Raw genomic sequence first — 71,703 nt, 5'->3', positions numbered from 1 at the left:
CGCCTCTATCACCTGGTCCCACCTGTGATCGCTGCGATTGCACTGATACCGCCACAGCTCGCCACGCGGCTGCGGTCGTTGCATTGCACTGCGAGCGGCCGGCTATCGAAATCAATCAATAATTACCCAGTTCTCGGCTACAAGCGACCGGACGTCCAGCAGCGAGGAGTCTATGTAGCTGTCCCGTTCGGCCCACGGCCACCGCCTCGGTGCGACAACCGTGCCGCCGGCCAGGTACGTCCCCCAGAACCGCGATGGCACCGTGACTATAGAGTGGTTGCAGGCGGCCAACATCGCCATCTGGAGACCGGGGTCTGCTGCCGCACGCCCGCTCACGAGCTCAATGTCGCCCATGTGCCACTGGCCCTCCAGCTTCCGCCTGGCGTACACCTCGTCGTCCGCGCAGAGGATGAAGACCGCGTCGGGGAAGCGCTGCCGGTAGTGTCCGAGGCTTTTGGCGTAGAAGTCGCTGGGCGGTGAAGATCGGGGCCCGTCTCCCAGGCCACTGTGGGTACCCTCCGCACCTATGTTGAGCCCGACGAAGGTAGCCGAGGTCCGGCCGTGACTTATTCTTCGAAGAAACTGCTGCGCCTCTTCCCGGAGGGCAGGGCGAAAGTCAAACTCTGCGCTGAGCTTGCTGTAGAACAGATGAAACAGGCTCATAGCGCTTTCGTTCGGTTGATCAGCGATCATGTAGAAGCTCTGCGTCGGATATCGTCGCGCCTCGGGTCGGCACCTTACTAGCTCCAGGGACTGGCGATAGCTGATTTTCTCCCAGCGTGGCACCTGCTGTGTGTTTTCAGTTGTTCGCGCCGGCACTGGTGGCAAGGATATGTTCGTGAAATATACCTTCAGCGTGCTCCACGTTTCGTAGTCTACGTAGGCGGCAGCTCCGTGCAGTCTTGAGTAAGCGAAGAGGACGCCGTAGCGACTCATCATGTCCTCCAGCCGACCTCCGCGATGGTACGTCACCGTTTTGTTGCAGCCGCCCTTGGAGCTGTCCCAGGGCAGCAGGACACCGACACCACCGCACATCCACGCAATAACACGGCGTAGATCGACGTGCAGCTCCGGTTCTCCGCGGAGCTGCATGCGCAGGCAGCTGCGTCGCAGCTCCAGCTCTACGTTGCTGAAGTCGCTGTCCTCTGCCTCCAAGCCGAGCAGCACCGGCCAGTCCTGTTCCCAGGCGATCCTCAGCAGCGCTGCGCCCGCCAGCAGCAGCAGCAGAAAGAGCAGCAGACGACAGCGTTGTGACCGCCTGCGGCGCTGTCGCAGGGCCATGGCCGCGGCCGTCGGTCCACAGTGACTGTCGCATGGCGACACCACGCCGGCGTCGGAGCTATCAGCACAGCTGCCTGATCAGTGTAATGTCCACACCGGCCACCAGGGGCAGCGTGGCGCGACGTTAGTGTGGCGATGGACTTCGCCGACGTATGATAAGTAATCTTGCCGATTAAATGATTCCATTGGCTGGCTTGTGGTGCCCGATGCCAAGGATCTGGGAACTGTAACCCTTGCCATGATGGATAGGGGGGGGGGGGAGGGTCGATGCCCCTCCCCGAGATCTCCTGAGAATGCCTCCTTGGTATGCCGTGCAATCCCGCCAAAGGCGGATCCTGGGGGGGGGGGGGGGGACACGGGGCCATGGCTTCCCCAAAAAAGCTCAGAGAGTATGCTTTGGCCCCCGAAAACACTCCCAGAACTTCATGAAATTTTCGTCCACTTTCTTCGAAAGATGTACCCCAAAACAATAGCTTACATAATAGCAGATACATAATAGCAAAATAATACGTCAAAATGAGGATTACGAGCTTTGTAAACATGCATACTGTATATAGAAGATTCCAAAGGCATTTTGGTGCTTGAATGGTGTCCCTACTAGGTACTCGCGAGAGGTACCATGCGCTGGACCTCGGATCCCACACCAGCCAGGTGGCGACGAACGGTTGCCCCCCCCCCCCAAAAAAAAAATATAGGCTAGATCCGCCCCTGAATCACGTCCAAACTTTCAGCGCATTCTAAGACATCCATAGCACTTGTCTTGAAAAGAAAACATGCCTCTAATATTTCCGGCTTCTGTGTAGCGATGGCTTTTAGGAGCACCGCACGATGATCCACGACCGGCGTCGGCGCGGGCGTCAACCAACGGTTCCGCGGACCGCGCGCGGCGAGCAGACACCGTTGCATGAATGGAGCCCTACCAGGACCCTCTTTAGGAGCAAATCACTGAGGAGGGGGGATTTAGACCAGTCGAGCTCCAGAGAATACGGAAGCAAATCTGCGTAATTCACTGACACTGCTTTCATGCCAACAGCCGTACTAAACTTTCCTCTCCATTTGTTCTTTTTCATTGAAGCTAGATATTTTCGTTAGAATCAAGTCTAGGCCCCAGACTGCAGAATGAGGCTCGGTACAATATAAGGTGTACAGCATGTCTGTATTGGCTACGTGTTCAAACGGAGCTGCCATACAATATAATATCTACAAAAATGTGTACAGCTATTTGTCTTCTAATTATCTGTTGCTTGTTTACCTTGTGCAGGCTAAACAGAGCGCAGCAAAAGCCTGACATTTTCACAACACACATGTACATGCGTGAGAAATGCACACGCATGCTATTGACTCGATATGGGGACTGATAGACGTGTTGCGCTGGCGGGAACATCCGTGTTAAGCCCATAGGCTAATATTACAATATGTCTGGTGAAAAATTCTGCAATAGTCAAGCCCAGGGGGACGCACTCTGGTGTCTAGCATTACGAAAAAAAGTGTCACTGCTTCTGAACACTTGCTGCGAGTTCGAACGCCAATTTTATCCTTGGACTGGTCAGAAGAAGTCGTGTCGTCACAGTCTGAAACCTCGTGAAACCCCGGTTGCCAAAGTGGTGGACCCCCTGCCATGGAGAGGAGAGCTCACACTTAGCTTTTTGCTTCGGTTGATCATGCTCAAAGTGACGGCGTTATGAGAGATATCCGGTTTATTCAAGAACGTAAAATTTCAGATAACCCCAGAGTTGACACTGGCGAATATCAATGGGGCCCAGCTATCGCTCTCAATGCCGTTCAGTTCATATTTGAAGTGCTCATTTTGCTTTGACGGCAAAGCCGGCACAGTGATTTGACATTGTTTCATGATCGTGCAAATGAAAATTACCAAGCTAGGGCTTCTGATGAAACACCAGAGTGGGCGTAGGCTTTGGGATCTGCCAACATCTGCCTATAAGACTTAGATATGGGTTAAACAATAAGATGATGTTGCCTGGATGTTATTTAAGGGAACACTGTAGGAATCACTGCGTCAGTGATCTGTGCTCTGTCTGGTGTAAGCACCAATTTGGTTGGGCGCTAAATGTCAGAGGATGTGGTAGAATATGGAAAACGACTTAAGGCCACTTCAGCAATCTTATAAGTACGAAATCCCTTTTAGGTATATTGAATATCATAAGTCGGCAGAGCTGTGCAATGGACGCGAATAACAGCACATGTGACACAGGGTGGAGTAGTGCTTTCTTCGGATCTACCCGTATTTGTGCTCGCAGATGGGCAGCGTCCCACTCAACAACGATTGCAATCTCGGCTCCACCACGCCTGTTGACGGCTACGGACCGAGCCACGGGTGTCCGTGCGTCACAGAAGGTCGTCCACACGGCTTCACGTTCCTGGCGCTGGTCATAGCGCCGGACGACGTGGCCGTTCGGCTCACCCTACGAGACGAGAACTCCTGGCCCTAGGATGTGGCCCCACTCCTGTCGCTGCCCACCGCCTGCAGGGCTCGCTCTTCGATCCGGCGGTGTTGTCCTCTTGGTATCGGCGCCAGCAAGAGCTACTGCCGACCGAGCTGCCTACCGATCTGACCGCCAACCCCCTGAGGGTGTCGCTGCCTACTCACTGATCACACTGCTGTTAGTGCGATCCAACAGACCTAACAGGAATCCAAGAACGCTTAAAATATGCAGAGGGTCCAGCGAGAACGAAGTGATTGTGCCGCTAGATCAAGCAAAAATAAATGTTTGGCCAATTTTATGAACAGGACCCCACAACAGCCTAGAGCCAGCCTGGAAATATAATGACGACCCAGCAACAACCAGGAGCAGCATAAAATCAGAGGCACCAAGAAGAGCCAGAATGTCACCTGGAAGTGTTGTTAGAAAACCACTACGTGTTAAGCTCATGAGCTTAGTTGTGCACTGTGCACATGCAAATATGAAAGAACGCATGTAAGATGTCTGTGACCCCAGACAGCATTTCAAGTTGACGCGCTTGTTTTGCCGCAGCGGGCTCAGCAGTGACGGCATAGTTTCGGCCTCATAAAAGGCTAAGGCAAGCGTCAGTCCCTGTACATGGATACAGGAGTGTACGCATATAGAGGCCCCGTGGGTACTGCCTCTCTTTACCAAATTTATGGACCGTATTTATATGTGCGTGATTTAAAGCTGCCAGTTGACAATTCCCGGTAGACATATAAAAATAAGGTTGAAAGCATGTCATGCCATTTTGTACGGCTGGACATAAATTTTGCACGCCTGCGTCACATTGAAGTCGGTTTTCTGTGGAGGATTCAAGTTATGCTCCTCCCAGCTGCTTGAGACGCGCAGAATGGAGCCGTACATTTGGAGTCATCGCAAAAATCGGGGAATGCCATGGTTGCGTTGGCTTAGCTTGACTTATGCTTATGCTTACACCAACGACGCATCAGTGTGCAAATCATTGTTTAGGTGCCCGTCCGTGTCCAAAAAGATCCAAACATCAGCAAATGGTCGGAGTTTAATACTGATGACTAAATAAAGACTGGTGGGGGCACTGTTCTGTACAGGCTGTGATACACTGTACTGCAAGAAACGATTGTTCGAAATCGCATCACACGACAGCCATAGGGAGAGTGCACGGACGGTGAAAGCCAAGAAGGGGACGCGTGGAAACCTGACCATCATGTCTTCCCCCGCCCCAGAAAACTGCTTTAAGAAGCGTTTAATGAGTGCCGTAAAAGTGGCCAGCTGCATCCCAGATCCAAAAAATCCAACACAAACATATGACGTTCCATGAAATGAACCAAGGGACAACTTGCGCTTGCCTTCAAACCCCTCAGAGGATTCGTCGTCATAATTTATTTTACCCTAGGCCGACAGATCCCAGGGTAATAGGACTGACCGCACTTGCGATTCGATTGCTACTTGCGTGGCATCACGTTCGTCATGTTCGGAACTATGCAGTTCGTGTTGACACGCCCGTTGGAGTCGTTGCTTTATACGCGGTCTGTCTTAACTTGCGTGGGGTCGCAGCTGTTCACGACATTGGACCAATCAGAATGGAAACCAACAGAACTGTCACAAACAGGAAATCCATTCTTAGCAAAGATATGAACTGCTGGTCACATCGTTGCTCAAATTTCGACACGCATCTACGCCGACTGAAATTCCAGCCGACAAAATTGAGCACGTAAAGATGAAGAAATGAAGAGCATGCAATGCTATTTTACGATACGCAAGAAACTTTGCGCTTCTGTCTGTCCGTCTGATCTGTTTTGTCTTACCAGCATTGTCTGACCAGTCCTGTCTGACTTGTCTTGTCTGACCTGTCTTGTCTGACCTGTCCTGTCTGACCTGTCTGACGATTTAAAGCGACACCTCGCTTATGTTTAGAATTCCCCTCTCATTTGAGAACATCTGCCTCGTCTTAGGATGTTTGGCTGCATTCAAAATGCATCAATCCAACTCGGGTCATATGCCCCTTGCTTGTTATTAGGCCCACTGTCCAACACATACGGCCCCTTTTATTGTGACATGTCCTATCTCCCTTTATTGTCGGAGGCCCCGAACCATGCAGGAGACCCGCTGACGTTCCAGGTCCCGTCACGCCCCTTTCTAGCAAATGGGCCCGTGGCCGACTCGGATCCCCTTGCCGACACAGGACCCCCTGTCAGACACTGCAGACCCATGATAAGACCAGAGTCTCTTCTTCCTCCTTGTTCCGATAACGTCCGTGCCGCCCACTCGCAATTTGTTCGTACCAACAGAGGCGCAGCCAGGATTTTTAAGCGGAGGGGGCAGACCTCGGTGAGAAAATATCACGTCAGTTTTTAATCTTCTGTTCGGAGCCAACTGCGGTAAAACATTAAAATCTGTGGGCCGAATGGGACGCCCTGGGCTGTGCTCCCGGGCACCAACTAAACCGCAGTGACGGGAGAGTTTGAAGACTTTGTGACCTAGCAGGCAGGGATCGGTTTTTCACTTTGTTAAGGCCCTTGTGTGGCACTCCTCCCCATATTTGTTTGCCATTTTCCCCGCCTTATTTTGTACCCGATGCTTCACCAAATTAGGGACAATATCAATACCACAGGGAGCAATTTCAGACATAACTTGCGGCTGACGACAGCAATACTTAGGTACAGGACTATTCCATGACACCAAATGGAGAACAAATACTGCCGTGCATGAAATCAGGTGGCCAAGGAGCCGGTAAGAAAAACTTTTGGGCGAGGTCAGGTTATCGGGTGCTCGCAAGGGTTTAATTTCCCCAAATAAATTGTAGGGGGGGGGGAATTTGGCTCGCCCTACCAAAGAATATGCCTCTCACCGGATTTGACCGACTTCCTTCTCATAGCTGGGACCGTATCTGGAGTCCCCCCTCACCCCAACGCACTCACGCCTCCGAAAGGAAGAGGTGATTGTCACGGCTTTGAAAAAACAACTGCGGAATGCATCCTCGGCGCACACTTTTCGAGACATCTTTAATCACCCAACTGTGTGCCCAACAATATGGCATGCTTATGAGCTACACGACAAAACACCACAAGTCAACTAAAAAGTGCTCAAACCAACTTCTTAAAACCAGTAAGGTCTGGTAATCGTGCGGTGCACGAGACGAAGAAACGCCGCAAAACAGCACAATGATCGTTGTTCTGTACTTTCATGCCTTAGTTTACGACGCCAGCATGAGCTGCTGGCCAGAAGGAGAAAACATCACATGCATGAGATGCATCCGCCTACAGATGTCACAAGGTTCAGATTTTTCGTGGGCTGACTCCCGGATTTAAGCGAGGCTATTTTCCGGTGAGCCACTGCGGGCCGTCGGCGGCTGGCCTCGGCGCTCTGGCCAAGCGCGGTTCGCGGCTGGGCGGACGTGGTCACCGCACACGGGTCTAACCTGGATTGATGACGGCCGTGACAGCGAGCCCCAGAGCCGTTAGCGGCCCGTGGACGGCCGGAGAGACTGCAGATGACAGTCGCGCGGCGCCCACGCCGGCCGGCTGGTATAAAGGCCGCCGGCCTGGCCGTCCGGTCAACAGCACCCAGGGCTGGCTCAGGTGAGACGGCCAGCAACGCAGAGTCGGCCGCGACCAGCGTTCGCAGAGCCCGCCTGCTGACCTGTTTAGCTAGCGTAGCCTTCTGCCAGCGCACGTGTTCAGCCATGTTGCGGTGATAGCTTTTTCGCTAATTCTGGCAATACTACAGTCTGTTTTGGGAACCACTCGGGGTTAGAGTCGCTTCAATGGACTGAGCCCAGCAGAAGCTCTATTTTTCTAGAGCGAGCAGAAAAATGCGATTCCTAATGCAACCTTTTCAACCATAACAAATTAGGAACATCCAAAACCGTACCGCTGTTGCGTTTTCGTCTCCCGCCATGCTGCTTTGGATTAAAGTGCTGTCATGCTAAAAGTACCGCCAAGTTGTACATACTCTTCGCGGGACAGCGTCTAGTTCGGGGGTGTGCAGAGTTAATTGGGGTCGATGTGACTCCCTAAAGTTGTTTTAGGACATTTCTCCGGCATGTGGTTCAACCGCATGGAAACTTTCAGTAATCTATGGGGATCCATTGTGCGTGTTTTGACAACAAAAATGTATTACTAGTCTGCGTGGTGTCGGAGCAGCAACGGTCTTTTTTAGAGCATTGCACGGCGATCTTCTGCCGGGGCAGGCGGCTGGGAGCAGCCGACGATGCTGGGGAACGCGCGCGGCGGGACGACCTGCTTACACTGTTGTAACCATACACCATAAGCATATGCTCAAACCAAATACAAATATACGCCGTTGTACATAGAATAAACAAGGAATACACCTCTTTAGGTTTTGTCACCACGAGACAGTCTCGTATGTGCGATATAAGGCTGAAAGTGTGATTTTTACGAAAAATTTACCTTTGACCTAATATTATAGGGTCAACCATTGAACTTACAACGTAAAAACGGGTCCCAATCGCGAGGTCTTGCTCAGACCAACGCACTGGTGTTTTATGCCGCGCTCTATCTTCATGAGTTAAGAAACGCCACGGAAGTCATATCGACCCCCCCCCTCCCGTCCTATCAGTCCGCGTCATGAAAAGCGGCGAATCAGAAGGCCAACGGAGAAAGCGGAAAGGAATTTCTGTCTTTGAAAATATTACCAAGTGATTCGGGAGAATAGCGTAAAAGTACTGACAGATTGACAACAAAACATGCTTTTGGCAGGTCCGAATTCGTTTCGAATCGCCCAAATGCATTACCCGCTCCGTGACTGCGCAGGAGTGTTAACGGCGCTAAACGTGCCCTAGTCTGAACGGAATCAGTCTGGAGCCATACTCGCGCCTGGCCTCAGACTAATTGCGAACAAACTTCGAAATCTATGATCAGTTTTGTTGCATTAAAGTGGAGTTTATTCCTTCGCTGTTTTGTGAGCCAAACAAGCCATCGACGAGTGGGGTGTAGTGGAGTCAAAAGAAACAGGAGACAATCCTGGCCAGGCAGTTTGGGTATGCGCAGTGTGAAACATCAACACGCGTAACTGTATCCTTGCCAAAACAAATGACTTGTTAGGGCCATGGAACAACCAATGTGCTAAGCTGTCATCACCAGATTCCATCGTACTCGAATCCCGGAGTTGAGCCATATTTACCTGAGCAGAATGGAGGTCGCGCGCAATTGTAATAAGTCGCTCAAAGTTACGGTCGAAATCAGCCAGATGCTTTACAATCGAAGCCGGAATTAAATTTGCTCCAGCAGAGTGAAGCGTAATGGCGGTTCCTATAGAGAAAAAGTTGAAGACACTTCGATGAAGCCACAAATGTGAGCAAGGCGTCAACATTGCCGAGATGTACGATATTCCAGACGTTCACAATCCAACGCCAGAAGTCATGAAGCTGCGGGTAATGGTGGTCTGCGCTCTGGCGGCCGTGCGCTACACCACTGCGGCGGTGTCACCGCAGAAAGGTAGGCGCTGGATCTCAGCAACGTGGTGAGCTGGCGAGGGATGTATGACTGTGTGAAAGGTGGCGAGGCATTACGATCAAAACTCCACAGTGCTCCTGGTGTTTCACCAAATCGTTTGTCAAAATGTGCATCCGTTTGTCGAAACTCTGCGAGGGTTGACATTTTTAGCGACATTTCCGCTCGGGATCCCACGGAGGATTTGATAATCCAAAACGCTACCCTGACTAATAGCACGATACAAACGACAGCCAACAGATAGTTATCCTGTTGATCATATTGGCCCCAACTGACAGAGGACAGGGTTTCAGCGCGTAAACATCGGGACTCTCCTGACTTTCCTTGACTTTCCTTGACTTTCCATGTACGAAAGTGGGTGCGCTGCATCGGCCACATCGCCAACGCCGGGCAAGGCGACGACCACCCGGTAGCAGCTGTTCCCTGTCGGCAGATGTCTGGTCGAGCTCGGCCGAGCTCCAGCAGTCGCCCGACACTTGGATCGGCAGCGCCGCCAGCCTGCACCAGCTGCTGCGGGCGGGGGCAGTCCGGCTGCCGGTCGTCCTGGTGCCTGCCTCAGCGGCAGAGCTGCACAAGCGCGGAAGCGGCCACCACTACGACAGCTATCCGTCCCGCTTCCGGAGCCAGCAGTACAAGGTACGGCCGGCGGCTTCAATCACCACGACAGCTATCCGTCCCGCTTCCGGAGCCAGCAGTACAAGGTACGGCCGGCGGCGTCAATCACTACGACAGCAATCCGTCCCGCTTCCGGGGCCAGCAGTACAAGGTACGGCCGGCGGCGTCAATCACTACGACAGCAATCCGTCCCGCTTCCGGAGCCAGCAGTACAGGGCAGGGCCGGTGGAGTCAGCGCTGGATCGGCCCGACGGGAGTCGAGCACGCCGCGAGCGCACCCGGCCCCGACGGGAGCCGAACACACCGCCGAGAGCACACCCGGCCCCGACGGGAGCCGAACACACCGCTGAGAGCACACCCGGCACCGACGGGAGCCGAACATGCCGCTGAGAGCACACCCGGCACCGACGGGAGCTGAACACGCCGCTGAGAGCACACCCGGCACCGACGGGAGCTGAACGCGCCGCTGAGAGCACACCCGGCACTGACGGGAGCCGAACACGCCGCTGAGAGCACACCCGGCACCGACGGGAGCTGAACACGCCGCTGAGAGCATACCCGGCACCCACAGGGGCGGAACACGCCGCTGAGAGCACACCCGGCACCCACAGGGGCGGAACACGCCGCTGAGAGCACACCCGGCACCCACAGGGGCGGAACACGCCGCTGAGAGCACACCCGGCACCCACAGGGGCGGAACACGCCGCTGAGAGCACACCCGGCACCCACAGGGGCGGAACACGCCGCGAGGACGCCCAGAACCCACAGGAACACGGCCCCTCAAGGCTGGTAATCCATCGACACATGGGGAGGGGGCAACAGAGACATTCCATGGGCCATTCGGAGAAACGTGCGTACTTTTTACGCTTTTTATATGTGTTCGAAAGTTTCAGCTTTTAACTGTAACACAGCACCGAGCCATCACGCCGTTTATACAACTCTACTCGGTGACCATGCTTAAAAGCAACACCAAACTAAACGTCCCATAATACCCACCATGGGTGTTGAATTCTCGCAATGATTGGAATGAGCCACATTCACTTACGCTCGCTATTTTGATAAGTGCAGTCTCAATCACGCGCCACCTTATACATTCACGGCAAGTCAAGTCTAAGGTCCCGCTGATCAAGCCGGCTAAGTAAACGAGCTCGCACATTGGCGACATAGCTCCACATTCTAGGACGGCATTTAGGTGGCACGCGATCAATGCGGTCAATTCTCAGGTCAGTATATGGTTTGGACGCTGTCCACCAAAAACTGCACATGCAAAGTAAGGCCACAAAGAGGTGGGGGGGGGGGGGGGGGGCATCCCGCGCACACTCCGCACGCCTCACGGCTAATGGTTTGTGAGTCCCAAACGCCTGGTGTTTCATCTGGAGGACACAGGCCACTAAGAACTCCGGAGTGACCGAGCTCGTTACGCGCCGCAGGTGTGTCGGCCTTCATCAGACCCTGGAGGACACAGGCCACTGAGTACTCCGGAGTGACCGAGCTCGTTACGCGCCGCAGGTGTGTCGGCCTTCATCAGACCCTGGAGGACACAGGCCTCCAAGCACTCGGGAGTGACCGGCTCGTTACGCGCCGCAGGTGTGTCGACCTTCATCAGACCAGATCGTGGAGTTCCTGAGGGCCCTCCACCTGGCGCGCAGTGGCAAGACGCACCAGCTCGCTACACTCTGCAGCGTCCGCCAATCAATGGCCGATATCGACACCAACATGCGGTTCGTTGGTTGAGGACGACCCGTCGACCGTGCTGCGAAGGATGCCGATCAATCCGTTTGAAAAAGTCTCAGTGGACAACTCGCCCAGCTTGGGCACCCGCGGCATGTGCTGAGCGGTTTGTCAGCGTCCTGTGACGCAGATGTAAATACACGACGGAGAGAGGCTGCTTGTGCTTGATGTAACTGTTCTGCTGACGAGGAAAAACGGGTCGCCAGACTACCATATAGGTATAGTTGCGCATTAACACGACTCCTTTTTTCACTCGATAACAATTAACCGATCCAAATTAAATAAGCATTTCAAAACCCGGTTAAAATTAGGCTGCTGTCTATATTTGCTAGTGAGTTTTTCTGTGGTCCTATGCAGGGCTTCATTATAAGGGCCCGCCATGCTGTCCACGTCAATGAACTATGTAAACGTGAGGCAATATCTTTAAGGCCATTGAGTGGCGTAGATCACATCACCACTTCGGATTCCGCAGGTATCTGGGGAGCCACCCTTCGTCCTCGTGCCCATGTAGTCCTAGGCACAAAATGGATCATCCAGCAACCCCGGTCAGCAACGCATTGCCTGCTATACTCACCGTCGCTTCCATATTTATAAATCGCGTGGTTTTGTTAATGAACACAAACTTACGCGAGCTGTTAAATGTAGTTGCGAGGAACATTAAACATGCAAAGAAATCACTGATGCATGCAAGCACTGGTGCATGAACTTTGCATAACTGTAAGCAATTAAACAGCGGATCTTTTCGCATCGAAAGTTAGATTGACTTTGCAAGATTGCTGACCTACGGCAGGTCAAACCCAAGCCGTGGCTGTCACCGAAGATCATTTCTGGCAATCGTTCAGTCCGATGCGACAAATCAGTGTTAGACGAAGTCACACATCTTGAAACGGTTTCATAGGCAACACAAGTTTTAAATTTAAAATAATAGTACATTTCACTGACCTGAGCCCTGGTATGAAGGCCAGACCGAGGTCAAAACTAGCCGCTATTTTACTCGAGAGCTTGCTGTGTGGGGCAATTCTGATACTCTTAAGAATGCAGTAGTTACAGGGACGGCAGCAGACATGCTCTGTGGGCTTCTTAAAGACCAGAGTAGTTCACTGGTCTGAAATGACCCTCAACATTGTGCTTTTAAGGGCAGACCGCCTCGTGTAATCCCTCACGCTTATTCAAATGACAAAATCGAAGCAATCTGCTGTTTTTGTTCATTTTGACCTTTTAAATGTCAAAGAGGTTGCTCATATTAAACGAAAACCAGCGATATGTTGCTAGGAACAGACATCTAGGTTTAAAGCCGTTGCATGAAGAGGTCTGGGGCACTTTGGACATCAATCTTGAGGGACCCTGTTTTTCTTCATTCGACCCAAAAGGCCTGAGCTCTAAACCTCAAATGCTCCAACCCTGTCCATTCGGTATCCCTAGCTCTCTTAGTATCCGAGACCTCGGGAGTCAAACTTAACACCTCAACCGGGCGAAGGGCATTCAGCCGGCCACCCGGGTGCGTGTTTAAGGGATTGCCCCGGCGTTGCGGCTTTCAAAAAATATTCAAAAACATTCTCGCGGGAAACCTAAGGACCAGTTACGTGAAATGGTCCTAGGTAGTGCCACTGCAGCGCCGTCAGGACACAATAATGATATCCGAATCGAAATGACGAGGCCGACACTTCGTAGCATCACTACGCTTTTTCCCTACAGGCGTGACCCACCGTCGTCAGGACAACCGCCGCGGTATCTCCATTGGTGTCAATAAAAGAGCGTTTGTGACTGGCTCAGCGGGCGGAAAGGGTTTGTTACTGAAAAGCGCATTGGTTGAGTCTTGAACCAGCCCGTCACTTTGGACCACGTGATACACACATTCCCAAATCCAAAGTGCGTCTCGAAAAGAGCCACTGAGTTAAATGCCATAGGGGAAAAAACAGAGCCATAGGATAATGCTTCGCTGAATCTGCAGCATAGTAGCTTTGCGTTCACTTATCCTTGCCTAAAGCAAATAAAATGCATTTCTTAAATGACATTGAGCCTTGAGTCCAATTAGATTTGCCCCTCCGGAGTGTCTATCTCAAATCAAAACTCTGAGCTGTCCAAAAGGACTTCACTAAAACTGGCATTACTAATCAAATCGTGCGAGTCTGATCTAACAATTGCTGTCAGGTACAAAACAGGTGGCATGCTTCCTTCGATATTTCGGTTCCATGGCTTTGTCACACGATTAATAACAATGCACATATTTGAGCCACATGCCCCTGCCAAAACCATTATACCTGCTCATGATCTTTCTGGTAAAAACACAGCCGAAACAATAATACATCTCTCCCTCTCTCCTTTCCCCTCGTTGTCCAGCGAGAATACGGCTACCAAGAGTGTCTCATGACCACAAACTTCCTCGAATAGGAGCAGTGGGCGGACAGGACAAGACCAATCATCCAGATTAACCATCCATAAGACCCTAGAAAACGACACAACTGCGTATATATCGGCCAATAAACATCGTGAACTGGTTCACACAATGTATTATTCTTATAATACACAGCGCATAAGCACACGTGACATCGGACCCTGTCAACCTCAACATCACTCCAGCATGGCCCAAACAGCTAGCGGAGCATCACCACAGCAGATCACCAGCGCAGGCAGGTGCGTTAACAGCGCGGGCTGGCGCGTCACCTCAGCGAAGGACCGCAGCAGCCGGCGCAATACCGCGGCAGAGGACCGCGGCCACCGGCGCGTCACCAGAGCGGAGGACCGCGGCAGCCGGCGCGTCGCCAGAGCAGAGGACCGCGGCAGCCGGCGCGTCACCAGAGCAGAGGACCGCAGCAGCCGGCGCGTCACCAGAGCAGAGGACCGCAGCAGCTGGCGCGTCACCAGAGCAGAGGACCGCGGCAGCCGGCGCGTCACCAGAGCAGAGGACCGCAGCAGCCGGCGCGTCACCAGAGCAGAGGACCGCAGCAGCCGGCGCGTCACCAGAGCAGAGGACCGCAGCAGCTGGCGCGTCACCAGAGCAGAGGACCGCAGCAGCTGGCGCGTCACCAGAGCAGAGGACCGCGGCAGCCGGCGCGTCACCAGAACAGAGGACCGCGGCAGCCGGCGCGTCACCAGAACCACGAGCCACTGGCGGCGGCCCTTGTCTTGGTGCGCCGTGCCTGGCGCCGATCGACTCGGGCCGGTGGCGGCAGGCCCTGCTCGGCAGCGCTGTGCCGCTGCGAGGACAGGTGCTGTAACACAAACCGGTCCGGTCAGGACGGCACGGCACGCGGGGGCGGTGGTCCGACGGCTGACGGGTCACCAGCAGCAGCCCCTTAGGCGATTCGCTGAGAAGGGTCGGAACATGATGCATGGAGGACATGGACCGCACCCCTCGAAAGCTAATCAATCAGTAGATCTCACTTCATTGCCTGTTGATTTTCTTCTCCCCCAAATCGATTTTCGTATGATGTTCTACCGTGTTCGTTCGAAAATATTTGCTGCAAGAGCTTTGCTAATTTCGCTGCCATGTTTCACATAATTTAGTAACCAATATTTCAGACATCATCTGCTGTTCATGCCACCGAACGAGCCGCAAAGGGTGAAATCAGTCACCCCTATCGCTTTGGGGCTTCGCTCATGGCGCTGGATGCAACGACGCGTCGGCCAAAACCGACCATCCGTTTTCGGGCCGAAAGATGACAAATTTGCCTGACAACCACCAATTGGTCCAAGTCACATGGACAAGATGTCCGAAATACTTGACTCATGAAACGAACGTCTCACGGCGGCAACAAATCGTTTCTTGTCCTTGAACGTATATGACACGCGTGCATACAGAAACATACTACTGAAAACAGTTTGTTGTACTCGTACTCTGTCTTGCAATTGAGATCAACAAAGTATGTGGGAAGCATTACTTGACCAGCCGCAATTTTTTTCTTATGGCTTCCAATCAGTGCGACTATGTGCGGCGGATTATGAACAGTCACAGCAAGACGTTACGGACTTTTATAGTGTCTGGCGCGCATCAAAATAGTGAACGGCCATGGCTGGGGGCATATGACAAACTATGACAAAGGTGGGACCGCGGACAAGACAACCGCATTTCAGTTACAAATTTGCCTCTGCACACAACGTAGCTTGGTATCGGTGACAAAGCAAGGTCGCCCAAAGGTTTTAATAATTTCAAGTTGATTTTTCAACAATTATTCGAAGACATGCCTGTCATATGGACCTGGCAGAAGCCACAGAGATATGACCGACAGGCCGTGGAAGCACAAGACGTGAGCGGCAACCGTTCAGTAAAAGCCCCGCGAAGAAGCAGCGTCCACAGTAGTGGAGGCCTAGCCGCGCTGTTCGGAGCATTGAACGCCATCTTCTGTCACTTTAAAATAGCTTGCCATGTCGCCTTCACTCTCATCAGCTATCAAAAGACGGGACGTGTACACTTGGTAACACCCCGTTACTTCTTGATATTAACAACTCCAATATACATATCTCAACAACTGAACGATACAAAAAATGAGCATAACATTATATGTGGCAACGCAATCAAAGACAGAACAACGAAATATCGGAAAACATCAACATCCTTTAAAGCGCGGTGCATCCTTGGAATACCCCATCCCAAGCGATCCGATAGTGTGTTCCATATTCGCTGTATATACATTGCGACGTTTGGCAGCGAATCCTGTGTCGTTTGAGAGGCGATAAATGAACGAGGAACGCGCTGTGACGGGAAAAATGAAGAAAAACGGTCCTGTTGCAGGCCACAGTTCAAGACCGGAGGGCAGGAAAAGTGTGAATGGTAGTGCGAAATAAAAACGGCGTTTCGGGCGCGTAATGGCGGAGAAATGGAGAAAGATCACGTAGGACGGGCACGGAGGACGAGAATCAGGTTTGAGAACGAACGTACGAAGCCTGCTATTGCGCGACTAAACCGACGCTCAACAACACGTACGTAGCTCACTTCGAAATATCATCGGCACTGACATCCCCAACGAGACTTGCGCAGCATTCCGGGACATGTACGGCCTGTGCCTACCCTCACCTCTTGCGCCTTGGCCAGGGAGGTGAGGTGGACACTGCAGAGATCGCACGAGTACGACACTTTCTGCCGGATCTTCCCAGAGCAGGACTTGGTGATGCAGCCAGGAAGATCACATTCCTTCAGAGGTGGCGGTGCTTCCATGGTGGCTGTGAGCACCAGAAGTGTGAGAGGAACAAATCACTGACAGCCATGCTTGGTGCATGCGTTGTGAATCTATTTTCCACTTTCTGTGTTGACCAATACAGCACAGAATACCGAACCACTAAGTCCAAACGGGCAACAAAACTAGGGAAAATAGCACAAGTTCCGAATGGCTTTGCAGGGGTTACTATTTAAAAGGGAAAATAACACTGGAGATCAGATGACAATGGCTGAATGGTAAAACAGCCGTCGAGAGTCTGAGCATTATGGTGAGCCATGAAGAGTAAAAATGTCACAGCAAAAACATGTGCCATAAATTGGCTGTAACACAAAAAAAGACAAGCAAAGTTCCCATAGTAAGGGCTTTCATCTAACAATCTCCCATTGGGTGTTTGATAACATAGGTGTTCCTTCATTTCATGCTTTTCGCACGGGTTGCTGGGAATATGCCACTCTTGCACGGCCGAAGCATAAGACAGGAGGTTAAAGCGAACACGAGCATAATCATTAGGCTGCTGAATATCACATAAGTCATTGATGGGCCACGAGGTGCCAACTTTCGACGCTTAAAATGGGTCAAAGCTAAAGATCGTGCCATTTTTGAAAAAAAGATGCTTGATTGTTACCAGCATAGTGAAATTACAAGTTATAACCCCATAAATATTACCAGCATACCCTCTCAGCCATATAGAGTTGTTGGATGCACACATACCTTAATTTTGAAGCACTCACGCGGGGTCAGGTAGCGTCAACTATTTGGCGAGTTTCTTATGAGTAAGAGGTATACATCTCGTTTTTTGTATCCCGAATTAAAAAAGACGATGGCTTCCAAGTTGCCGTCTAAAGGCATCATAGGCTGTAAAGGTAATATAGGTCCCCAATTTCAAATAGTGCTAGAATAAGGCAAATTGAGTGTTTCTTGCTCCAGCGCTGCTGCGTTACACGCTACAGTAATGAAGTCATCGATCACTCAATCGCGGTTTTCTCATAACCGTCTGGTCGTTCTCAAGCTTTTAAAAGTATTCCAGAGGACAACTTAACTTATGGTTCCAAACGGTTTTAAATATTTCAAGTAAAATATACTAAGCCATCTTTCAGATCTCACCAAGTTAAATAAATCAGCTTGAACAGGTGTGTGATGCATTTAAACATTGCGCATTGCATAGCATGTACATCTAAAAGCGCGTTCCTCGACCTCTCCCTTCAACGAATGTTTAAGCACACGATAGCCCAAATATTCAAAAGCACTGGCAACCATGACTTACGCTGTCTGAAGCAATTTAAGGAAAGCCAGCAGTCAAATTACGGCAGTTCTTTCACGTAGATCTCTCCTTTTTGTGTGCCGTTGGGGCTTTACGACGCACTCAGCTGCTGAGGCTATGTGGCGTCGCCTACCTCTCACCCTGGCAGGAAGGGCGGGCACCGCGGGGAATCGAACCCTGTACCTCTAGTTTCCCAGACGTGCAGTGGTTAACACAGACGCGTTAACCACTACACTACCGGCGCCCCATCTTTCCTTTTTGACAAAACTACGAAGAAACCGCGGTAACATGATAAACAACCAAATAAGGTGGTCGCACACGACAGGAATGGTCACCCACTACAAAACAAGCTGTTCTTATCATCTGTGTAGCGGCACCAATCGTAACGTTACCAGCCTGCTACTCTCGCCTTCGGCCTATCTGGCCTTTACGATCTCTGTCACGCCGTGCTAACGGTGGGTCAGGGGCAAATGACGGCTAAGCACGACATCGTTACGCTAGAATTCGATTAGCGCCTGCCAAATACACTTCTTCAAGGCGATAGCTGCCACGACCACAGCTCAGCCAGACGGTGGGCCGCTGCCAAAGCTCACCGTGGCCGCGTGCCAGCCGTGCGGCAAGCGCCTCTCTGTCGACTTCGTGCTGCTCCATCGCCTGCGGCGCGTCGTCGGTCTCGGCCAGCGCCGCCAGGATGCGCAGCTCCCGCCGCCGTCGCGCGTGCCGCTTACCTGCGCGGCACTGTTGTCAGCCGTACGGCATACAATGCAAAGCCGCACTGTTTCGGTTTGTCGTTTTGTTGTTTTTTACTGTTGAGGCCAGTCCTAATGTCAAGACGCACGCGCACGGGCACGCACACACACACACACACACACACACACACACACACACACACACACACACACACACACACACACACACACACACACACGCACACGCACACGCACACGCACACGCACACGCACACGCACACGCACACGCACACGCACACGCACACGCACACGCACACGCACACGCACACGCACACGCACACGCACACGCATGGCTGGCCGACCAGTCGGTGGTAGCGTGAAGCGTCAGTGGCGGATACGTCGGACGTGCTGACCCACGTCGGGGCGGCCACGTGCACCTGGCTTCTTGAAGGGAACGCGATGATCGTCGTCGCGTACCCTTGTATTGCGCACCAACGGCCGCACAGGCCATACTAGCGCTCGAGGCCATGGCGCAGCCGGGGTTCGAGCCCGAGCCCTCCACATGGGGGCTGAAGGCGCTTACCACCCGGCTATTACGCCCAGATCGCTCTGTGCGTGTGTGGACAAGACACATACATCAACCACATCTTAAAAGGTGTCTTTTCACTGACCGATTATCACAAGTGGCAACAAGTACACATTCACGCCGGGATTCATGCGCGCGCCAGACGTGGCAGAGGCGGGCGTCTCAGGCACAGCTGCCGCATGCCCGTGGTTGTCTGACTCAGGCCACACAGGTCTTAGGCACGCGCGCCGCCGCCGCGCACGGGACGTCTCGCAGCGCGTCACCCGCACCCGCGCCACACCAGCCAACATCCCGCATTAACCCCGGCCGATCCTCCGCCACGGCGCTGGACGTCCCGACGCCATAAACCTGGACATTACTCTATGGCTTAGAACTAATATTAGCCTGGTTCATACCAAAGCAACATATCTTGAATTATTGTCTAAATTTTGAGGCACCTGGCTGGGATTCTAGACGCATTCACGTTTAACACGATTTCTCACCAATACTGGTCACTCAACTACATAGAAATGGCAACCTTTAACAAGGCACACCAAAATTCATCTGAAACAAATTTGATTCATATCTGACACCCATTGTTTTTTATTATTATTTCCTGCACCACATGGTTTTGTCCAAGAAGTTGGAATCATAAGACCATTGACACAAGAAATTTCATGACATTAAGACAGCAAGACCGGGTTTGATGTTTGACTTCTTTGCGTCAAAGCTAACTGTTTACAGATTATGACAGTGGAGGATGAATTTGCATGTCATTGCAGCACCCAAGTCACACTGACCTGAATCATACAAATGGTGCACTACAATAAGGACATGTTTTTTTACTGATGTAAATGGGGTGATTCATGCTATTTCAGACATTAGACATGTTTTTCCTATGTTGCTGCCAACACATCCAGTTTCTATACCATGTCTTAACATCCCCAAAAGTTTCAGTCTGATGAATTGAACACAAGTCTCTTGGCAACCATGCACTCCGAATCTGTGGCTGGTACTGTTCAGGCATAAAAACAGATGCCACTGGGGCCTCACACACTTTAAATGAGGCAGACCTGCCCCAGATCACCAACAACTAAATATGTGCCTCACAATCAAAACATAGCATTAGAGTACCTGACACAGTCCCAGCCAAATGCTTCTTTGTTAAAGACTGGCTACAAGCTTGCCTTTTGGTCTCTCTCCAACATATGGCAGATAGTAGTCTAATGGCTCTAGTGCTCACAAATGACCCCAGAGAGGCATGAATTGACTGCAGTATAATGCATGCCAACATATTCATAGTCCAAGTTGGATATCAAAACCTTCACTAACTTTTCAGGTGATTTGCCAGTTGAGAAGCACTGTTGGTCTGAATCTGGCAGGTCTCACACCTGACTGGTGTGAAGGTCTTCGAATCTGGCTCCTGAAGTGGTTGATCATGCTGGCCTTCTTCATCTACCCCTTCCACAGACACATGGGATACCTGTAACCAAATTATGAGGTCTGTTAGGATGTCCTAGTGACACAGAACATATGTTATTCGATGATGCATGTATAGACTTCTGGTAGTAGATGTAGGTGATATAACATATGATGAACTATCCATCATCCAAGAACAGGTGACCAAGTGTACTTCTCAAATCCTGTGAGGCAAGGATTTGATTTGAGGACAAGACAAACATTTGAGACAACTACATGTCAACTTTCACATCATTCCAGTATGAAATCCTGACACAATGTGTAGTTAACCCAGCAATGAAATGAGATCTGCAATAAAAGTATCAAAGTCTGCATGAGGAAGCTGATAATTATAAGCACACCATGCTGTTGGAAAAAAGTTCTATGTCAAGATGCTGCAACATATGAAAGCACTCAGCACTGTAAGCAGTAATGGAGCTCATGATTTCTTCTTTACTTTATCCTGCTACTTTCTCAAGGTTCTCACATACTGGTGGCACAAAAAGGCTTTTTGTGGTTGAGCACTGTTTTGTAATTGATGCATGTTTTACAATCTGACACACTGAAATGTTGTAGTAAGGTCCCTGATTGTTGAGCCACACTCATGAACATGATGCGTGATCTACACAAATAATGTGACACAGCCCAGTACACAATCCATATTCAGGAGATAAAAAGTGAGCAAACACCTGTGTTGGTGACATGTGATTGCAATGTGAAACAACATATAGGGGTCACAAATTATCACTTCACATAGATATCTGAACATTGAACTTACAGTCTTCTTTTTTCCTCTTCTTTTGCTTTTCTTATGCATTGTAGTGGTGACCTCACAAAATGATTGCAGCTCTTCACTTTTGATCTTCATGATGAGTTACTGCAAAATGCAAAATAATGCATTATGTAGCTACAAACCATGCAGAACAAACATGAGTGGCTGGCCTATGAAACACTAAAACAAATGGAGCACTCAAGAATAACAGGAAACACTTAAACACACTTCTCCATCACTCTTTTGAAACAACATAAATCTTATCACTGATGCACATTTAAACTAGTTTCCATTTTGCTACATTTATTTCCAGAGGCTGCTGCTGGGTGCCTGACTTCTAATCCAGTACTCAGTTTGTTGCATTGTGCAGCCACCAGTTTCACCATATAGAGCCAATATTTCAAGGAATTTTGATGCTGAGGGAATTTTAAAAAAATACCCCCACCATTTGTCATGCTGACAATTTGGAAATTCAGTGTAACATGGCCTAGCCTGGGTTTGCCGCATGCAAGTGAAACATTTATTGCACTGGTGCAGGGGTATCTGGTGCAGAAGATGTAGTTCTTGCACGCTGTTTTAGTGCCACTACAAACATTGTGGCGAACAAAACAGATACATTAGTTGATAACGCCGGCGTAGGCACAACGCAAGGCAAAACGTGTCGTACCAGCTTAATCTATCTAGAAAGCCCTGCGAAAATGATATCAGTACATGCGCCAGACATTCATCATTTTCCCTAACATATTCATGTACTTCTATGTCCTACATCATGCCAATAAATGTCGCTTCTCCCTCACACCTGTCAATCACTTCCTCCTAAACCACGCGTGGGAACTGGCGATGCAGCTGTCAGCTGATTGTAGTAGTCAGCACAGCCGCGACAATATTTAGTACGAACTTGTCGTAAAGGGAAACATTGTTAAATACCGATTCGCACTAAAAGCTCTGCCCGCCTGCGTGCCAGCACCAAAGGACAGTCCCAGCTACCGCCGTGCATAATCCGGCACACCGGGCGGTCCCCATTGGTCTTTGGTCACACCATGACCTATGTCTCTTCATGCCGTCACGTCCGTGGTCGAGTGAGAGACAACGAAACAAGTCGACCGTCTCTCAGTCCAAAAAAGGGCGAAACCGCGCCTTCGAATCGCGCTGGCCATCAACCATTCATCTGTGCAAGAGCAGGAATGCGGTCTTCTGGCTCCTTCTCAACCATGAACGTAACGCCCAGGCGTAGTGCTCGGGTGTTTTCTGAGCTTGTCACTCTTCGCGGCCATTATCGATGTTGCAGCGACTCGTCCCCGTTACAGGAGCAGCGAATGCGAATCGACAAAGAAATATGTCGGCCTGTAAAGAATGTCTTGTCTTGCAATGTCTTACAAATGTCTTGCAAGCTAGATCAAGAGGAGAATTAAGTGCGGAAGGAATCTAATTGCAGGCAAATTCCGACCACGTGAGATGGACGAGGTTTAGCTGAGAGTCTACCTTTGCTAATCACTGGGAAAAACTAAGCAAACGAGAAACAGGCGAGCCGACGAGCTGAATAGCAGGCAAACCTTCCAGGCAAAGAAAATCGCCTTGGATGAGCGGTCGCGGCTCGTGTGCCGCACCGGCCTCGAGGTATGACTGGTGAGGGTCATAACGAAACGACCTGTATCCTTGGCCGTTTCTAACGGCCCAACTAAGATAGTCCTGGCATAGGCCAATGAGCGGGCCGTCGCGCCGGAGCGCGCGTCACCGGCCTTGTTCACCATGCCCGCCCTCGCCGGGCGCGAGTGCCCTGTCGCCGCCTAATCAGATCTCCTGCAGAAACCTCCTCAAATCTCCTTCAGAAATATCCAGCATCGCCTCCATTCTAAACCATTAACACAGGTACGTTAACCGCTGCGCTATGGGCGCCCGAAGCACAGACTCAAACCTTTTGATGCCATTTGTTTCACTGGTCGATTCTGCAAAATATTGGACTTCCGCAGAGAAACATGAGATGGCCTTGTGCGTTTCGAACTTATTTCGGCACACTCATTTAAACACTAATGAGTCCCCTTATTCCCAGGAAGGGAGTTCCCTGGAGTAAACATTACTGGGCACATTATTGCTCCCGGTCAACGGCTGAAGCGCCATTTTATTCCACCGCAGTGCGCCTCCGGCCGTCATTCTGGCGACACAGAGCAACATCCCCTGACCGATCCGGAGGCCGCTAGAGGGATAAGTCATATCACGTTGGTCCGCTTCCCAGCGCGGGAGCCCTCCTGACCCGCGCAGTTGACCCCTGATCGACGCATGAACCGTCATTAACACAACAACATCCTTGCTCGCCGCAAGTGGTCAAATTATTGGCACACAGACTCCAGTTGGGCTTAACGGGCCCATGCTGGAATAGAGTTGATGAGCCCAACGTTCGGCGCTGGGGGCCCTGACTGGCACAGGAATCTTCCATTGCCTCAGTGTGAGTAAACATCACAAGTTCTCATGCTTCATATTGTCAAAGGCCCCGACCACCGCAAGAAACCTGTCATTCGGGTCCCCATCCCCCCCCCTCCCCCTGTTAAGCAAATCTTCCCCTGACTAATTCGAGACCCCTTGTTGACACAGCATGCTCTATTAGGTACCGCGAGCCCCTGAACGACACAGGAACCCGACTAATGCAAACTGCGGGCCCTGCCCTGTCCCCGCCTGGGAAATGGACCTCTAGAGCTTAGATCAACACGGAGCTGGCTGTTCGTTGTTCGTGATCCCTGGCCGAAATAGAGGAACGCTTTTTCCCAGGGGTCCCTATCGGTGCAATATATAATCTTACTGGCATTTGAGATCACGGCCCTATGGAGGGAATCCTTAATGTAATTCACAGCCAGTCCTTCGGGCCTTGTGTTCTCCAACCAGGCATTTGACCGTCGGTTCCGGTGTACCACCTGGGCCCCTCTCCGGGCCTCATCAAAGACTTCGCTTGGTCGGCTTCGGGCCCGTGCGTCTACAGGGCCCTCTGTTTGGCGCTGTGGACCCCTGACAGGTACAAGGCCCCCGACCGGTGTGAAATCACTGGCCCCGGCTTTATAGTTGATTGGTAAGTGGGCTCCCAAGCCTGTGACGACACGGAGCCGACTGCGCGGTGCTGGTGGTACCTGACCGACGTATATATCTATATCGACGCAGGGGTTCCGCGATCGGTGCAAAGGATCCTCTGACCGCTATTTGATGGCCCGTCTTCGCACGCCGGGGCCCCTGAACAAGACTCTGACCAGCCTTTTATGCCCTTAGACCCGCTAATCGTGCCACTGATCGTCGAACCTAGTGGGCCCTATAGGTTTTTTCGGGCCTCCTCGAACACTGCCTCTGGCCGACTCGGGGCCCGATGACAACACAGAGCCCCTGTTAGGCGCTGAGGGTGTCCGAACAATGTATAACCGCTGGCTCCTGCTTTGTCCCTGCTTGGGAAATGGGCCCTTAGATCCAATGAGCCATGGAGCCGACTGTGCGTTACTGGTGACGTCTTACGGAAACATAGGCCCTTATCGACTCAGTGGGTCTCTGATGAGCACGCAGGACACCCCGGCTGGCATTGGAGTGTCCGGAACTGGGGGCCGGGGCCCCCGAAAGGGACCTCCAGTTGCCCTATCGGGCCCTTGATCGTAGGCTCCGAGAGGCCCTTCGGATCATGGTGGGGTGGGGGGGGGGGGGGGTTACCCCCTGTGCCTCCTACCTGCGCTACTGCCAGCCAGCATGTCCAGAGTCCATCAGGGCTGCTCACCTCGGTCCCATGTGGGCACGCCATGGGCCACCACCTTGGCCTCACATGGACGGCTTACCTGGGGCCATTATGAGGCCAAACAGAGACCCACACGGGACCACCTGGGCTGACCAGTTAGGACCCACGAGTCTAAACTGAGTGAAATTTAAAAAGGGACCGGCCACGAGCGGTGGAGGTGAACCAGATTCCGAAATCTGTGCACCAGCCATCAGCCGACCCCAAAATTTGAATCAAACTCTGATGCCAACCACTACGGCCCAAAAGCAATTTGCCATCCTGCACATTACCCGTAAAGCAATATCTTCCCAAGGGCTCTGTAGGCCAGGATACATCAATATCATGCTTATCAGGCAAAATCACTTATCCGTAAATGAAGTGCAAAAGTTTCTCCAGGCACGCCTGCTAACTACTTCCCCACACTTGGCGCACTGACCACCAGCCATCCGACTTTGCCCACCCTGGGTGTAACTAGCAATCAAATGGGGTTTGGGATCCCAAAATGGTGAAAATGCATTGTCCCATCGAACAAAAAGAGATTCATGAGGCTCACAACTGCCCATTCGCATTTCCGCTGCTCGAGTCTTGGGTAACCCACTTGCGATGCTCATACCTGTGTACCAAACTTCGCGGCCCGAAGTGCGAATCAATAGTAAATACCACTTTCATCTTAGTACGTATTGGTACTAAATATTCCTGCGGACGTCTGGGAAGTAAATACCAACATAGCAGCCAGAATAGTCACAGTTGCGCTATGTTTGTACGGCACAGGCCATTGCGTGCTTGATTATCGTGTATATCTGTTTCCAATTCGCTAAGGGGTCAGGCCAAGGCTAGGTCAGCCTGTAGTCTCAGCTCATATATCAACGTACTCAAGCTAGTTCAACATGGACGTGATTGTAGCTGTTAGGAAATATATCTTAAAAATGGTTGAAGACAGCGGCCCCGGCATGAAAGTGTTAATGATAGATAAGGAAACCGTAAGTCATTGCGCTGGATTTGAGGTGGTTCTTGTGATATTGCATGCCAATGCAGTAATGGACTGTATTCGTGTGTTCAGAAATGCTTGGGGCTCACAGAGACTCCACATGCTATATATTCTTCAACACTTGTAGGATAAATTTGTGGTGGCAATAAACAGCATTTGTGCATGACTGAGTGGCTGGTATCATGACTATCAGTACCCACAAACTGCAAAAATACTAAGCCAAAAATCTGTCAAAGCAGTAATTCACCACATAAAGCTCAGAGCTCATTTGGTGTAAATCAGAGTGCCCAGAGTTTGGCTCACAGTTGCCCTAAATTTTAGTGCATAGACAGCCTATGTTCAGGGTATTGCAATGTTTGAGGAAAATACTTCCGGAATATTTGTGACAGAATAGATTGATAATTTAGTGCACATATAAGCTTGGTACATGTAAAAATTAGGTTTAGAGCATTCATATGTAGGTGGCAGGGCAGCACATAGTTTTTTTGTTGAGTGCTGTGTGCTATCATACCCCCTTTGCCATTAAAATACCAGAATGTGGATGGTTATGGTAATGGCTGCTAGTATGCATTGTGTATAAAGCATGAAGTGATTGCAAAAAGTCACTAAACTAAAGAAAGCTGTATAAAGGTCAAATGTGTCCATTGGAACACTCATATGGTGATGCACACACGTAAAATAGATGTAGATCACTCTAACGTTATTTGCATAGCACTCGGGTTTTACATGCCAGCTGTTCATTAGTAGCATTCTTAATATGCTTTGGGCTTATTCAAGATATTTCATGCCAATATTCCTGTCTTTCATTTGCTATTCATATGCCATATTTCTGTGTTATTCAGTAATCAGGTTAGGTTGTCCCAGGGTCTTATAGTTGATGTTGCAAGTTGCACCCAAAGTCTTGCAGCATGGAAACTGCACATGGAAAATCTATTCAGTCACCCATTTTTCTTGAAAGTTAAGGGGACAGGATGAGTGGTTTTATGAAGGTGTAAACATTTTCCAGACAAGTTGTCCTGTGATAGGACTTCCAAATGTTAGAGTACATTAAGTGTTGGATATCATTCACTGGGACATTCAGATCTAAAAAGTTCATACTTGCAAAATAAATGAGATAATATATCAATTATTGCTGATGCCAGCTAGCATGTATGTTGACAAATTTAGGTATGTTTGTTATGAGTTTGCCTGAATGGAATGGATGCCTATCATGATACAATTAATGTGAATATTGTTTGAAAAGCATTGATCCCTGGCAGGGCCACATTCTGTTGTTGCTGGTGGGTGCACCAGATGCAGTGCTGAGTGCAGTCAACCAGTCCACTGCTGGCCACTGCAGCTGCTCCCCTCCCATTAATGTTGGGGATGTGTTCTGTGTGTTATCAGGGGCACTGTGGTGATAGGCAGGGCCAAGCTGCTACTTACATTTCCACCAACTACTGCTGATATTAAAATGTATGTGTCGGTGTGTGTGTTTGTGTGTGTGTGGGGGGGGGGGGGTTGTGTGTGTGTGGGGGGGGGGGTTTGTGTGTGGGTGTGGGTGTGGTTTGTACTGTAACAGCTTACAGTTATTCTATGAGCCACATATTTGTTCAGCTACATCACTTCATTGTTAGGATAAGTTCTGTCAAAGCAGCCCCAAACAGGCCCACTGGCAGCCCTTTTGGGACAGGATGGATGCTATCCCTGGAATCTGAATGACATACCAGCCAGGGTTTACATACAAAGGCACAACACAATTCCCAGGGAGCAATGCACACCAAGTCATCATGTAGTTGTCATTAAGATATAACTGTCACCATCCTGTATTCACACATGCATTATACACACAGTACTATTCATCATCATATACCCCAACCTACATTTTCTGATAGACACCCTGCTCCTGCAGATCGGGATTGTCAGCATCGTGTTCGCCCAGTCAGAGATGCTACAGCGAGAGGTGTACCTGTTTGAGAGGCTGGACGGCGACCTCCCGACGGACATCATGCGTCATCTGAAGTGTATCGTGTTTGCGCGCCCCACCAAGGACAACGTGGCCAAGCTGGCCAGGGAGCTGCGGCGTCCCCGTTACGGATATTACTACGTCTGTAAGTGGACAGTGCTCCTGCTCAACCACGGGATCGCTTGTGCCGCGCGCGTGACACCTCTGAAGAGGAGAACTTGCATGGTCCTGGTAGCCTGCCTCCCTGCCTGGTTATCCATTATATCCATCATCCATTCTAGCATATATCATCTCAATAAGTCATATTTTATCAGCCATATCCTCTGATGCTGACCAAAGTCTTCGCCACGTGACTGTAGCGGCGCTGTGGCCAAAATGACTTCTAGGCCGACTGGTCATCACGGCTCGTGCGGCCTAGCTGGCTGCCGGCAAAGGCGTGATAATCACGCGCCGTGCGCCGCAGACTTCAGCAACGTGATCGCTAAGGCGGACGTGAAGCAGCTGGCCGAGGCGGACGAGCACGAGCTGGTGCGTGACGTGCAGGAGCTGTACGCCGACTACCTGGCCGTCGCGCCTCACCTCTTCCACCTGAGCATGCCGTGCTGCAGCCAGGGTACGCCGGGCGGCGCGGCCTTGCGGGCCGGCAAGCCCTGAAGGGTTCGGCCGGTGCTCGGTGTGGACGGAACAGGGAGGTCTGTGGATATTTGGGGTGTATGGGAGCATGTGGACACTTAAGATTGGGTTAGTTCATGCTGTTAGTGTGGTCATCCAAAGGGCCAAGTGCTAAACGTCCGTCATGTTTGCCTACGTTGCTGTCGTGCCTTACCTGCGGCGACGAGCCGGCCTCGTCCTCTTCGCTGGCTGGCGGGAGCCCTGTCCACGCCCTGCGGCCCCGCCACCGGCCTGCCAACGGCGCCGCTGCCAGCCCTGTATGCCATCAGACTGAGCCGCCGTCAGACCCAGTCGTGCCGTCGGCTGCCCCAGGTTTGGCGTGGACCCAGCCGGGCCTGGTGCGCGCCACGCAGGGTGTGGCCGCCGTCCTGCTCTCGCTGAAGAAATGCCCTGTTATCCGCTACCAGAGCTCGTCAGAGATGGCCCGCAAGCTGGCCGACAGCGTGCGGGTGAGGGCAAGCGGCGGGGTGCGGTGCGACGGCTCTGTGACCACGTGCGCAGCGCGCGGGGTGTGGCTTGCAGCCGTATTCGGAGGCGAGGTCTGCAGACCTCCGGCTCAAGGACGCTTGCCCTGCCCAGTTGGCCGAGTGGAGAGACTGGACCCAGCCACCGAGCGGATTTTTCGCTGCTGGTTGCAAAAATCCCCGCGATAGATTCCGGCATAAAATGGCCGAATAAGTCGCATACGTCGCGGAACAACGCACGATCGTTGCGTTATGTGCTTGCATGCTGCTAGTTTTTCAAGTTGGGTGTGGGAACTCGAGAAGTGTGTCAGTTCATTCGACGGGACGCTTTCCCCCAGGGGCGCGTGGAGACCCTGGAAATCAGCAGAGATCCGTTATACTCCCAGGGGTTCGTGAAAACACACAGTATTGATCTCCACGTATACAAGCGCTTGTTTGTCGTCATCGATGGGCGGCCGGCGCCGGCGCCCTGCCCGTGCCCGTCCGAACGTTGACCCGAACTGTGCGGCAGCTGACATTCACCAAGGAGGCGACGCTGTTCGACTTCCGTCGCGTGGACCCGCCGCCGCTGCTGCTCATCCTTGACCGGCGAGACGACAGCGTCACGCCGCTCCTCAACCAGGTGTGCGCTCGGCGGAGTGGATGAGGGTGACGCATAGCGCTGTTGTTGGGAGCTCAGGCCTCTCCGTGGTTGGCCGTCGGCCGGCTCACAGACCAGCCACGTCGCCATGGAAGTGGTCTAATACGGGTGGTAGTCATGCTTGGCGATCCGCGGTTAACGATTGGCCTGAGCTGAGCTTCACTAGCTGGCTTGTACGGCTGGTGGCGGATTGTGAGTGATCTGGAGTCCGACCTCGTGCCGTCAGCTTCTCAACGCTCTCTGTTGGCATGGCATCTGGTGTGACCGCCCTCCAGTGGCCGTTCTCGATATCCCGCCCTCCAGTGGACGTTCTCTAGCGTCCGCCCTCCAGCAGCCGCCCTCCGGCAGCCGTTCTCTAGTGTGTGGCGTCTCTGCGACAGTGGACGTACCAGGCGATGATGCACGAGCTGCTCACCATCTCCAACAACCGCGTCAACCTATCAGAAGTGCCGAATGTGCCGCCGGAGCTGAAGGAAGTGGTGATGTCGGCCGAGCAGGACACCTTCTACGCCGAGGTAACGCGATGGCCTTGCGCCGGCACGGCGCGGGCCCGAGTTGTTAATCTGCGTTGTGGATTACCAAATGCGAAGTGGCCCAGGTTGAGCCCGAGCCAGGAAACACCACAGTATTCACCACTTCAAAACATCAGAGTATTCACCACTTCAAGTACACTGGAAGTGTCAGTGAGAACGGCCAAAAGGTGTTCACTCCAAACGTGTTCGATGTTTGTGCATACCTTGAAATACCAGGCTTCATGAAGGTGATCAACTAGATTTTGGACCGCTGTTAAGGCGCATTGACAACCCTTGGAAGTGTCGGCCGCGTGACGAGGTTTTAAATCGGCAACCGACGGGAACTAAAGCCCCCTCTTACTTTTGGGAACACTGTTTCGAACTATTTCAAATGGATGCACAGACTTGTTATGTCAGTGGTGCATTTGTTACATTCTGAAACTTTTTCAACTTGAATTCATGTCACAGAGTTGCGACGTCACGGAAGCCGTGCACCGCAGTTCTGCATCGCAAACAGTAATTTGCGCTGGCTACTTCACCATTTCAAATCGTCTTTATGTAATGATTGGTTGGTTTTGATGTTTGTCGGCCAGGGCTGGTCGTAAGATCGCAGGCATATCAACATAACAATCTCCAAACTAGATTGACCAGGGCCATTGATTACCGCTGGATTTGCTTTCCGGTCGGGCGATTATAACTAGGGGTACAGGAGGATTAGTGATATTCCCCAGGAGGCGATTGTCGGCGAAGTACTCAGGTGGTGCCTAGATAGGCAGTGTGGCTGTTTTACGCGGCGGTACGGCACGCACAGCTGTTTGTGTGTGTACGTGTGCGCCAAGGAGTCTGCATCAAGACACGTCCGGCATGGCAATTTCTCCGTACTTTTTCATTTGGTAGTGGCTAACTCCAAAATATTCTAACAGCCATGATCGAAAATAATTGACTTCAAATTATAATAAATACTGTCATTTTTTATCGTTGTCGCCCGATAAGGCGTCAAAATGAACTAAGTCATGTCATAAATGGTTTCATTGCCTGTTGTTCTGCATATATACAAATTGATATCCTTTTGTAGGCAGCTGAATTTTTTAAACGACGTCACAGGTGTATTTGTGGTAAGCTGAGCCGCTTTTCACCTCAAGATATTTGTTTCGTTTAAACCTCCATAAGTTGTGCTCTGCAATCCTGTCTTTTTGGTAGCGTTGCCAGGGTGATGTTTCACGTTGTACGCGTGTGTGCACATTTTCTGTTATGATTGATTTAAATGGCGGACATGTGTTGGCATACGATTGATTTAAATGGCGGACATGTGTTGGCATACTTTGATTATTTTGACCATTAATGCATCCGTTTGGAGCAAAGTGCTGGGACGTAGGTACACGAGATGGCGGAATGTAAGGAGCGTGTAAAGGGAACTCGGAACACATTTGACTGGGAAGAGGGTCCTCGCGCCACGCGGCTTATTGGGGAAAACCCAGACCCAACCACTACAGCAGAGGAACTCGAGTTCGACGAGCACTTTTTGCCGAAGCATTTAGACGGGCCACGCAATCCTGCGGCACGGCCGCTGGTGATTTAGCCTGCGTCTCCCGGCCAGCGTCCGGTTAACCGGCAAAAACAAGCGAGCTAAGCGCGATTTGTGGGACACGGACCCACATGCCCACCACACAATGATCACAGTCTCGGACAGACTCCCAAGTGAGGGATAGAGACGCCTTTCAAATGGCCGCTAGATATTCCCTGAGGGTTAATATTTTGGCTCAAGGACGCGGTGATGGACGCCTTGCATGCCTTTCATTCATCTCATTCGGCGTGAAATCGTGCTGCGGCGTTGACTGAAGGCGTCGGCCTCCGCAGAACCTGTACTCCAACTTTGGCGAGATCGGCCAGACTATCAAGGGCCTGATGGACGACTACCAGAAGCGGCTGCAGAGCCAGAAGAAGGTGGAGAGCATCAATGACATGAAGCAGTTCGTCGAGATGTACCCCCAGTTCAAGGTAGGGCTGCTTGACGTTCGGTGCAACCTCTTGCTGACACCAAGCTGGCCGCTGCTCTTAATAGGTGGCTGACCACGTCATGCAAAATCTGTAACAACAGTTTCTTTCTTCCCATAAGGGAGTAATGTGCCATGTCGCTGGCACCAATGCCATAGAGCACGAGTGCATTTTTACGTAGGGAGGGGATGTTTGTGACCAGACAGAGTGCTGGCAGGCAAGTGCAGAGTGGCAGATGAAATGGGTCAGATCAGCAGCATCATAGTGGTCGTATTTTTTTCTGGCCATCAGGTGAGAGCGTCATCATTTTGTCAAAGCGTTGCGTGAGACAGTGCATGCCTGTTGAAGGAACGGTGATCCAGGTGATCCGTATGTTTCGGCTGTTCTGGTGTGCCTTGTTAAGGCTAGCATGTTGACATGAATGCCTCCTGTGACCTGCCATGTTGTCATGACGCCAGCGGTTGTGTGCCCCCGCTTGTCTGGAGCGTCTTCGCCGGCTACGCTATCCGCGTGCCGACTGTCGTTTCTCGTCTGCCGTCAGAAAATGTCGGGCACTGTGGCCAAGCACGTGACGGTGGTGGGCGAGCTCTCCCGGCTGGTGGGCCACCACCTGCTGCTAGAGCTGTCCGAGACGGAGCAGGAACTGGCTTGTCACGACGAGCACCAGCAGTCCCTGCAGGTGAGGGCGACGGGGGCGGCGGCGCGCTTCCCAGACGGAGCGGGCCCCAGTCGCGTCGCTGCTCACAACAATTTGGCGAGATTGCTTCAGTTTGCGATATCTGAAGTGTTAGCACTTGCCGGGTGCCAGCCATGAGTTGTTATGTCTGCCGTGTCTGCCAGCCGCTCCGTACCAACGAGGAAGGTTCGCAACGTCGCGCGACCCATCTGTCGCCCGCACGCCCTGATCACGGGGCGTAATGACATGCACGTGCGGCACCCGGAGCGCTGACGAGACGCTGCGAGTCTCGGAGAGCGACGCTGGTGCCGGCGCCCGGCGCGCTGTGAGGCGGCACAGTCTCCGTGTGCTCGTCTCCGATGGCGCCCTGACCGCGGCCGGCACCGGCAGCGGTGTGAGGCGGCACAGTCTCCGTGTGCTCGTCAACAATGGCGGCTCTGACCGCGGCCGGCGCCGGCAGCGGTGTGAGGCGGCACAGTCTCCGTGTGCTCGTCACCGATGGCGGCCCTGACCGCGGCCAGCGCCGACAGCGGTGTGGGGCGGCACAGTCTCCGTGTGCTTGTCAACAATGGCGGCCCTGACCGTGACCGGCGCCGACAGCGGTGTGAGGCGGCACAGTCTCCGTGTGCTCGTCACCGATGGCGGCCCTGACCGCGGCCGGCGCTGGCAGCGGTGTGCGGCGGCACAGTCTCCGTGTGCTTGTCACCGATGGCGGCCCTGACCGCGGCCGGCGCTGGCAGCGGTGTGAGGCGGCACAGTCTCCGTGTGCTCGTCACCGATGGCGGCCCTGACCGTGACCGGCGCCGGCAGCGGTGTGTGGCGGCACAGTCTCCGTGTGCTCGTCACCGATGGCGGCCCTGACCGCGGCCGGCGCCGGCAGCGGTGTGTGGCGGCACAGTCTCCGTGTGCTCGTCACCGATGGCGGCCCTGACCGCGGCCGGCGCTGGCAGCGGTGTGTGGCGGCACAGTCTCCGTGTGCTTGTCAACAATGGCGGCCCTGACCGTGACCGGCGCCGACAGCGGTGTGAGGCGGCACAGTCTCCGTGTGCTCGTCAACAATGGCGGCCCTGACCGTGACCGGCGCCGACAGCGGATCTACCGGCTGCTGAACGCGGAGAAGACGCGCGAGCTGGACCGTGTGCGCCTGGTGATGCTGTACGCCCTGCGGTACGAGACGCACGCCAACAACGACATCCACCGGCTGGTGGACACGCTGCGGCGGGGCGGCGTCAGCGATAAGTACTGCAATGTGCGTGACGGGACCGGAGGACGAGGCCCGACGGGGGCTCGCCTGGGATGTGCCGGTCAGGTGCCAATAGTGTAATGGTTACGGCGGCTGCGCTAACCACTACGGGCCTGGGAAACTGGAGGTGCGGGATTCTATTTCTGCGGTCCCTCATTCCTGCCAGGGTGAGGGGCAGGCAACGCCATAAAGCCTCAGCAGCTGAGGACGTCGTCAAGCCCCAGTGGTGACAGGTGTGATTAAACACGATTTTAGGGCTTAGTCGAGCTAATTTTTGTGCGAACTTGAATTCAAGTTCGGTTTCTGAACCGTTCTCAGTATATTTCTGGATTTGCAAATATAGCCCACTTTGAGTGGGTGAGTAGCTGGGAGGGGGAGAGTGAGGGAAGGAGGGAGGATTTGCCAATCCATTCCGGGGCAACAAATCGATCTGTCTAAATCCCACGAGGTTACTGAATTTCTGAAGGGTCACAAATATACTTAGTCCTAAACATAAACGTACGTTCAGCGTAAATAGTCAAATAGCGCCATCCGGTTTTAATATCTCTTCTTTGTAAAAAGCCTGAATGATAAAGATGATGCCCAGCCAACTTTTTGTTAGGCTTGACTGACTGTGATAATGAATTGCTCAAAGTCCGTTGGAACACGCTCAGACAAAAACAAAAACGATTGTGCCGAAGTCACTCCCACACGGTACGTACGCTCCCACTTCATATTCTATTTCTAACATGCTTGATGATACCTTATAATTGCCCCCTTTTCAGTGGATCGCATATGGCAGGGTGCCCCTAATATCAGGACCCGGTTATGTCGGAAGTGATATGCATTGCATCTGATCCTCACTGACCTTTCATCTACACGTGATACGACCTCTATCAGGTGGCGAGAGCAGTGCCGAGCTGCGTCAGTGACCTGACATGGCCCCTGGCAGCTGGTGAAGGCAGTACTGGAGTACGGCGGCGCGCGGCTCGCAGCAGTGACCTGACCTGACCTCCGGCAGCTGGTGAAGGCAGAACTGGAGTACGGCGGCGCGCGGCTCGCAGCAGTGACCTGACCTGACCTCCGGCAGCTGGTGAAGGCAGTACTGGAGTACGGTGGCGCGCGGCTCGCAGCAGTGACCTGACCTGACCTCCGGCAGCTGGTGAAGGCGGTACTGGAGTGCGGCGGCGCGCGGCCCGCAGCAGTGACCTGACCTGACCTCCGGCAGCTGGTGAAGGCAGTGCTGGAGTGCGGCGGCGCGCGGCCCGCAGCAGTGACCTGACCTGACCTCCGGCAGCTGGTGAAGGCAGTGCTGGAATACGGCGGCGCGCGAGCCCGCAGCAGTGACCTGTTCGGCGACGCAGACCCGGTGGCTGTCACAAAACGCTTCTTCAAGGTAACCGAGACGGTGACGACCTCGCCGGCCCCAGCCGTGCTCGGCTGCCGCGGTTGAGAGGCAGAGAAGGGAGGTGGTCTTGACTGCGGTGAGTTGAAATTGTCTACCTGGTGGCGTCGTTGTCGGGTCAGCGAACACTTTTTATGTTCTTGCGTTCCTGTGGAATATGCTCGCATGCATAGCAAGCAACATGTGGACATTGCGGATTGCTGGGTTTGAAATGGGCCTGTGAGTTAAGGAGAATGCTCAGTATTTGAAGATTTTGAAGCACGTATCAGACACGATCAAATAAGGTTACTTTATAACTATTGTTACACTTTAAGGTGAAAACACTGCTCTAGACAAATGTAAAGTTCTCTATTCAGTCAATATACTGCCTAATGCGTCATTGTTCGATAGAATCATGAAACTTTCATATGGCAGCACTCACATGCAGTTTTTCTATCTCCTAAAAGGTGGCCCGCGGCGGTGTTGGACGTCGTTTGCGCGTGCTCGAGCTCGTGTTTTGGCCCTTTCTCGTGTTGTTCTGGCATATTTAAGTGTAAATTTAAGATGCTCACGTGTTTTCACATGCTCGGTTATAGCGCTATTAAGCTATTCTGTTGCAAGTCTTATTTCCGTAATAACCGTAGGAAGTTCTGATATTATGTGGCACAAAATTTAATTTGTGTTACAATTTTGCATAGCTTGCACAACATTAGTTGAAAGCCAATTGACGAGCGTGTTATCTCGAAATCGTGGTCACGAACGCCATATATGAATGACCCGACACTTATATTTGTCTTGGCCTTAACCGCCGCATGACCGACGTAATGGCAGGATTTGAATAACATGTCGTCATGGATGTCTGGGTTACCTTGAAATAGTCCACGAAAAGGTCTGCACATCTCCGCGGGTGTGTACCTTAGAAATTAGAGGGCTTTAGGTGTTAAGGAGTACAAGGCTGGAGACTGCGCCGAATGACCTTCAAGATGGCTATCTCAGTTCAAAATCCTGTACTAATGTGGAACACTCGCTCCAACTAACCGTCTTTTCATCTACTTGTATTGCTTGTCTGCTGCCTTTTCACCTGACCGCCGCCCTTGCCTTCACTCTTTGGCTGACACAACTTTTCGTTGGTTTTGTGCCCTTGTCGGACTATCTTGAGTTGTAAGTACCAGCTGATTGCCCTGTATGTTATCATGTTTACAAGCGAGCATGACCATGCCGGGCGTGTGCGGCGTAACCGTTGTTTCGTTGGCTTGATGTTCACATGGGCACATGGTGCGGCGAGAACGTTGTGTTGCGTACTGCCACTGATCTCTCCGTGTTTCGAGTGCGCCCTTCTGCGGGCCATGGCGCCATGGCCATGCCATGTTATGCCATGGGCCATGGTGCCACTTGCGGTGCTCCGCGGACGGGTCCCTGGCACACCGGCACCTCCCACTCTGGTGCCAACCGGTTCCAGCGCCCCCCCCCCCCCCCCCTCCGCCGTGTCAGTCTGTGCCTCTGATCCTCCTTACACACATTGTCGGCAGGGTGTCAAGGGTGTGGACAACATCTACACTCAGCACAAGCCGCTACTTACACGGCTGCTGGACGACCTGCTGAAGGGCCGGCTGAAGGAGACGGCCTACCCGTACCAGAACAGCGGCTACGGCCAACCCGTCAGGTGGGCGCCGGGGCGGGGGCTGGCTGTGGTGGACCGGGAGGTCAGGCGGGGGACCTGTGCCCGTCTGGGGTCAGGCATGGGCTCAGTTTGGAGACGGGCGAGGTCCTGTGTTCGGGGGCAGCTGCGTAGAGCTGTGCCTGCTGGGGAGGGGCCGAGGAGTCAGGTTCGAGGAGGGAGGTGGGCTGCGTCTGGGGCTGCATGGGCGGGAGGGGCTGGCTCGCCGGGTGAAGAGAGGGACACGACCTTTGTGGTATAGAATGTCGGGTGTGTGGCCGTTCCAGCGGCTTTGCTTAGAGCGAGCTGTAGAGATTGGTTATGCAAAGCTCATGTGTCATGTTATGCTATGCAAAGGTACTTGTGTTTTCACATCTGGGATTGCACCCGGCTTCTTGCTGGTCCCACGTGAAATATCTGCTCCATGGTGAACAAAGTGTTGCCTTAAACCCGGCATCAATGTTGGCGCGTACATCTCCCAGTTGTCACGCATTCCTCTTCTCAGCCTTATTTGGAGATGACATTGTGACGGGTAGCGGTGTTGGTCCGGCTCGTGCGGCGTCCCAAGCGGCGGCGCTCGCTGTCCCCCATCGCCCAGTTGTGGAAGCTGGCTTCACCAGCCGGATTGGCCATAAGTCGTGACCATTTTACCGAGCGGCGCCGGGTGGCTGTCCGCACAGGCCTGCCGAGATAATCGTGTTCGTCATCGGGGGCGTCACGTTCGAAGAGTCGCTGGCCGTGCATCAGCTGAACTGCAGCGTGCCAGCCGTGCGCGTGCTGCTGGGTGGCACGTGCGTGCACAACACAACCTCCTTCCTGGACGAGGTGCAGGCCGCCACGCAGGCGGCGCACGCGCTCCAGGCGCGCTCTACGCGCAGCTGAGACATCTAGCGGCCGACGTCTGAAACGCAGCTGCAGAGTGTGGCCGTTGGGCGGGCTCCGCTCGTATTGTTTCTGTTCTGCTGCGGATGAATTCGGTGGGATGTGAAAGGCATTGGTGGATGCATTTTGCTTAACCTCTATGCTGTTATTCATTCCAATATCGCTGCTATGGAACGCATGACTGTGCCGCATGGGCGGGGGCGCCCCGTCTCGAGTCACTAGGTTGCGTAAGTAGTATATCGCCTTTCGCTGGCAGCGTCTTGTGCTTTCTGGTACCACAAGTCGGTAAGCGTACTGGACGAGTTGTCACTTCCGTCGGCTTCCTTGGCCCCCTCGGAATAATTTTGCGGTATGTCCGCTGGCTCGCCCCGTCTGATGTGGAGTTCGTTTAGCTGCAATGTGGAAACAAGAAGCCCTGCTTTCTTATCAGTGTTCGTAGAGGATGTGATCGTTCCCTTTATTAATCTCGCAATTGTTACCTGTCGTAATGCGTTTAGTGAGACTGAGTCGCACCGCTGCCGCTGGACCAACTCACGTATCACCGCCATTGTCTCGTGCGCCGCCGGACACTTCGGTTCAGTATTGTCGCAGTCACCCGGGCGAGCACCAACGCCTGATTTCCGCGGAGACTTCGGAAAGAGTTGTTCTGATTGATTCGCTTCAAAACCAGCCTGTTAAATTGCCCTACGCTCTTTGTTGGATGATTAATGTGTCGCATTGCTGGAAGTGTACAGTCACGCTGTTTTGTCATGTGGAATATACGTGTGATCGCGATCTCGGTGTTTGGCGAGGGGAATGCGGCCGTGCAGCCGAAGCTGTTTTTTCAGTGCGGTCGGAAACTGTGTTAACGGCCCGTGTCGTACGGGTGTCTAAAACGGTAATCATCGCCGTCTATTCACACGAAGGGAGTGGAACTGTCTCGACGTCTGGCAAACTTAGCGCGTTAGAGAAACTTGTCCTGTGTCAACACCCGCGTCAGTATCCAACTCACGGAAAACCCCAGAACAAAGAGCGGCCTCGCAAAACACTTACGGTCTCAGCATTCGGTCTGGGTACGCTAGCATCAGACCGTTTGCCCCCCCCCCCCCCCCCCCTCCAAACCCCGACTTCTCACACGGAGCGAAAGGCTTTCTTTCACTTGGGTCAGCGACCGGTGAGACGGAGCCGCGTGAGTACGACATACTTAAATTTTGTCGCGTAAGTGGCGGCGTGCGTTGTGAGGGCGTGCCGAATATAGACGGTTGCATGCCCTGCACCGAAAGTAGGCACGCTCCACGGCTTTGAGAAAGTCGCGTGCCTCACGCTGGCGTTTCGCAAAACGTGACTATTGTACGCTTGGATCCACCAAGTCGAAGCGAAACTGAACATGCTGGAGTTGAGACAGGGCTCTTCATGCGGATAGCCGAGCGCGAGTTGTGGGAAGTCAGCTCCGTAACGCTGACATCTCCCCTCTGCTTCGCGGAGGGGAGATATCACGACCATTCTCGCTAACAAATTGCACATATACGCGCGTACCGGCGCCCGCGCTGCGCCAAGACCCACTCGACCGGTCTTGTTAGTCTCGCTGCGCGCTGTCTCCACACGTACAGACGGCTTCAAATGTCAAATGTATGAGTGTAAACCATGTTGACTATATTGGCACGTTGGCATTACTGGGTATTGAGGCTGCCTTAAATTCGTCAGACACAGCGGCATGTGCTGGGCTTGCTTTCTGTTGTAATTATGCATCTAGTCGACATTGGCCCGCGGCTTGTTTGTCACGAGGGGTAAGTACAGTTTGAACAGCTATTCTGACTATTGCCTTCATTTATCTTGAAACCATCATTGAGCTCAACAACGCAGCACAATAATTCGAATAAATTGTGCTACAGAAATGGCTTGCATTTGGTGTCTAAATGCTGGTAATAGGTTTTGATATTCAATCCATTCCTTTGGTCCTGGTAACTCACCGTGGCTGGCAGGAGCAGCAGTAACAGGAGCGGCGCTGCTCCAGCCACATCGGAGGACGCCCCACTGTCACGCTGCCAGCCGAGTGGCAATCTCGCCCGCCACCCAGCCCCGCCCGTCTCCGGGAGCCCCGCTGTCCCACCCCCACAGCAGCAGCCTGCGGAGGCCTGCGGCCGCCGCTCTGAGCGCAGAATCTCGTCACGGTACGCGGGCTGTCGAGCCGCGTGACGGTGTGACGGTGTGACGGAGGCGGTAGGGCGGTGAGACGCTGAGCGGGCCGCCAGTGGTGGTGTGATGGAGGTGACGGCGTGATCAGACTCACGAGGGCTCCACGGCACCTGGAGGCCAGCGCGCGAGGGCTCCGCGGCACCTGAAGGCCAGCGCGCGAGGGCTCCGCGGCACCTGAAGGCCAGCGCGCGAGGGCTCCGCGGCACCTGGAGGCCAGAGCGCGAGGGCTCCGCGGCACCTGGAGGCCAGAGCGCGAGGGCTCCGCGGCACCTGAAGGCCAGCGCGTGAGGGCTCCGCGGCACCTGAAGGCCAGCGCGCGAGGGCTCCGCGGCACCTGAAGGCGGCGCTGACCTCTGTCCGGAGTCGGTAGACAACTGGTCTTCGGGAGTCGACTGATCTCGAGCTTCCACTCTGCGTCCACGTATCAGACGCGCTGAGACGCGGCCGCTTATCGAATGCCGGCTTCGTTTCGAGACGGTGTCGGGCGAGACTTCGCCACATACACCACCGCCGGCTCCCCGGCCCCGCCACTCCTTCCATCATCACTCATGGAGAAACCTGCACGCCTAGCGGAAATTGAGCAGCGCTGGCGGGGCGTCTCCGCCTGGTCCGTGCGTCTCCCACGCCGGCCGGAGCGCGGTCGTAACACCCAGCCCGGCGCCGCGGTCGCCACAGCGCCTCAGGTTTTGACGGTCCAACTCCGGGTCAATCGATGCGGTTTTACGGCGCCGCCGAGGTTGTGGGCTCGGAGGCGTGTCCCGAGGGCGGGCCGTCCAGTACCCGCCAGCGGCCGGCGGCCGGCGCCACAAGACCCCAACCGAGTTAGACGCTGTTTTTGCAGGCCCGGGTGGGCACGTGACCCCGTGGCACGTGTCTCGCACTAGAGTGACGCGGACGGCCACTGACGAAACGGAATGTAAGAAACAGGCTGCGCTCTGCAGTTGGCGAAGCGAGTGTGCCTCACGACGCAGGCGGGGCCGCGTCTCTGCGCAGAGCCATTGGAGAGCCACTGGCAGGGGCAGGATGTAATGTGGCTGGAGGGCGACGGGGCGCGCGGCCGACGTCCGCCGCAGACATGTGTGGGGGTAAAGGTCAAACCGGCCACGCAGGCGACCGGGATCGTCGAGGAAAACCGTGGCGTCGACAAAGATCGAGTCGGGATAGACTTGGCAAACTGGCTGGCAGTCATGCACTAGAGCAGTGAAATTGGAATGAAAATGTGAGGTGGGTGAGGGGGTTTTGCACAGACCGGGTCTCACCTTGAGCAAACGTGCGTAACATGAAACATCATGTTATATTGGTATACATTGCTGGTATGACACATCTTGTCCAAGATACCATGATCTTGCGTGTACGGCGGCCCCAGCAGTAGAGCACCATGCCTCAGACAGCGGCATACGATGCACACCGCACCGACTAAAGTTGACGATGCTTTCCACTGGTACTCGCCCTACACATACGACATAGCCGGAATTATAAGCGTTTGGTGTCACTTTATGTTGATAGTTTCAGACAGCCAAGTCCCCGGCAGCGGTGACAAGTTATGACAAGACTTATTGGTTTTCAAAAATTGGGGCTTAGACGAATTTAACACAACGGCGGTCTCGCCAAACGAGGATAGGCTGAATGCTGTTGATATGTGGCAGTGTAGTCCCGACAGAGACCCAATCCATTACTTCATCGAATCGCTGCTTCTAGCTTCGCAAAGTGGCACCGAAATGCATGCAACAAGTAACACTGAAACACCATCGTAGAAGTCGGGAAGGTGCTCCCTTATGTGATGATGTTATCAAACTTCTCGCAGCTACTAGGCTGTGCCGCTTGTCATTATTTTGCGGAAGTCTACAATAGATTATTGTCAACTGACATCGATTGATGTGAAAATCCTTCATCTATTTCATTTCAGCGCACCCTGTCAGAGCCAGCAGGGACTTCTATAGATACCCACCACCTCGCTTCTAACACGCTAGAGCAATGAACAAACATGGCGCAGGGTGTGCGGCGAGAACTTCTGATCCGATACGCTACCAGGAGAATGCGGCTTACCTAAGCTATCCGCTTCACAGGGCATCGAACATGCAGAGATGTTGTTAGCCCTCGGCTGTGTTGAGAAATGTACTATTTATCCGTCAATAAACAAGCCAACTGCTGATTTTCATTATGCCTTATCCTGCCCCCAACTTCGCTAGATTGTAAAGGCTGGCTTATGTACCAGTCTTTTTGAAAAGCGTGATTATTTGACGCGTCTACATGATAGAAGAAAAGGTTCCTGCTGACAACCACTAACTGTAGGTCCTCGTTCAAAAACCATGCTTTTGTATGAACTTCTGTCATAGAGCTTGGAAACAGCGCCGGTGTCGACAGCCTTGCATGATTTCCAAGCGAGGCGTCCCTTAAAAACAATATTTCCTAATGGTTTAAGTTGATTTTGGTATTAGAGCATTGTTACCTGCGCTTGCTAGTGGATCATCTTCATATACTTTCATGATATTGTGATTGACTTAAATTTGGTTTGATTGGTGTAGCAACTATTGACATGGGTCAAAATGATCTACAAAGAAAGCGTCTGTCATACGAGTTACATCGTGAAATCTGAGGCACAACCTGCCGCTTTTAAACCAATGCATGCCCAGGCGAGCGCATTTGTCGTACATTTCGAACTATTCATTCAAAATGTTATCAAAACCTATCCACAACGCTCAGCCTTCATCCAAAACCTTCGACCTATTCGTCCAAAACGTCACGCATTCTGTGAAAACGATGCGGCGGTTCACAAATCGCTCTGCACGTAGACGGTGGCGCCGTCTACGCCGTGGACCGGATATTTACGCGACCATCTGCACTCGTCCCCAAAGACTCAGCTGAGACAAATGGCTTGTGTATGTGACCACTGATGTACTGGGCCCAGCGTGCTGGCTAAAGTGGTAGCTGGAACGCTGCCATCACTGTGTTTGTTCTCAGATCAGCGGTCCCGCACCGTCTAAAAAGGATTGCGAGCACATCAAACGCTAGCCAAAACGTGTTGGATTTCACGATCAGCGTGAAAGCGTATCGTCGCTGCCAGGTTGGATGGACCCTTTTTGCTGTGTGGCTCGTTAAACACAGAGTGTCTTGGTGGAGGGCCGCCTGCGCTGTCCCGTCCTGCGCAAACAACCCGGCCTAGGCCATTACAGGCAAGCGTGCGGTGCCTTCGAGCTGTTTTCCCGACCTCCACAGGGTGGCCACGTATTCCCCGATCGATGGTGTCTGAACCAACGTGCTAAAACAGACGCCGCACGGAACTCTGTCAGGCAACCGTGCATGGCGCATAACGCCTGCAGCCGCTGCTGACAAGTCAGGTCGCCTGCGCCTGCTGCCCAGCGTTCGACCGAAGCCAGAGCCGACGGACGAGTTCGCAGGGTGTTTGCTGAGTCCTTGCATCTACTTCTGCATCGGCCTGGTGCCGCTCAGATCTGCTGACTCCTCCCTTACTCCAGCATTTGCTTTCTGCCGATCTGCCGAGGTTCCCCGCTGAGGCAGACGCCCTTGTCACCCCCACTGCAATACCATTCACATGTCTCATCTGCTTGACCTCTATGGTGCCGCTCATGTCTGCTGAACTTCTCCCTCCCCCATCGCTGGTGTGGTGCCGCCCAGACCTGCTGAGCCCCTCCCCCCTCTCCAGTGCCGGTCTGATGTCGCCCAGACCTGCTGAGCCCCTCCCTCCTCCATCACCGGTGTGGTGCCGCCCAGACCTGCTGAGCTCCCCCCTCCTCTCCAGCGCCGGTCTGATGTCGCCCAGACCTGCTGAGCTCCTCCCCCTCTCCAGCGCCGGTCTGATGTCGCCCAGACCTGCTGAGCCCCTCCCCCCTCTCCAGCGCCGGTCTGATGTCGCCCAGACCTGCTGAGCTCCTCCCTCCTCCATCACCGGTGTTGTGCCGCCCAGACCTGCTGAGCCCCTCCCCCTCTCCAGCGCCGGACTGATGTCGCCCAGGCCTGCTGAGCCCTTCCCTACCCCAGCGCCGGCTTGCTGGCGCTCCGACTACGGCGGTCCGTCGAACGGGTTTAATCTGCGGCGAACAGGCCGGCCCCGATCCCAGGGGAGGCGGCCTGAGCGGCTCAGCCGGATGCGGCCCCACCGACGCCGGTCCACCGCTCAGCCGGTGTGCAGCCACGGTCGCGCCGTCGCTCGCAGCATCTGCTTAGAGTCCTGCATCGGGGGCGGCGCAGGGGGCCGGGGGGGGGGGGGGCTGTGATGGGACGTGCGGTCCAGATGACCGGCATTCCACGGGCCGGTTGTTTGTCAGCAGCCGGTGACAGCGTCGTACCGCGGCCCATTTCACGAGAGCCACGCAGCATGGAGGCACACGGGGCCGGCACGCACCTCTGACGGACGTATGGCCAGCCCTGACGTGGCACACATTAGCAGTGATGAAAAATGTCCTGCTACGTCCGGCACGTGACTGGAAACATGACCTGGGGGGAGGGGGTGTCCAGCGAACACTGGTCGCGATGACCCAGCTGACACGCCCCGGACGCCGAGCCGGCCACGCAGAAGGCTGCCGAACATGCGCCAGCCCATTTGGCTTTCCAGAGTGCATGTATTTCGGCTGTGGAGTTGGGTCTACGTGATGGTTATTGCTGCCCGTGTTCGTGCTTGATTTGAGTCACTTTACGAAATGGGGAAATACGGCGTGGATTGGCTGTTAGCATGACTCAGATCCATTTCAGCTGCAGTCCCAGATACGGCAAATTCAAATAAAGCCCAGGTCAGTTGCAGCCTCAGAACCAGGTTAGATTGCACGGTAATTATGCCTCTACTGACTTATAATTATTGCCTTCTAGCGACCACTTTGCTTACTAGCACCAAAGGGGTAAACGACTGCTGCATTGTTTCACTGTGCAGAATGATGTTGATGACCAATAATGCAACTGATGCATGATCAGCTTATGTCATGTCTTACGCCAGGCCCTCCTATCGTTTTCTGTAGTCTCAGAAATGCTGCCTTAATAGTGGCATCTGCTCGCTTCGCCTGGCAAAAGTTACTAATGGGCTGCCCGCACCGGACCCAGTAGCCCTCCTGTTTCGCAGCCTGCATATGACATGAATGCGCTGAAGATGTTTAACTGATGCCAATTTTCTATATGGTCACGATGGAAAAATCCGTAACAGCGCTCTCGAGGCTCTCGGTAACGCACCTCCATTCGACCTGACCTGACGTGACCTGACCTGACCTGACCACCAGCTTGCCGCGGGCAGGACGTCCGCCACTAACGGCCAACCGACACTCGCTCGGGCAGGGCCAGAGCTGATGCAGGCTGCCCAGCGTGATATTGGGACCTGTGAAGTCTTATCCTCGCAGTGTAGAACACGTGAAATGCATATGCTTTCGTTTTTAACAGGCGAAGTCAGCTGAAGCCCTTCATTTGTGCGTGCGAGTTTGTGTGCTACGAAAAGCCTCTTGGCCGACGCTTCGTGAGTGTCGCTTGTAAGCTGACCAAACGGCTTCTATTCTGACTCACTCCTGGAAGGAATTACAGGGTGCTCATGTCTGGAAGGAGTCTTGTCAACCACGCAGGTTACAGTACAAAAGGACTCAAGCTGTCATCTGTTGTGGCCTACGGCAAGCCCGATAACATATAGCAGTCTGATCTCATGCTATCTTCCGTTCTACGAATATTCAACCATTTCATTAACTTCTTGACTATGTTTGTTGCCGACTGTGAGAGATTTAATGAAATACGGCACCCAAGCTAAACATGTTTTCGTCAAACAGCACAGGCTTGCTTCTCTGTGGACCTTTCCAAACGGTTGATTTAACGGCCCCTGGGTGAAATAAGTTGATGAAAACACAGCAGTTTTTGAGATGCGTTCTTTCCCGCGATGGAGGCGCGGCATCGGCGCGAGGATATCCGCAGATCGGAGTTATGGATTAAACTGCAGCGGGCCGAGAGTGAGGGAGGGAGAAAAACAGGCCAGGCTGAGCACCGGAAAGTCGGCAGCGTTGGACCGCCCGGTCAGTGCGGTCCACAAAGCTCCCGGAGCGCTGGACCAGCCGAACATTACGCTCCACAAAGCTCTGAGAGCGTTGAACCGGCCGGTCAGTGCGGTCCACAAAGCTTCGGCAGTCGGCCGCTGCAAATTAGAGATCAGTGGAGATCGGAGCCGACAGCAGGAGCCGATAGGGAAGGCAGCAATGCGAGCAAGGTGGTAACGGACTACGGCGGACTCCCAGCCCTGCAGGACGGGGCGCCACGGTGTCATGTTGATGCAGCAAACAAAGCTGGATGGACATGCTCAAGATAACGGCTAGCAGAAGGTGTTACGCGTGGGTGCTCGAGGCCTTTTTGAAAGTTTAGTTTCATTTATTGATCATTGTTCGCAGTAACCCGCGCGCATTCAAAACAACGCCTACTTAAACGGTGCGTATTTATACACTATGTCAGAAAGTTCGATGTAATGCAAATCGTTACCGCCACGCCATGCAATGGCAAGTGCGCGATGACTATCACTGTCAGCGCAAGTGCGCGATGACTATCACTGTCAGCGCAAGACACGTGACAAATAAATCACGTGCAAAACAAACAGATCATTACGAAACACGAACTGATTCAACTAAACGGGATGTGAAACGGCACTCAAAAGTAAGTCTCAACGCGCTCTTGATAGCACTTGAGCCCGCACACCAGTCAGTGCATTTCCATACAATCAGGGCACGCAGATGATGACGGTAAACATTCGTACTGATTGCTGAGGCATAAGCCATTCGTGTTCTGCGCATCCATTAAATGTCCCAATAACGCAGGATGGAGGTGACATTTGAAACTTAAGATCAGAGGACTAAACTCCATTGATAACGTCACACTGAGGCGGATATCTGAATGGCTCAGCCTGAATAATTCATCATTAATACCGCTGGGCTCATTTGGTCACAGGACACCGTTTGCAGTGCAAGATAAATATCGGATAATTATATCACGATGCGCGCCATGATGCGCGGAGATCCTTTGGATTTCCGTCACGAAATCAGGTGTATGACTTTTCCAATATTACACAAAACGTGTTAGCACCTTGCCTGGCCCCAACATACTGAGAAAAGCGTCAACAGAGACGAATGCCGGTTGATCATGCTCGCTATGTAGGTTTCAGGTAAAACTGCAAGAAATGCGAGGGCTATGCATAGACCAAACCGAGATAAGTAACCTAGGGAGCAGTTGGTTAAGAGGAGTGGCGATGGTCGCCCACGCAGAAGAGCTTTCGTTTTGCGTCTTACTGTGCTCCACAGGGGTCTGCTCACAAGGCTCTTTTGAAGAAAAGCTCTTCTAAAGCTCTTCTGCTCTTCAAAAAGAAACTCTTCCTCACCTCACGTGGCACAGTGTAAGGAGGATCTGTTACTCATTTATAATGGAAGTGAAATCCTAATCACAACTGCCAATCCACTTCTCGGAAATCGTTGAAACAACCTTAAGTGGAGTTTTAAACTTCCAAGATGTGCATAACACCGTATGACGTCTCCCTGTTCTAAGGAACATTAAAGATCCGTTAGCCAGCGACACTGAGTACAGGTTCCCACAGGCCTGCAATGGACCCATTTTGGTCTGTAAAAAACCCATTCTGACCTAACGAAGGCCCATTCTGACCGGCAAAAGGTCCAATTGTGACCTGTAATGGGCCCATTCTAACCTGCGGAGGACCCACTTTTGGCTGTGGAGGACATATGTTGTCCTGCAGAAAGCCCATTCTATGGGACCCATACCGACCTATAGCGACTCCCTTTTATTGTAGATGGCCAATTCCGGCTTCAAGTGCCCCACTATCTAATCTTAGCGGGCCATTTTGGCGTGCTTGAGTTTGGCCAAACAAACTTGAACATAGTTCCCACGCCACTGGCTTAGTGAATGTTCGGAACCCGTAGTCAGCTACGCAGATCATTTTTTGTTGTATAAAAGTCATAATTTTAACAGAAATCCCTTGTTTCCGATCTAATCTCTTAGCACTAAATAGACTGCATTTAGCGGTCACAAACCTTCGTTTTCACCGCCGGACATTTTCTTCATTGGGGTGGAGCAGTCTACATAAGACGGCGGCATTTATTTTTAACGTGTCGGCAGCTCGTGGATTCATTACAACGAGGCTCAAATAGGTTTTAAAGATATCCAGATACCAGAAGTGAGCCCCCAAACAGGGACCGACGTGTTTCCTTGAATTCAGCACAAGCCGGAAATGGGAATGCGGAGCTGTTGAAAAGGTGGACGAAGTTTCTACCAGGTTAACTCAGCATTGTTTGTACGGGTAAGCATGCACCCAGCATGAGTGTTAAACGGAGCCTGTGATTTTACTCTAAACCCAGCATGCATGTGCTGGCCAACTTCATTGAGACAATTTTGCATGCAGCCCTTTTAGCTAGACAAAATCGCGAGATCTTCTTTTTGTTGTAGAATGCCACAGCATAGTCGAGAAGTGCGGTGCAATATATGACTGCACATGCATCTGTTTAATCTTCATGAAGCTCGGTATGAGGCCAGCTGGAACAAAAATCTATTTTTTTTGCTTGATGTATGAGGCAAAAATTCTGCTGAAGGGCTTGTTGCATTGCCTTGCATTCCACCGGCTTGTTTCATTACGTTTTGCCACCGTGTCGCAACAACACTTCGTGCATGGTCCAGGCAAGGATCTGTTACCTTTAATGTAAGCGCTGTCCAAGCCGCAGACGTCGCTTTGAGGCAGGTTTTATCAAGCAGCGAGGGAGGGTTGTTTATTAACATGCGGTAATAAACAACTACATGGCACTATCCTGGAATCAGGGACGGCAATGTGCTGGACATGCTTAACGCGATTCACATTTCATTGTCGTCGACAAGGGAATGACCTCACTGTGCGGTGCCCATATTCCAATGACGCGACTTCTCACTGTCAGCCAGTTGATGCTGCTAACTGGCATTGCTGTGCAAACTCTTCATGCCAATGTGGGCGTGCCATGCCAGCGAGGCGGCCCAGGTGGCGCTTTGTGGCGCCCTCCACCAGCAGTGGAGTGGAAACGGCGACGTGGCCGGCGTCGGAGAGCCTGCCATTCGTCTGAGTCGACTGAGACCGAAATAAGGGCGGCGCCTGGTCGATCATTGCTCACGACTTCTGTCAACAAAATAAGGCGCGAGTGGGCAGTGGAGTGTGGCGCCGTGCGCACTCGGAGTGACTGGAGGGGGCGCAGGAGACAGACGTCCGCGGGAAGAACACAGGAGAGAGAAGAGAGAGAGAGAGAGAGAGAGAGAGGAGAGAGAGAGAGAGAGAGAGAGAGAGAGAGAGAGAGAGAGAGAGAGAGAGAGAGAGAGAGAGAGAGAGAGAGAGAGAGAGAGAGAGAGAGAGAGAGAGAGAGAGAGAGAGAGAGGAGAGAGAGAGAGAGAGAGAGAGAGAGAGAGAGAGAGAGAGAGAGAGAGAGAGAGAGAGAGAGAGGAGAGAGAGAGGAGAGAGAGAGAGAGAGAGAGAGAGAGAGAGAGAGAGAGAGAGAGAGAGAGAGAGAAGAGAGAGAGAGAGAGAGAGAGAGAGAGAGAGAGAGAGAGAGAGAGAGAGAGAGAGAGAGAGAGCGGAAATAGTACAGGAAATGGAAAATATGGAATAACTGAATGTAGCAAGAAATGAGAAAATAGCGAATTCGATGGAAAATTTTAAAATAGTGAATGCAATGGAACATCATGCTACTAAGCCGCGCCCCGTTAGGGTCTGGGACAACCGCGCGTGGTCAGCGAGGGGGCGAACCCCCTGGGATCTCTAACTGCCAGACGCCATGTGAGAAAAGCAAAGATACTTTTTTGAAGATCTTGTTGAATGATGAACAATACACACCACATACTTATTCTTAGGACAAGTGTGAGGTCACCAGAGGTCACGAAAGGTCATAAACGGTCGTTCCAATGGAGGCAGTTGCAACCTATGTTAGCACATCAAGATGGATATTGAGGACACGGAAATAAGTGTTCATACTGTAGGGACATCCATTCCAACCATTTCTATTCGCCTACAGCGGTCAGTTTAGATCAAGTTGACGTTCAAAACCGGTCTACCAGTAGCTACAGAACAGAACGATGTTTTTCTTCACAATTTGCTTCTGACTAAGCTTATTTTGTTGGGTGCAGCAGTGGAGCCGAACTGTTCTAGACACAAAAATACCATTTTGGATATCCCAGGGGTCATCTGGACGTTAATGGACGCAAACTTAGTTTGAATTCATGAATCATCCAAATGAAAATATTAAAGTGTCTACTGGGGCTATGTGACCAGTAAGATGCATTTCTGTGATCAGAAATAGTATATTGTACAACGCTGGCCTGAATTTACTACTGCTATTTGGTCCGATAAAGGCATTCTGCCAAAGTATCGGCTCGACTATATTTCCATTCTCCTGCTTTTTTCTAGGAGGAATAATGGTATTACCACTGTCTTATCCACATGCAAATTCATATGGAACGTATGTTCTAACGTATCATTCCGACGTTCCAATGTTTCATTTCAACGTACCCTGTGAAATTATTGTCTTCAGCTCTCATAGTATGAAAGATCTCAAGGGGGGGGGGGCAAATCAACCCCCCACAGGAGCGGGGGGCATTCAACCGGCCACCCGCGCGCATGCTAATGGACACAACTTGTTCGCAATGACAACCGCAGTTTCACAGACTTTTGGCACCCTGCAATGCCCAGGAGCTAATGCAAACTTCTTTTATGAAATTCACGTCGAGACAAATTGCGGTCTGTTTCCGCATCATGCTCAGGAAGTACTTAAACGTTCTGCAGCTGAAGGCCGATGTTTGATAAATGATTCAATTTACATCGTGAAATGTATGGTGGATAAACATTAACCGTATCGGTCGTAAAACATGGGGTTCTCATGTGTGGCTGTAGGGAGAATGCAAGGAGGGTAATTATATGATGAATCGGCATTGGCGTCTTTACTGAGATCATTGTATGTTTGTTTTTAGTGGCAGCCGTTAGCATGCAGCCGGCCATGATTTTTTTATGCATGCACATATATTGCAGGTGATGAAGGGGACAGCTAGTACAGAGAAATGAGTTAAAAGTCAAAAACCGTTTTCACAAGGGATCAATGCGCTGGAAGGTTTCAAAAAGTTTGGAACTGTTTCTGGAAGTTTTATCATGCACCAAACACCCTCAGAAAGAAGCGATTGTTTGCCTGCAATGTCATCGTCATTCAACGGGCACGCCACACCTATCTAGCCCAGAATATGCTAGCTATGTGAAACGAGACTCTATAGATATTTTTTCTTCGTCCATGCCTTTAGCTCACCCAAATTCTACGCGAATACCAGGACTGGCGAACAGCCGTATGGATCGGTCGAGGAACTTGGATGTTGGCTGGTCCAGTAGATCAGTGCTTAGTGGAAGAAGGCGCGCTTTGATGATCTTATAAACGCTGCAATCTTTTGAGGATCAACATAACAGTGCAAGCTTTTCAAAAAGTTTTCTGAAGTCTCGCACCGTAATCATTGGGAAAAAGGACAATGCTGCACGTTTAATTCCGATCAATTTCGAACTGGTTATTAATTGAGAACTAAGTGACCATGATGTCACAGCAGATTTCGCATTTTGCCGAGGGGGGGGGGGTGCGCCACATCACCGGGACTGGGTCCGGCAAAGACAGAAGGCGGTCGAAGGAGAGGGACAGAAGACTGTCAGTTATGATTTCTACTTAATCCAACACTCCACAAAACATGAGACGGGTAAACGTGTCACACTATGGGTACAGGGACAAGCGCCAGTAGATCCATTGTCACGCTTAGCTCACTATCAAATGTTTTTATCCGTCTCTCATTTGTAAGATCCCCCATTCGTCAGGTATTGGGAACAGGTTTGCACATAGTTTTATGCAATGCATGGAGCGAAGTGGTATTACTCATAAAGTATGTTAAATAAATAATAAGTATATGCTCTTAGCCTATGTGGGTCATTGAAACAAAAAGTAATTCAACCAGAACTTCGCAGTCAACAACCAGATTACTTGAAAAATGGTGATTTAGTTCGCTCAAATGTCCGCAAACTAATGACACTAAGCCTTTTGGCTATTCGGAAACAGCTGGATGCGTTGAGCAGTGCTAAGCGGTGATGACTGATTGCCGCAAAACTACCCTTCGAAGCACCACAGTCGTTATTGCAGCGCCAGTCGATGAAAGCGACGTTTGCCAGTCGCCCTTCCAGTAGTGCCTATATATATATATATATATATATAATAACGCCACATGCTGGCCAAGGTAAGATGCGGTTGTGCTCTGAATGCTCATTTGTGTTGTTAATTCTACATCCGGTAAAACAGCTTGTGTAGAAAAAAAGCTTTTACAACCCATGATTTGATTGCAAAGCTGTCTTAGGAGTTGGTGCAGTCTGCTGATGTTTACATTCATGATTTAATGCGGTATTTTCTTTTTTTCTCAGGAACTGACCTATAATGTATAATAGGTAATCATTATACCACAAGCACACATACACTGCGGGAACTAGAAATACCGAAAATCTGCAGGAACATGGAATTTTCTGTTAAGTTAGAATTATCACTTCTTACGTGCTTGCACATTATTTAATGGTGCTTGAGGTTTGCCATTATGTTTATGTAGCATGCCAATAATGAAATCAGATAAAGGACAATTAATGATTGTGGCTAACATGAAGGCCCACCAGAATACCTGCTGCAGTCCAATACACCTCGTGATGAGTCAAAGCTTGCATCGATTGCCAGCAAAATAGCAAATAATAAAGTACTTTTCCACATTTATATCGTATTTTACGAAGATCGCAGGGGGATATTTCGTGCATTGGTAAGACCGCTTCATTTCGACCCCCTCCCCCCCCCGCCAATGATGCCAGCTTGTCGCACCGTGGTTTTCCTAATCCTTCAGCAGTTGACCATTGAGTCGGGCCAGAAGGCACCGAGTGATTCTGATCGGTTCTCCAATGACCCCATGGCTTATTACACTGTGCCACGCGTCTTAAAATGACCGCGCACTGCTTAGTCTGCATTTCGCGCCAGTTATCATGCGCAAGCCAAAACCCAGCTGACAACAATGCCCCAGCCCCAGCTCCTGACACTCATGTGTAGAAGCAAGCCAAGAATGCTAACAGTGAGGCGCGGTGCATGCTGCTACCCGTCCGAAAGAAGGGGACAGCGGTGGGCATTTTCTGTGGCGCTGAGGTGGTGCCAATTTGTTTTACGAGCTACATTCATTCACCGCATCATGATTTCATGACTTATTTGGTGATATACCGCAGACGTATTCATTTTACTTTCCCCATCGGCTGTCACAGGCATACACTGGCCCTGGATTAGACCAGGTATTTCTACAGCCATCCTTAGGGCTTCCCTCTTCAACCCAGACAATGCCAGAACACTGTAGCGGTAGGGGGTCGCAGGGAGCCGCTGCCGCAAGGTTATTGGTGTATCACACTACCGAATACCCCACGGACGAGACTTTTAATTAGGTTAATTTAACCACCTTTGTTCACATTTGATTGCAAGTTGCAATCAATTGTGCAATTTGCTACTCGAAGCACTAATCAGGATGAAAACAAAGGGAGACTAGGCATCAACATGTCAATAACATCACTGTAAATTTGAACTTTTAAATCGCCGTGCGATTTGAATTCGGTTCTAAGCTCACCAACGCGTCAGTAAGACTTCAGTATTTTCATAACGTGTTCTAGGGGATATTCGATATATCCTTTCAAATAGTGACTCTTTGTATAACAGAGATTGCGTTTTTTCGGCACAAAACCTCATTAAGATGAAAAAATTTGGAGTTGAATTCTCTAGCTTTTATCAAGAATGCTCATTCCCTTTTCCGTGAAAACCAATACATAATTTTTGTCATAGCTATGACCCATAGGTCAGAATGGATTGGTCTGGTCAAAATGTTAGCGTGCATAATCTATCACTTGACATGCGGTCCAATGGACTCAAAATGGGCGCAGTCGGTGAAATTATGGTCTGTTGTTGACGCTGGCCTGTCAGCCGTGTATTTATGTTAAAAGTTTCTGGTGATGATCAGGTCCAAAATGTTGATCTACAGCGGTGGACTAGCAAACACGCCTCAGCTTTTTTAGCGGAGTCGTTGGGTGGGTCTGGCGCAGGCTCGCAAGCGCCTTTCAGTTGTCGGCTGTGGTAACGACTTTTGACGATCCGGACGCCGCAAGCGATGTGAGCAGGAGCTCTGCCGTGTAAAGCCACTTCTGAGTGTTAAATCGTGCTCAAGAAATACACATTCTCTTACACGAGAAAAACAATGTCGGTAGCTCTCCTGACGTCAGAGATGCGAACAAGTACGCTGCCAATGACATAGGCTCATTAGATGTAAGCATATCTTTCCCAATTTTACTGCCGTTAACGTGCTTCGTGGTTTGGGCATACCCATAAACTGAGCTTACCTGAATGGGGACCATCTTCGGCCTAACGTTTATATTCCATTTGTTTACTACCTTGGGTGTGGTTATTTATTTTTCTATCACCATGTCATTAGAAACTGTGCTCAATGGGCTAGAACTTACTAAAGAGCAGTGCTTAGCAGATACTAAACCATAATGAAGTGTCAGGAGTTTTGAACGGGCACAAATGCATGCGCACCTTAAGTATGAGGTAGCAATGTATCGCTTATGAATTAATAACGTCAGACATTTAAGGTCCGCCTTTGAAATTCCAGCAACGGCTATTGGCTGCAAGAGACCCGAGTGACCTTTGAAAATCCATTCGATTTTGCATCAATCTTGCCTGACGAATATGAACATAGCACAACCGTGTACAACAACCTTACAACAGTACTGCAACCGTGGACACAGTTTGCTTGCCGTCCTCTCTAAGCCAACAGTAGGCTTTGGAGTGCGATGGGTTTGAACAGTAATATTTCCAGACAACCTCAAACATCGCGTGGTGCATCGGATGGAGCATCTGCAGCACGGTTGATCAGCTCATGCTGGCTTCCACTACACCATAGGCGCTCAGGCAGTACCATGGCGAAAGACAGCACTGCATTGTGCAAGGCATGATACAGCAAGGTGGGCCGCTTCTACCAGCAAACAGAAAACCGCTGATTATATTTGATTGCGAGGGATATTTGTTGCGTTTTTTAAAATTATCATTTGTCCTAGCGCACTTCGAAACGTAACGTAATAAGCATGAAAAAATCACACACATGCAACGTCTAGTGCCTGCACACGGTGCACGATTTTTCTATACGGGGTGCTGCACTCGGGTGAAAGTTATCTGCGCTCGCAGTCCTAGCCGTATCATTTGTTTGTTGCGCATCGTGCCACGACGGAATAGTCTCTAGATGGATGCACCTTCCCAGATCGCGTGTCATTTCCGAGACTACACCATGTCAGACCACATCCGTCCACGAGGCTCTCTCAGCACTTTGCAGGCAGCCCGGAGATGGATCATGTGTCAGCGAGCCTCACACGTGGCCGCTTGAGGCTGCGGGGATCTGGATTTCTCCTGAGCCAGATATGGGCTACGCTTTAAGGGAATCACCGGGACATTTGTGCCATTTCAATCTCCTCTATGCTGGGAGGAGGATACTTGGGTCTCGTGTCGAGTAGGGTATATATGTTGCCTGGGGTCCAAGGTCAGTTGCGCATCAGCCCATCAAACACTGTTGTTCGTAGTTCTCCCACCAGTCCGGCTACGGTCCTGTCATCGAGATAACGCCGATTGCTCGGCCATGTAACGACTAACAATAGCTTCTGCATGGAAGTAGCATTGGTTTCCATGTTTTAGTGCCAGCGAGGTTTATTGCAGATCAGCGAGACCAAATAAAAGAGATGCTGTTTCCCGGCGCTTGCGGTCGGCGTCGGGTTCGGTGTTCAAACTTCGCTTCGCCGCGCGCACCAGTCGTCGCCAGCCTAAAAACCGCACCACTTCCGTGCGTATGGCCGCCGGTCTCTACGGGCGCGCTCCATCACGTGTGGAAATGACAGCGACCCAACTGCCAGAGCAGGAACGGGGAGGACTGCCCAGCCCGGGACGTGCCCAAATGGCCCGGTGGCCCCTGGAGGAAGAACGGGCTTCCGTGAGATCGCAGTTGACGCGGACGTCTGAGCCGAGGGATGGAGAAACTGAGCCGTCTGCAGCACGCGGTGCACTTCACGATGGAAGCGTTTTTCACTTGCCGGCCATTACCCAGGAGATAAGTGTGCTTTAGAAGTCCATCGCAGCCTGCTAAGTCCATTAGGTGCTCACAAAGGCGGAGGCTTTCTTTCCAAACTCTCCCACCGGCTCGCAGAGTAGGATGAATTCTGTTGAAAAGTCTCTAAGCATGGTTGGCAACGAACTATGAAAACAATCAACGTGCAGTGCATCAGATGCGGAGTCGAAGCAGTTGGAGAAGAAAAAGCAAAAACTAATCATTGCAAAATTTTACTTCGCATGAATTATTACCTTTTGGATGGGATCAACAGTTTCATGCATTGCTGCTTGAGCGGTGATAGATACCACACTCCTTACCAGGTAATGGTTTCTCATGTTTTTGGTCTCATCATTTTCAGTTCTCATTACAGCAGCAAAGGCTCTTGTGGAAATTCTGCACCGCGGCTGTGGCAAACAAAAAGATGATTGGGCTGTCGACGACCGTCGATGGTTCTGAGCTCGGGGTATCAGGCGATGACATTGCCTTTCATTTTGTGCCCTTAACATCGATACATAATATCCGGATACTGTCCTGATAATGACATTGAAGTCTCTCCCGCAAAACACCCAACACATGCATACCGCGACAGATAATGATACAGCCATTGGATTTTCTCAGCGTCAACAGCTGCGCCCGTCATCCAAGAGCCGGATGCACCGGCCCCGGCTCGCTGCAGTCACCCGACCCGATCTCCTCTGGAGCCCTGGCCGGCATGACCGAAGTGCCCCGGGGGCCTGCGCCGTCGCTCCGGCCGAGAGCGCAATATCGCGCGGTATTGGCATGCCGACCGCGGCGGAGGCAGCTGGACGTGCACGATCGGACCGCCGCCGGCCCCGCCCTGGGCGCCGGACGCTGCGGCGCGGCCGACGCACGGCGCCAGAGGCGTACCACTCGGTCCGGCCATGGAGCCTGTGGAGTCGGTGTGGATCCACCTGTGGAGGTTGTGGATCCAACTGGGGAGGCGATGTGAATCCACCTGGGGAGGCGATGTGAATCCACATGGGGAGCCGATGTGAATCCACATGGGGAGCCGGTGTGAATCCATCTGTGGAGCCGGTGTGGATCCACATGGGGAGCCGGTGTGAATCCATCTGTGGAGCCGGTGTGGATCCACATGGGGAGCCGGTGTGAATCCATCTGTGGAGCCGGTGTGGATCCACATGGGGAGCCGGTGTGAATCCATCTGTGGAGTCGGTGTGGATCCACCTGTGGAGGTTGTGGATCCACCTGGGGAGGCGATGTGAATCCACCTGGGGAGGCGATGTGGATCCACATAGGGAGCCGATGTGGATCCACATGGGGAGCCGGTGTGAATCCATCTGGGGAGCCGGTGTGGATCCACATGGGGAGCCGGTGTGAATCCATCTGTGGAGCCGGTGTGGATCCACATGGGGAGCCGGTGTGAATCCATCTGGGGAGCCGTGTCCATGGGAGTATGCGTGGCGTCGATGTCTTGGTGGTGACTGCACTCCAAATTGAAGTAGGCTTTATGTTTAGGACGCTCGCAAGAAACTGTCCAGGGAATGAATGTTGCATTGTGCTAACAGCATGGGACTGATGTAAGCAAATTCTCCATTGTATTCTCGTGGAGACGAGAAGAAAGGTCCTAGCGCTCTAACGCAAGATCCCCAATCATAGACGCGGCGCGCTGCCGAGTGCCATAACAAAACGCAGAGCGCCGGGTCTCAGAAGTCGAGAAAGGTCGAGCAGCGATGTGAGGTGCACGGACAGGGACGCCGCTGAGCGGTTGTGCTGGGACCAGACCGGCGCCGCTGGGAGGAGAGCAGAGCGGGGGGGGGGGGGGTGGGGGTGGGGGGTGGTGCTGTCTGGGAGGTTGGGATCACCGCGCGGCCGGCGGAGCCGCTCTGGCGTCACAGTCTACGTCACGGGCACCACGGCCCGGTGTCCGGACGGCTGTCACGGTCACAACCGAGCACGCACAGAACGATGGACCCGGAGCGGCACCCAGGACCCCGTTCCACGCGAAGCGACGGTTGACGACAGACTGCGAAGGTGAAGGGATCTGACACTCCCAACAAGGGTAGACGATACCATGTTCACAATACAGGAATCAAAGCATTGACAGTCAGGAAGATGGACTATGAGGAAATGGCTGGGAATGTTCCCACGCGACGCGTCCGCGGTGGGTGGGGTTTCCTCACATCCTTCAGCTGTTCACTGGCGGCGGACCAGGCTCATGTTTCCAACGAGCGTGGTTACATTCCTCCCTCCCAGTGACGGATCTTCTGATCAAGCGCAGCCGATACCATTGTGCCGAGTAATATGCCGTCATACGAGTGATACAATCATGACGCAATCAGCACACATTGCTAAACCAGTAGTTGCACAGACGTGGTGAAATATACGTGCACGCACTATGATGCGGCTGGCATGTTTGGCCTATTCTTTGGCTTATTGTTTGTTGATCTAGAAACCAACGACACCTGCCACTCAGGCTGTTTTTGTTTTTGTTCCCGAGCGCACATTAACAACAGACAATGAGCAGCACGTGCGTGGGCTAGCTGCCCATGTCCACGGACAATGGTTAATTAGCACCATATGCTATGCAGCCTCGTGACGTCACCAGCGTGGCAGCGTTAGCAGCCCAGGTGGGCAGCGATCGATGCACGCTCCCGGTGAAAACGTGGGCTTCGCGTGCTTATGCACTGCATTATTCATAACTCTTTTCAGCCAACGCCAGCCGCCCACTTTGCCGGGGCTGCCCGTCCATTTCAAAGAGCCACTGATAGTTGTGACAGGCACTTATTTAAGAGTCAGAAAAACAGAGCACTGGTTAAAAAGTAAGCTGATCGGCTATGACTGTTAGCAGTCTGCGCGCGTAGTCTTTCAGACGGCTTGCTACTGCCTTATATCATCAATTATTTTCATTTTTCTTGCATTTGGGTTCGGGCCCGATAACTGTTCGGATACGGCTCGAAGCTTGCGCAGTTCCAGGCACAGAATATTTCAAATGGTGTTTACCATCAGGTTCTGTGTGCTAAGTGCTGCGCTCGAGATGCGGAACAACGGCTTTCGAACGGCAAGACAACCATGGCACCGAGTAAGTCCTCGGCAAAATGCACTATGCGCTACCGACTGCTGTTCTGGCGTGATATAATGGGAACAAACACGCATGTGCTATGATTTTTTTCACGTTCATTCCCAATACCTTGCATGGCTGGCCTTGGGCTCAGAACACATGCTGCTCAGGGCCTGTTTAACCGATGCGCTGTCGTGGTTACTTGAAGCAGTTAGTGTGTTCCCTGTCGGAACTTCGTGCCTTAAAGGCATGGAGTGAGTCCTCTATTCCACTTTCTCGGGTTGATGGATCTTTGGTCGCCTTTGGAGCCCCCCTGGTCACTACCGAGGTCTCGCTGGCCGGTCGGCTGTTGCGAACTCGGTGGTGTGGTGCAAAGGTTTGCACCCTTCAGGGGTGCGGAGGTGCCTGTCAGCCGGCCGTCTGCCTAAGCGGACAGGCTGGCCAGGCAGGCCGGCTGGTGAGGCGGGCCGGCTGGTCAGGCGGGCCGGCAGCGCCGATCACACCGCTAACCACCGTCGTTTTTGTTTTAGTCGGACATGCTGGTGATCACATGCAACTAATCTGTTACGGGTTTTCAGCTGCTTGGTTTTCAGATCCAGAGGGTCATGCTTGAGCTTAATGACAGCCTCAACATAAGAAGTCCAACATGCGCGTCTTTACCTGATTGTACGCTGTTTCCATGGTATTTTCATTTCAGTTACCAATCGTTTGCAAGGGCTTCCAGCATGTCTTAGTTTTTGTCCGCCTATCGTATTGGTGATTGAATCGTACGATTGACTATGCTCGGCTATTGGCGCTATTAAGTTGAGCGCTATCTCCATTCAATGTAATAAACCTGGAACCAACGATCCCAGATGGCAATGGCTCTTTAATCACGTCGTTGGTTGCGAGTCAGCCGTATCAACAGCTATTGCAGGCCTGATACTGATATAACTGACATATTTGTATGGAAGGGCACTTGGAATCCAAGGAGAGTATTTGGGTGTACCCCCTCACAGCGATTGGTCAATCTTCGCCCTGAATTGCTGTTTTCCATGCAGCTCAGGGACACTGCTCGATGCGACCATTGTCGTTTCCGAGTTAAGAAAGATAGAGCCCTATGAAAAGATCCAGCAGATTTGACCAGAGGAAATGCATTGGATTCTGATCAATTTTATGCCTTTAGGTCAATAGTTAATATCAATAGCCACCAGGCCAGGTCAACAAAATATTTTTCAGTGGACTTTGAACTCCTTTAGGATTACATGCTCCTACTCATGTCACAGTACAGCTTATCAGCATACAACTTGTATCAACTTGTTTCTTGTTTAATTATAAGTCCAATTATACGCACACACACGCACACGCACAAATATATATATATATATATATATATATATATATGTCTGTATCTAATATTTATGTATATATATATATATATATATATATGTATATAGCATCTACGCCATGTCAGTTGGGTTTATAACACAGCTAGATGAGTAACGTCCCCCAAGTTGCAGTTGCTGTATCCACAGCGTACCACACGGGCGGTTGTGTGACCTTCCACTGTTGATACTAAAACTATACGTGCATTTCTTTCTCGCAAACTAAAGACTCTCCCGAGTGTTCACGCCAAAACCGGGGTGTTGGCTTCAGACCCGGTGGGGCATCACTGTCCAAAAATGGCCGGTTCGTCTGTTGAGCATTGCTGGCCGTCGCTGTAGTCGGCAATGTCGGTAGCATTCAAGATAGCACAGCACGGGTCAAAGCACAGTGTCCGGCTTATACGAGTGTGCCCAGAACCAACCGCAAGCTCCTGCATCCGCCGCCGCCGCCTGACCATCCGATCTCAGACCTCAGAGCCCCTGTCACGCTAGGGTGACGGAAGGTCTGAATATGAAGAGTCCCACCTGTCACTCTAGGGTGACAGGGGGACTATTCGTGCACGCGCCAGCGCGCTACCCCGCTCCGAGATAGCTCAGCTGTGATACCCGGCGAAGGATCCCGACCGGATTCCCCTCGCTGTTAATGGCGCTCCGACGCCGACGCACCACTTAATGCCCACCCATTCGGCCGGGTATTTTTCATAGCGGAGGCGGATCTGTGCCGTTCGTCTCCCAGACACGGCACGGATGGGCCGCCGCTTTGGAGGGCTCAGCCGACGCGGTGATCTGATAGTCAATATAAAATTTATGATATCAAAGATCGAATTCATCAGTATCATAGAGCCCACAGTGATTAAGGGCGGGCGCATGGGCTGAGCAAGTCTCAACGTCGGCCAACCGGAGATGTGTGGCTTCATAGCCCGACCCGTCCAGCCAGTCGTGCTTTTGACTGACTGGACGGGACTGGTCGGGACTGGCTTCAGTTGTAATTTGTTATGTTCTTAACCACACAATGTAGCTTCATGAAATTCTCAGAAAGAAGAAGCACAATTTATGAACATTGTGTTCTGGTGTTTTCAAGGCACTTGAAGGCAGTCTGATAAATCAGGCGTAGTATTTTTGAAATGGTGCATTACTTAACTTCCCAATTCCATAAGCATGAGAAGTGAAGACTTTCAAATGACGAGATAAGTGAATAACACAGGTCTGGAATGGATCCAGATTTCGGCAACCACGCGTCGCAGCGCAGTAAGACTGATTCACATTAACAGAGGAGGACCATCATCGTGGCAAGCTTGTCAGTCGATGTGTGCAGAGTATCTTGCGCCATCTTGCACGGACGGTAGATATACGGATGTTTCACGGACTTATGTCAGAGCTTGTCGACCAGAGCAGACCAGGGCGTGACAGCAGTCGTATGGAGCAGGCGAACGTACAATTTAGCAATCTTTAAGCGGCCTCCTCGCTCGCCGATCCGTGGGTGTATCAGCAGCAGACCGGAAAGTGGTCAGTATCGTCTCCTGAGCCAATCTCAGATGCTGTGGCCTAAACTGGGTGCAATCAGGCGAAAAACTGATATGGATCGGGCCTTAACTGGGAGAGATCGGACGTGAGCTGGGTTAGATCAGGCCATGAAGGCTGTAGAGGCGTCTTGCCCAGCTGTTTGTGACCATCATCCGCCCGAGGCATTAGGGTCTTTGCAAAGCGCATTCGGATCAGCACCAAAGCACTTTAACGTTTTCAAATTCATCGACTTTGTCGATCAAAATTACCAGTCTTTGGTACGTCTACAGCCAGCCAGCATCTAAGCTATGCCATTCGTAAACGTGCGCATAGACGCTTCACTTCAAAGCCATTTCCACCCGCTAAATTCATGAAAGTGCATTCTAATGTATTGTTAAGTAAAAACAGTGCGATGTTGCAATGAGCAGAAGTTTATCTGGCTATGTTTTAGCACCATGTATGAACATGGTGAAAGCCATCACGTCCGCTACCCCCTCGCTCCGTCCCTCTCTGCAAAATACGTCTTGCGAGCGCGGCTGCACGCCAAGTGAGTCCCACTTGAACTGTCAGACAATTTTTATCTTGAGTAGCCCGTCACCACCCTCATAACTTATGAACCCTCTATTTTCAACCGCTGGGTGAAGTTTCATTCAGCACTGAGCGGAAGGCAAAGTACCGGGAATGTTTTACCTCTGCCATATGGAGGAGGAGGGGCCTCAAAGATGTCACAAACTACACAAGCTGAGGCCAAAAGATATGATATAGGCCAAATAATTACTTCACAAGCCCAGTGGCGCAGGCAATGGGGGGAGGGTTGGAGTGGGGGTGGGGGTGGGGGGAGGGGGTGGGGTGGGGGTGGGGGGAGGGGGTGGGGTGGGGGTGGGGGGAGGGGGGTGGGAGACCGGCACAGGAGCACGTGCCCCTCTGCAGTCAAAGACACATGCGACCTGACATTTGCAATGCCAGGTCAAAGGGGTGAACGCGCTTTTTTTGCATTGGCCCGTTCCGCTCTATCGAAAACTAAACAAGTCACGTCAATTGAGAGAACGCTGTTAGAAGAGCCTTCTAAAGCTGTCACACATGTGTCATGAAATGCCAAATAGTATGGCTCCCAAAGAGTGAAATCTGTTCCCAATAGCTGGAGTTTGAATTAGCTTCACCTTGGATGACCTCACCTTGCAAACATCCTAAAGTGTTACAATACACTTCGGCGTAACGTAGTTAGTGATATCAGTCTAGACAAACTCTTTGGACTGCAAATTCCAGGAATATTAAGCGTTATTTGTCACCTCTGTGCAAAGCGTCACCGACATGACCTTGAGAAAATGGTCATAGATCATAAAGAGTCAAAGAAAAGGAGTCTCAAATCTTCGCAACATGCGTGAGCATAATGATAGCCTAGCTATCCCCAATTTCAGCATGGTGTCCTAACAATGCTGGAGATATTCCGGAACACTGGCATGCCGGATTCGGCAAAACCGGATTGCCGGATTGCACTGGCATTTCGCAACATCAAGAAGCTTGTTGAATTTCGCGGTGGCGGCGTTGCTGTCACTCTCTTTCTTTCTTTGATTTCTTGCTGATAGTTCTGCTGGGGTGATATAAATTCCTCTCGATCAATTTTGTCACGTATTTTAGATCATGAACAGGGACCGCTTTGTTGGTCCACAGTACTCTGATTCCTACCGTCGCGGTCTTGAAGATGGTGTTAGTGAGATTCCTCTTCGATTCGCTCAGTTACCTGATAAAGCTCAAGGGCTTCTCGTAATCGGCAGCTGGTGATGGGACAGAAGAGCCGGGTGGCCTGTCACAAGATGTTTTGTGGGCGACGGTGTAGCCTTCGGCATTCTCATGCAAGTAATTGTTTGAAAGAAATGTTTCTGTACCAAAACTGAACTAATGAGCCCATATATCCCACGCAAAAAGTACAAATCGCAAATCAACATCACAACGATGCGTTAGCGATAAAAAACTTGAGCCTAACCCGGCCTGCTGGAGCGTTCTCATGGCCGTACAGCCTTTGGTTTTACCAAAAATTAATGTTCCTTACTAAAAGGCTAGCTTAATAGCTGTTTTGCAATGTTTTGCTGGTGCTCTTCATGATATCATTTCGTACTTAATCTGCCAAGTACCAGTACTGTGGAAAGTGGCAGCTTTGAGGCTTGTTGGAGGATGATCCCAGTGCGTAAGATAGGTGGTGCTAGTATCGAATGCGGTTTTCTCAGCTTATCAAAGGAAAACTGCTTTCGCCTCACGAATATCAACATCGGTGCGCTGCAACAGACCTGAAAGCTTGCCATTAACCCGTGTGTCAAGGAAAAACTTTGTCTCAGCTGATTCCAAGAGATTCACCCGCTCGATGATACACCCTACTAGTTAAGCTTAGATCCCAGGTCATAGCTTTCGGGTAAAAAAACTCAAGGTCTAGGACAAAGGTCAAACAAGATTAAACTCCAGTTGGTGCCCAAAGTACCCTCAACCTTTTTGCTCGGCTCGGTCAAGCCACATTCGCGATAGTTGCAATCAGGTGCGTTTTGTCCGTCTCTGTATATGTACGCATACGAGGACTGCCGACATCAGATCTCAGAGTAAAATTGAGAAAACGATCATTAGTAACTTTGTTCTGATTCTGGCTGTCAATCGCTTCACACATCTCCAGTTTTACGCGCTGACAGCACGTAAAACGTAAAAAGTGACTGAGTGCAGTCGAAGTCAGCCGGCAGCACTCTGGGTATATGCTTTCGTGCACAAATGTAGAAGGAGCGCCCTCCCCACCGTCGCCTGTCTCCGGCGCTCCCCATACCGGCACGTGGGGCCCTGACGTCGAGCCGCGCCGGGCCGATTGCGATCCAGGCTCGAAAGCAGAGGGCGCGCTGCGCCGCTACCTCTGTGAATGTTACATGCGTGGTTTGTGGGACCCGAGCCTGCGCTCTCAGAGGGAACCTGGTCTCCAATCGGACTGAACGCGATCGATGATCAATGCAGATGACCGGTAAAATATGCCGAAAGCTTGGATAAAGCTGCGCTGAGTTGGGTTTTGCCAAGGTGATGGTTCCGTCCACCATAATGAGGGTTGCATCACACTGGGGACATCTGAAAAAAGTAAGCGAAGCCCACATTGTGGCTGTACTCAATATTGTGCTAACCGAGCCGCTTCTGGCAGATATCCATACAACTGGTCTAACTCAAACTGTAGCTCTACACTCTCTTCACCCTCCTCAAGTGCGGAACGTGCCATATCGGACATATCGAACCATGGTGGGTTTAAGCCCAAGTTGCAGTTCTGAGCTGCCAACGTAACAATACGGACGGTAACCGCGTTCTTTCTCTCCCATCTACACGCTGAGGCTGGGCTAACTTGGGCTCCGACTAGGCTGCGCTCAATATGCCCGATCTCTGCCTTGTGAATCGCTGCGATTTTCCTTAAATGCACTTAATGGGGCTAAGGTATGCTGTTGGCATAATATACGATACCAAAAAATGTATCACTTGACCTCAATCCGCTTCAGAGTGGGGCGGTTCGTCGGCCGATTGGCTAACCGGCCAGGAAGACGGGCAGGCAACCGAGCGCAATCAAATTTTTGAAGAAACAGCTGAAGTGCACCAACAGCAATAAAGATAATGCACAAACAGTTTGCTTCATGAGAGCAAAAGACACAATTTGCTGGTACGTCTAAGAACAGCTCAGTAAATGACATTATTCACATATCAGAATTTGTGCTTGTGACAACCACGAGGTTGACCTAAATTGATTCCATCGGCATAGTGTGCACTTGACCTAAACTGACCACGATGAGTTGACATGAACCTTACATTATAGACCATATCGGTATGAATTAAAAAGTCACCAGCTTTGTCAGGAACATTTCATTACTGCAGATATACCAGGAGTGCATCAACGCCAATTCACACGCTCGGGCGCTGCCTACGTCGTTGAGTTTGTCAGTTTATAACTTCAAAATTTTCGGTTAATTTTCCTCTTCTTTGCTTTAATGGGCGCTCGGATGGAGGGGGTCAAATAGATCCCGAAGTTTTTTTCAAAATGGTTTTCGAACGGCTCGGCCCAGCCACCCCAAACTTTGCATAGCTGCAGAAAATTGAATAGCGGATCGTCTGGTACAAACACTTTACATGTACCTTGTAAGGTCGCTGGCCCATGGCAGGCCAAAATCAGGCCATGGTTTCCGCGAAAGCAATTTCTAGGTCATTGTTCAATCTGATCCAACAACGGAATGTTAGACGAAACTATACATCTTTGAAATGCTTTCTTAGGCAATACAACACGTGAATAAACGAATCGCATTAACCTAAGTTCGGTTATGAAGGTCAGACCAAGGTCAAAATCAACGTGCTATATCACGCTAGGGCTTGCGCTCTGGGATAGTTTTGGTGCTCATTTCGAATCTATTAAGGACAGGAACCGCATTATACACCTTCCATAGCCTTCTTAAAGGTCAGAATAGGTCACTGCCCTAAATTGACCAAGGTCAATATTTTATTTTGAGTAACATACTGCCTAGCGTGATCTATGTCGCTTATCCAGATGCAAAACTCAGAATCGGCCTGTATGGTTTCGGTCACCATGGCCTTCAAAAGGTCAAACGAGTTCACTGACCTTAGATGAGTGTGTAACCTTTTGATTAGAACAGTTATCTAGATTCCAAGGGCCCATTGGAGACCAACTTAGAGTTTGACTTTGTGTGACCTTATTTGACCCGAAGGTCATCACCTAGGAATCTCAAGCTTTGACCTAGGTGAGTTCACCTACGGTCAGCACATTCTGCAAATTTGGTGTCTCTAGCTCTCTCGGTGCTTGAGATATGAGGGGGCTCAAATTGACCCTCCCACCCGAGCGAAGGGTACCCAACCGACTACCCGGCCGCGTGTTAAACGACGCGCTAGGATTCCATTTGCAGGTAGACGAAAAATATGCAGACTTATTCATCCGCTCCGGAAATATTCACTACAAAGGGAAGTGGAGTGTCGGATTCTCCCCATTCCTTTCACTACTTGTGTTAAAGGGACTGTCTCAAAGTTAAATTTATCGAGGCAGACATCAGATGTGGTGGAACAAGTTCACTTGTAGCTATTATCGTCACACTTTTGAGTGAAAAACTGCTCAAAAGAGCAGAACGTCATTGTGTAGTAAGCATGTTTCTTAAAACGACATCGCTTGTTTGCGTCCTGGAACACTTCATGGCGAAGAGTGGTTGCCAGACTGGCTGTGTCAGAGTTGCCAGTGCAGCGGACGGCTTGATCCATTTGTGGTACTTACACGCGCCGCAAGGTAGCGTTGGTGGTCTATGCGTGTAAATGTTACGAGCGCTGCTTGCATGTGTTTGGGCCTTTCGCGTGGTGCTCTACATCTTTCGTTGATGGGATGCTTTTTACTTGCATTTGTATTTTCGGTTACGGGACGATTCTTAAGCTATTCGAGAGTCAGCCTATGTCTGCCATAACTAATAGTTGCCGAAATGCATGTGTGATTTATCACAGACAGCGGTTCGTGAGCGTAGGACGCTTGCCTTTTTATCCCCTTTCTTGCTTGAGCCTGCGTCCTCGCGACGCCCCGGCCGTCCGGGACAGGCTGCACACGCCAGCCAAGAGTGGGCCGTAGGGCTCCTGGTAGGTTCCCCGTCCAAGCGTCAAGCGCACACTGCGAGGAGGGAGTCACTATGCGGGCTTAGTATCGACGATTGAGCCAACAGGTGCATGTAGCCATGCCTCACCGTTTCCATTCTCTTTTATCCCATAGCCATAAAATGGTCATCACTGGCCTAAACGGCTCTTATCCAAATAGCCAAACCAGGTGATTGCGACATGCAATCGGCAGCTATACACACATGACCATTAGCCAATGGACCTCTATGCTCGGGATACTTGGCACTGAGGGACTGCAAACACGAATACTTCAGTGGTCATATCTGCATCGATCATGAACAGAATACAGCCAATGGCGCAGCGTTATTCGAGTGCCGTTTATATGAAGACAAACATGTTCAGGTGACTTTCAAATAGACGCGCAAAATCTGCTGTACAAGCTCTCGTGTGTCAAGCTCAGAAACTAGAGCGCTTAAGTCTTGAAAACGGCGTAGAAGTGAACTGTAGGGAAAAAATCTTCGAAAACGTCTATTTCAGCTCAAAATGTCATATGCATGCTGAACAGTCTCTTTAACACGCGCTCGGGTAGGGAGAGGGGGAGGGGGTCAAATTGAGCCCTCCGAAGGTTTTTCCAGAACGGTTTCCGAACAGCGTGGCATAGCAGCGCCAAATTCTGCATAGCCATAAATAATTTAATAGTAAATCATTTGGTAAAGGAAATTTAGATGTAACTTTTAAGGTCGCTGACGTATAGCGGTTCAAATCAGACAATGGTTTCAGCGAAGTCAATTTCTAGGGAATCGTTCAATCTGATGCAACAACGGAGTGTTAGACGGGGCCATACATCTCTGAGCTGCTTTTTTAGGCAACACAGCAATTGAATGGGCAAATCACATTGGCCTAAGGGCACACATAAAGGTCAGACCAAGGTGAAAACCCCACCTGTTGGATTACTTTAGGGCTCGCTGTATGGTATAGTTTCTGGTACTCATTTTGAGCTTATTGTTGACAGGAGCCTTATCATACATTTTCCATGGGCTTCTCAGAGGGAAAAATAGGTCATTGACCTAAAATGACCCCGGCCAACATTTTGTTTTTAGGAACATTCTGCCTAGCGTAAACTTTGTTGCTTATTCAAATGCAAAACTCAAATGCAAAAGCCTTCTAGGGTTTTGCTCACCATGACCTCCAAAGGGTTAAAAAAGATCACTGATCTTAAATGAGCATGTAACCTTTTGCTTAGAAACAGTCATCTATGTTCTTGGGGCAATTTGGAGACCAACCTGTAATTTGACATCGCTTGATCTTATTTGACCCGAAGATCATGACCTGAGAATGTCAAACCCTAACCTAGGTGAGTTCACGTACAAGTCACCACACTCTGCAAATTTGATGTTTCCAAATCTTTTAGTTCTTGATATCTCAGGGGGGGGGGGCTCAAATTGACCCCCACCTGAGCGAAGGGTGTCCTGCCGGTCACCCGGGCGCATGTTAAGCTATCTTACAATATTACTGAATACTGGTTAGATTTTTCATTCACTTCAAATGAAATTTCTCAAGATCATGTTGGTAGTAATTGCTTTTAATGCCATTGTTTTGCTTTGGAATCAAATTGCTTGCACTCACAGTCGTCACGGATCTGCGGGAACAAAGCGTCAGTAAAGGACGCAGTTGGGTCTGGGTCAGGTTCACAATGAATGCTTCTAGAGATACAATCTCCGCTGTGAAATAATTATAGTGTAACCATGTTTGTATCGTGTGAACCCACTTTTATGAGTTGATATAAATACAAAACTGGTGTAAATTGAGCGAAGCATCGCTAAAAGTAGCGCAATCGATGGCTTTGGTCATAACTTTTTAGCATATTTACCCCATAATTTGTGAACAGCTTTTAGATACCCGTTCCCTTTATGTCTACAATTTTCTCACAACCCGTAACCAGCCAAACCTGGCACCTGTTTCATGCGGGTACCAATGAGTTTTCTAAACACGTGATGTCCTCTGGTGTGCCAGTGCCGTGAAATGGAGATTTGATGATGACAGCATTAAACAGATGAATGCGATGTGTTGGTGCATTATAATTTGGGCTTTTCTTGACGCTGGTGCTTCGTGTAACGCCGGTTCTAATTGTTTCTAATCTACCTGATGGTTGCCTCTGAAGCCCTGTTAAATTAGGCATAGTCATGCCATTTGAACGGAGGAGTGGCACCGTTATGTACTAAAGGCGGAACAAAGGCATTGCAGTTCAATTCCTGACCCACCTATGTATAACTATGTAGTTACTGCGCGACTACCTGTGCTCAAGGACATGAACGCATGTGCCAACCACTTAAATATGAGTGTTTTTTTAGCATCCAGGACCCTTCACTGGACAGCTTCAGCTACTTGTGTGACATGCTATCTTCGGAAAGCTACAAGCTCGTTGTGATAGTTAGCAGGTGTTAATTGGTGCTGACTGTCTTCCTGCTTCATAAGGCATTAATGTGACTTCGACGCAATGCGTGGCAAAGGGGCTGGTAAGTAAAGGCCAAATAGTTTACTCCGTGTACAATGGGCAACGGGTGTGACCATGTGGCATGGATTTCACGGATTTTGTAAGCCCAGTGTACGGATAGAAAGTAGGCAACAGGCTGGGTTGCTTTAGTTAGCACCAGTCTCATTAATTTTGTTGGTTTATCAACGGAAAACAGAAAGGGCGAGAAAGAGGAAGAGCGACGGGCTTTAAACTCTCCAGAAATTTTCCCTCATTTAGTACCAAGGTGTTGAAAATACCCAAGCGGGCGGGAACGGGTGGAAATAGCTGATTACGAATGGGTAGCGAGTAGGTTCTAGTATGACACGGTATCGCGAGTTTGGCGTATGAATTAGGTAAAATATATCTCACCTGTGAAGGCTTCTATCATGCGGTTACGTTTGGGTATCGATGCGAAATCACAGTCTTGCAATACTAGTCATTTTTAGTCGCTACTTAAGTCAGCGCGCGGTCACAGACGCCATCACCACAACGGGTCTTTTTATCCCTGCACGAATCAATGAATATGATCGGTGGATAATGGATCCTATCATACTTCCACGAAATGTGGTCTCTCAAAAACTCGTTGATCAGGTCTGCCTCGGTGTGTGGCAAAATGTTTTGGCTTCATCAGCTTAGCAATTGGCATCACCGACATGAAGTTAACTGCAAAGTTTTGCGTTCGCTACCACCTCGCCCGTCCCTCCACCACCAAGTGTCTCACTGGTTCGATTTACTTGGGTACCAGGCCAGCTTCGTTTTATTCCAACTTTTTCTAAACTGCCTTCAGTTGGTAGAGCACCAATTTCATGACCCCTGCTTTTACTAAGTGGGTTTGCTTCCCCACTGTAGTCATTGCTCGCATCGTCAACCGGGATCAGATGTTGGTTGGCTGAGGGTCAATCCAGGATGGGATTGCCCTGCCATGGCCTGAGTGGCGCGATCACGATCATAATTGATTACGAGACCAAAGCAAGATGTGCCTTCTGAATGAGCTTCTGTTGCAGTGACGGGATGACTATCTCGCAGCAAACGGTCCTTTGCAAAAGTCAAAACTTGTTTTCCATAGACATCTCTGCAAAGCAAATGCATTCTGTAGCAGACAGCGACCACACCAACGGGCCAGCTGGTAGC

At 51.2% G+C, this 71,703-nt stretch overlaps 2 protein-coding genes across 2 annotated transcripts; one reads left to right on the top strand and one right to left on the bottom strand.

The window, feature by feature from the left end:
• Positions 1-14,631: 14,631 nt before the first annotated feature.
• On the bottom strand, positions 14,632-22,278 carry LOC119102999 (uncharacterized). The gene is made up of 6 exons (XM_037226447.1): positions 22,243-22,278; positions 21,450-21,548; positions 20,546-20,696; positions 18,553-18,687; positions 16,557-16,702; positions 14,632-14,754 (listed from the first exon to the last, which is right to left on the bottom strand). Exons 2-6 carry the CDS (start codon positions 21,537-21,539, stop codon positions 14,632-14,634), a joined length of 645 nt encoding a protein of 214 aa, XP_037082342.1. The 5' UTR covers positions 21,540-21,548; positions 22,243-22,278.
• A 3,727-nt stretch (positions 22,279-26,005) lies between these two features.
• Positions 26,006-38,993, top strand: Vps45 (vacuolar protein sorting 45). The gene is made up of 12 exons (XM_037226966.1): positions 26,006-26,162; positions 28,062-28,260; positions 28,579-28,728; positions 29,100-29,236; positions 29,763-29,873; positions 30,272-30,406; positions 32,261-32,401; positions 32,940-33,077; positions 34,165-34,323; positions 35,594-35,692; positions 37,210-37,343; positions 38,018-38,993. Exons 1-12 carry the CDS (start codon positions 26,070-26,072, stop codon positions 38,217-38,219), a joined length of 1,698 nt encoding a protein of 565 aa, XP_037082861.1. The 5' UTR covers positions 26,006-26,069; the 3' UTR covers positions 38,220-38,993.
• Positions 38,994-71,703: the final 32,710 nt, after the last annotated feature.

The sequence above is a fragment of the Pollicipes pollicipes genome, unplaced genomic scaffold (assembly GCF_011947565.3).
Source record: "Pollicipes pollicipes isolate AB1234 unplaced genomic scaffold, Ppol_2.1 Scaffold_5724;HRSCAF=6776_pilon_pilon_pilon, whole genome shotgun sequence".
In the NCBI taxonomy this organism is placed as follows: domain Eukaryota; kingdom Metazoa; phylum Arthropoda; class Thecostraca; order Pollicipedomorpha; family Pollicipedidae; genus Pollicipes; species Pollicipes pollicipes.
The sequence above is the reverse complement of the archived record's forward strand: the minus strand, read 5'-3'. Positions and strand labels throughout refer to the sequence as shown.

Bases quoted from the DNA above. Each gene is read 5' to 3' on its own strand.
- LOC119102999 (XM_037226447.1), bottom strand. From the start codon at position 21,539: ATGAAGATCAAAAGTGAAGAGCTGCAATCATTTTGTGAGGTCACCACT. The intron at 16,703-18,552 runs GTGAGCTTTGGC...TGGTGCTCACAG, and splicing joins ACGGCTGGCACGCGGCCACG to CCACCATGGAAGCACCGCCA. The intron at 14,755-16,556 runs GTGAGGGTAGGC...TTTGTGTTACAG, and splicing joins CCCTGGCCAAGGCGCAAGAG to CACCTGTCCTCGCAGCGGCA.
- Vps45 (XM_037226966.1), top strand. From the start codon at position 26,070: ATGGACGTGATTGTAGCTGTTAGGAAATATATCTTAAAAATGGTTGAA. The intron at 26,163-28,061 runs GTAAGTCATTGC...CTGCTCCTGCAG, and splicing joins TAATGATAGATAAGGAAACC to ATCGGGATTGTCAGCATCGT. The intron at 33,078-34,164 runs GTGAGGGCGACG...CGGCGCCGACAG, and splicing joins AGCACCAGCAGTCCCTGCAG to CGGATCTACCGGCTGCTGAA.